The following is a 72,089-nucleotide window of genomic DNA, read 5'->3' as shown; positions in this document are numbered from 1 at the left end:
TCCCATTTAGCACGATGGTAGTGCCACACAACACAGTGGAGGGCATCCTCAATGTGAAGACAGGACTTTGTCTCCACAACAACAGTGTGGTGGTCACTCCTACCAATACTGTCATGGACAGATGAATCTATGACAGGCAGGTTGGTGAGAATGTGGTCAAGTGTGTTTTTTCCCTCTTGTTGGTTCCCTCACTGCCTGCCACAGACCCAGTCTAGCAGCTATGTAATTTAGGACTTAACCAGCTCAGTCAAAAGGGGTGCTACTGAGCCACTCTTGGTGATGGACATTGAAGTCCCCCACCCAGAGTGCATCCTCCAGGTGGTGTTCAACATGGAGGAGCACTGATTCATCCCCTGAGGGAGGGCAGTACGTGGCAATCAGCAGGAGATTGCCTTACCCATGCTTGACCAGATGCCATGAGACTTCATAGAGTCCGGAGTTGGGACTCCTGATGTCATCGGTAGCCAGGAATGTATCGATTTCTGTCTTGAGTATGTTCAATTATTAAGTTTGCACAGCCCTCCAGGCTAGAGAATTCCAGAAATTGACCAGCCTCTGAATGAAGAAATTCCTCCTCATCTCAGTCTTAAATAGCCTGCCTCTTATTCTGAGCCTGTGTCCTCTGGTTCTAGGCTCACCAGACAGGGGAAACATCCTATCCACATCTTCCCTGTAAGGATTTTGTAAGTTTCAATGAGATCACTTCTCATCCTTTGAAACAGCCCCAGTTTCCTCAATCTCTCTTCATAAGAAAATCCCGATATCCCAGGGATCAGTCTGGTGAATCTCCATTGCGCTCCCTCGATGGCAAGTATATCCTTCCTTAGGAGACCAAAACTGTGCACAATACTCCAGGTGTAGTCTCACCAAGGCTCTCAAGGAGCCCTAGCAAAACTGGAGTCAATGGGAATCAGGGGGAAAATTCTCCGCTGATTGGAGTCATACCTGGTACATAGGGAGATGGTTATGGTTGTTGGAGGCCAATCATCTCAGTTCACAGGACATAACTGCAGGAGATCCTCAGGCCAACCATCTTAAGCTGCTTCATCAATGACCTTCCTTCCATCATAAGGTCAGAAGTGGGGATGTTCGCTGATGATTGCACAATATTCAGCACCATTCACAACTCCTCAGATACCGAAGCAGTCCATGTCCAAATGCAGCAAGACCCGGACAATACCCAGGTTTGGGCTGACAAGTGGCAAGTAAGATTTGCACCAGACAAGTGCCAGGCAATGACCATTTGTAACAAGATAGAAGCTAACCATCATTATCTTGACATTCAAAGGCATTACCACCACTGACTCCCCCACTGTCAACATCCTGGGGGCTACCGTTGACTGGAAACTGAACTGGACTAGCCATATAAATACTGTGGCTACAAGAGCAGATCAGAGGCTAGGAATCCTGCGAGTAACTCATCTCCTGATTCCCCAAAGCGTGTCCATCATCTACAAGGCACAAGTCAGGAGTGTGATGGAATACTCTCCACTTGCCTGAATGAGTGCAGCTCCAACAACATTCAAGAAGCTTCACAGCATCCAAGACAAAGCAGCCTGCTTAATTGGCAACCCATCCAGAAATGTTCACTCCTTCCACTGCGGACCCACAGTAGCAGCAGTGTGTACCATCTACAAGATGCACTGCAGGAGCTCACCAAGGCTCTTTAAGCAGCACCTTGCAAACCCACGACTGCTACCATCTAGAAGGACAAGGGCAGCAGACACATGAGATCACCACCGCCTGAAGTTCCCCTCCAAGCCATACAGCAGCCTGACTTGGAGTATATTGCTGTTCCTTTACTGTCACTGGGTCAAAATCCTGGAATTCCCTTCCTAACAGCACTGTGGGTGTACCTACAGCACATGGACTTCAGCGGTTCAAGAAGGCAGTTCACCACCACCTTTTCAAGGGCAAATAGGGATGGGCAATAAATGCTGACCTAGCCAGCAACACCCATATCCAGTGACTGACTAATTAAAGCAAAAATACCCTTGCGATGAAGGCCAACATACCATTGGCCTTCTTAATTGTTTGCTCTACCTGCATGCTAGCTTTTAGTGACCCATGAACAAGGGTACCCAGGTTCCATTTGACATCAACACTTTTCAACATCTCATCATTTAAGAAATACTCTGCCTTTCTGCTTTTTCCACCATAGTGGATAACTTCCCATTTATACACATTATATTCTATCTGCAATGTTTTTACTCATTCACTTAGCCTGGTCAATTCCTCTTAAAACCTCCTTGCATCCTCCTCATAACTTTCATTCCCACCTAGTTTGTGTCATCAGAAAATTTGGAAATATTACATTTGGTCCTCACATCCTAATCATTTATATAGACTGTGAATACAATCACAAGCTGTGGCCCAAGCACTGATCCTTGTGGTACCCCATTAGTAATAGCCTGCCATCCTGAGAATAGCCCATTTATCCCTACTCTGTTTTCTGTCTATTAACCAATTCTCAATTCATAACAGTATATTACTCTCAATGCCACGTGCTCTAATTTAATACTGATTTCTTTCATTTCCTCATTTTTACCAGTCCCTTGGTTCCCTAGTATTTCTGGGAGATTTTCGATATCTTCCTCAGTGAAGACAGATGCAAAGTAATTGTTTAGTTTTTCCACCATTTCCCTGTTCTCCGTTATAAATTCTCCAGTCTCCGCCTGTAATGGACCCACATTTGTCCTCGCTAACATTTTCCTTTTCACATACCAAAAGAAGTTTTTACAGTCTGTCTTTGAGTTACTCACCAGCTTGCATTCAATTCTCCTTTCCCTTTCCTTATCAGTTTCTTAGTCATCCTTTGCTGGAATCTAAATTGCTCCCAATCCTCAGGCTTACCAAATCTTCTGGCAACCTTATTAATCACTTCCTTTAACTTCTTTTGTTAGCCATTGTTGATTCACCTTTCCTGTTGGTTAGGGGAATGCTTATTTGTTGTGGACCATGTAATACTTCTTACAAATGCTAGAAGGCTTATCCCTGATGGTTTGTATTTGGGTAATGTATGTAATAGCAAGAGAGTATTATATAGCCAGACCCATCTGTTGTTCATTGATACTTGAAAATACCTGAAGGACTGTTTGAATAAAGGACATGTATCTTTCTCTTATTCCGAGAGAAGAAGCAAAAGGGGCATGGAGGAGGAGAGAATACCCAGACCAGCTGAGACACCAGGGTACACTCGAGAGCTGAGAACTGGGACGGTAGGGGTTGGGGGAGCAGAGGTTGGTGGGGGGAAGTGGGACAAAGTGGAGAAATCCAGGTAAAGAGAGGGTGGAGAAGGAGGAGGTAATGAATGAGTGAGTGGGGATGGGAGGGAAAATAGCTGTATGTATGTGTATGGTCGGGGGAGGAGCTGATTTTTTACGATTGTGGGGTTGAGAGGGACTTCACCGAATCCCCTTTCACCATGGGGGCACTATATTGAAGCTTAGAAGGGTGATTTAGGTAGTCACAATCTCCTTGTTCAACAGAGGGAAAGCTAATGTTCCTACCCACTTGAAGCCTAATGATGTCACCCTTTGGAAATGGCCTAGAAGCATTACATTTCACTGCAGATCTCAAAGAGTGCTATAACTACATGATCCCTTGTCACAATGAACTTTCAGATGTTTTTGTCTCTCCCCTCAGCAGGTTATTACCAGAATCTCTCATCATCCACTATGTCATCGCATCTGGATGTTAGTCATTGCTTCTGCCAAACATTCAATGGCCCCACTGGAGCCAGCCAAAAAGAGGCTTGGTGCAGGGCTTTGAGGTCGTCAGGCGGGCATGATGGACAGGCCGGAGAGCACCTGGGAAATGGCCTACTGCCCACGATCAGCCCCTGACTGCAATTTCACGTGGGCTGGCCAATTAACGTCTGGCCTGTGTGAAACGTACGCTGAAAGGCCCACCGCTGCTGGGGTGGAGGCAGGAGGAGAACGAGCACTGAAGTCTATGCTAGTGCAGGGCAGTGCTCAATGAAAGCCCCCTGAAGGCAGAGAGCTGCCTCAGGGAGCTGAAGGATTTTAAGCCCTTAAATAAGAATCGCTCGCCTAAGTACATTGATGATAAAAAAAATCCACCCAAACATTTTTATTTTTTTTTTTATTATTATCGGCAACCTCATCCCGCCCTTAGATGAGATTTCCTCAAAAATCTAAAGGCCACCTGGCTGATTTGCCTGCCCGCCAACCATAAGGTTGGACGGGCAGTGAAAAATAGCAGTTCATTAATTGATTAATGCCCTTAATAGGCCTCTTAACGGTTGGTGGGCGCGCTGCTGACTCTCGCACGCACCCGCCAGCCAAAATATCGCGCAAGTGCGCGATGATGTCGGGGCACTCACCCAACGTCATCATGCGCCATTTCACGCCCGATCATTTGGGCGCACGCCCGCGGGATGTAAAATTGTGTCTTTGATGTTCTGGAATGGCGAAAACCTAACCAGCATTGAGGCATTGTTTACCATACCCATCGAAAATGATTGGAGGGAAGGCATAACACGCCAGGTGAAGTGGAGGGGGCAAGGGAAGTTCTTGACCAAGGTTTAGAAAATAAGCGGTATGTTTTTTTTTCCCACCATAATGCACAAGCCAGAACTTTTCACTCAGCATGCGGGCATGTGCCCAACACGCTTGAGTGTAAAATGACGCACGATGAGGTCGGGCAAGGGTCCCGACATCATCGCACACTTGCGCGATATTTCAGTTGGCGAGAGCGCATGGGAGTAGGCAGCACGCCCACCGACAATTAAGCAGCCTATTAAGGCCCTAATCAATTAATTGAGTGCAATTTCTTGCTGACTGTCCAACTGTTTGGTTGGCATGCGGGTGAAAAGTCCAAGTGTTATGAGACAACCTTTCGGTAAAGCCGAGTTATTTATAAATCCCAGAGGGAAGCTTTCAACAACTGTCATAACCTATATTTTTAAGTGGTATGTTTGAGATGCAACTCTAAATTCAGGAGTGAGACCACCAGTTCTCAAGAGATTTTACATTAATCTAAATGAAACATTTTATTAATTTACACAAGTTAAATATATACTCATGACTATAAATGACTACTATCATAACTTTTAACAAATTCCCAAACTAATCTCCATTAAGGCAACAGCAACCCATAGACTTGACCAGACATCAGGCAAAGTATTTTCACCTTACGAGTTTAAAATGAGGCTCCTTTCACTTTGGTTCCTGTGGAGACAGTTGGAGGCTTATAGCTGCCATCTTACATTGCCTCTGCCCTGCACAGACAAAACTGCCATCCTTATACCTAGTACATCTCATTGATTGTAAACTCTCATTGTATCACCAGCCTCTTATAACAATAAAACCCCTTTCATGGTACCAATTTTATTAGTAATATAAACATATTGCTTGGTCTCTGCTAGCTAGGTGCTAGATCTCACTCGCCTTCTTGAATGCTCTATTCAAAAAATGCAAATACACTCTACCTCTCTTGCAGCTCAAAACTAGCACAAATCAAAGCACCCAGTCTAGCTGGCTTGAATCCAATTAAGACACACCCACAGACTAAACCTCTATTTTAAAAGAAAAATATTTTCCAATAATATTATATACATTAATAATTTTCTGAGGCCAAGCGGCCTTTGCATTTTTGGTGAAACCTCATCCATGGGTGGGATGAGGTTTCAACCAGTGATTAAAGAAAACTTTTACACTCCTATTTAATATGTCCTTGCTCATGTGACAGAGTTACATGAGGGGACATGTTTTCATTATTTTTCATTTCTTTATTTTGAGTGCTGAAAATATTCAGCCCCCTGGGGCAGCTGTACGCCTGAGGGAGTGTTTACTGTACATACTCGCACGCATGCGTGAACTTCAGCGCTCGCCCTCCTCCCCCCCACCCCCCCCACCCCCGCCCCCCAATACCCAGGCAGCGCTGCAACGCATGATTCACACTGGTTGGCCATTAATTGACCAGCCAGCATGAAATCGTGGTCAGGGCCCGATCGCGGGCAGCGTTCGGTTTCCTGACCACTCCCGGGCCCGCCCGCCCGATGAGGGCAAAGTTCTGCCCATAGGAAATTGCACTGAAGTTAGGCATATATGTTGACCGGGTGAATCGAGGCTATTGAATAGGCCCGGTGGCCTGTGCAAGAAAACACATCTCATTTTGTCTACTCGAGCAGGTTGTAGGTCACAGCTGTTTGCCAATGCTTAAAATGTATGACCTTGACTGCATGGGTGTACCACTAACAATGACTATTCAAATGTTGGGCTACTAGAAAAAAAGCAAATTGAAGTTGTGATAGGAATGGTTCGAAATAGCCTTTTAGTCAAGAAAACCTTACCTACTCAAGGTAGGCTGAATTATCCCTGAGGCATTCCCTTTCTTTTTCAGAGTCAAGGAAGGAGCTGATTGCAGTACTACAAAGTGTTTCTTCTCAGCTGAACCCTGATGCTGCTGAACGTGATGAAGGTGCGGTCACACAGGCAGCGAAGAAAGGGAAGGTTAACAGCAGTGCAAATCCGGATGGCCCCACAAAACAACGGGGTGAAAGGTGAGGATTAGCTCAGCCTACGTTGGAGGTGAGCCGGCTTATGTGTACAGCAATAATAGAAGAGCTTGGTAACAGCCAGGAGGAAATGGAAAGTACCTTGACTGCTTCAACCTCCAGGCCCAGTAACCCTGTATAGCGGATGACATATAGAGCCAGCACATCACAGCCAGCCAGTGGAAAGGAGGCAAGTGACAGTGAGTCTAAGGCTCAAAACGTAGCCTCGTCCAATCAAAGTGAAATGATTGAGCCAACAAATTTCAGAGGCCCTCTAGCACCATCATCATTCTCAAGGTCTCATTCTGACCTTCTGCTTCTGATGGAACCCACATGGGTGGGTTATGCTCAAGCAGGGCCTGGTAGCATCCTCACTCCCACACCACTCTACCCAGCTGCAAACATGCCGGAGCTGAATTATCCAGTTGTGCCGGGAGGTTGGGGGGTGGGGTGGGTATTTTATCCAGCTACTGACAAACAATAAAACACCCTTGGCCCTGTCAGAATCACAGAACGACATAGATAAGCTAAGACAGGAGAATGAAGTTCTGCAGGCAGAACTTCAGAGACTTCAAGGCCTAATGAACAGCTGGGCCAAGGCAGGAACAGGTCCGTTGAACAGCAAACTTGGTAAGGAATTCCATGCTGCACTTCACAAATCATTGGATCCCCCACAGCTCCTGAATTTCTAACCCTGGGCTTCCTCCAGACAGTCATCGATGATTTTCTCTTTCCTGGAAAGGTACAATTTATGCGTGACATTGTTGTTTACTTGGAGGACAATGTTTGCGATGAGAGCAAACCTGAAAGTGAAAATTTGGGAAGTACTTGGAGCACCCCCTCTTCCTCTCTCCATGATGTAAATTCAAGTCTCACTGAGAGCTCACAACATCGTACATTTTGTTTTGGGTACAACTTAAACCCTAATTCTGCAAGTCTGTACTCCCAGATTACTGACTTTAACCACCAGGCAACAGGAGACAGTCTGGTGAAGTAACTCAGGGAACTTTACTGAAGTTATAAAGTAATACTTAACAAAGCAGGGCAGTGACTTTCCAGGCACACTACCTTCCTTGGTTCCTGGTTTGGCTTAGGGTACGAGTTGGCACTCAAACTTCCTCTCTGTCACTTCTGTGGTTTTCTGGCTCTGTAAGCATTTTTTTTTTGAAAAATATATTTTATTCGTTAAATATCTGAATGAACATTACAAAACATTTCTAAATCACCATTACAAAAAGTACAATCATATTCAACTTTTACCCATGGGTCATGAAGTGTTTCAATACAATAAATGAATATTACAGTCTTTTCAATATGGTCATTACTGACAGTCAGACAGTGCAGTGGTATTGGAGTTATCAACATACGTCATGTTGCCCTCTGAGGTGCTTCAATACAATTAGTGTTCACTACATGCGATCTTTGTGAGCCGTACAGCCCAAGAGGTCAATGCAATTCCCAGCCCCTTGATGTGCTATTACAGAGAGGTATTAGACAACAACCCTTGCTCTGTAAACATCAACTTCAAACTTGAGGCATGTGCCATGATCACTGAAAGCTGCTGCTTACTAACCCTTTCCAAATCACAACCCACAGCCTGACCAGTGGTATACCTGAACCATGATTGGTCCAGGCGGTGCACGATTAGATTCTAATTGGCTAGGTGGTGCACGTACATGGTCACTTACTGAATACTCTGAGCTCATTGTCTTGTTGCTTAATTGTTGTGACTTCCTAATTAAAACAGATCATAAACAAAAATACCTGGAAAAACTCAATAGGTCTGACAGCATCTGTGGAGAGGGACACAGTTGATGTTTCGAGTCTGGATGACCCTTCATCAGAACATCCAGATTCGAAACGTCAACGGTGTCCCTCTGCACAGATGCTGTCAGACCTGCTGAGTTTTTCCAGGTATTTTTATTTTTGTTCTAGATTTCCAGCATCTGCAGTACTTTGCTTTTAAATCAGATAACACATCTTACTGTGCCTGCTGATCACTTATCAATAACTGTTTTTCAAGGCCACCTGCTGAGTGATGTGGATATTGTGTTTGGAATGAGCTACTTTTAAAACAAATCGCAAAGTTACTTATAACTTTAAGCCAAGCAATATCGAACTATTGCAGGGAATTACACAGTCAATAACACTTAAAGATCTATACAGTGTATAAACTATGTTCATAGCAATAATCAGTGTTTAAAGAGTGAGGTAGTGAAATATCCTTGTACATTCAATTAATACAGTTAGGAGTGGCAAGTGACAGGATATTGCTCATTCAAACTTGAACAATTGCAATTCTCACACTGATCTTGCAGCGATCTGCAATTAACACTATCTGCCAATTAATTCTGTCTGCTTTTAGAATAACAGAGTCACATGATACAAAGGTGTTAAAGTTTAATCAAATTATATACTTTGATTGTGTGATTATAACTAAACCAAACTAGTCATTAAACATCACTTTCCCTACATATTCCCCACATTGAAAATGCCTGCAACTGGATCCCATTTGCAACGTTCGCAGTGAACAGTCATATCACAATAATCCATTATGTGGTCCCATTTGCAGTGGCTATCCGAAAGCGACCTGATCCCCAGGCTTTCTGTTGGGGCTGCATTGATGAGAATCAGCAATTGTATTAGTCCAAGCTTCCTTCTGATCGATGTGAAACTGAAAGAAAAAAAGTGGAGCGTTTATTTTTGCACAGCTTTTAACTGAATGATATGGTACCATTTCATCTCTACCATTTGTTTGCCTGGAATGGTACCAAATATGTGGCTGGATTCAATTTGTCTATTATGGAAAATGGTCCTTTCCATTTTGGTTCGAATTTACAACATGACGCTGCAGAACAGGTTTAACATTTATAAGACGATGCTGTCACTCTCAACTTTTCTACCCGACACTCCCCATTATTAAAACATTCCTTATATTTTTACACAGGTCACCAGTGCCCTATGTCAGGACAGTCATCATGAGTTGATGTCAGTGTAACTCACTGAGCAAATAAAAAGACGTGGCCTGGTTTCTCTTGTAACACAACCACTGAGTAACCTTACGTGGCAGCCCTCAAGACTGTGGAAAAGGCAAAATTGTCAGTGATGGCAGCCGCTGCACATACTGTTCCCAAGGGATTTCCTGGCCAGACAGCAGGGCCGCTGCAGGAACAGACAGAGAGAAACCTTTACTGCGAAAGGATGTTCAAGCTGTTAAGGGTAAATACATACATTTACCAGTAATCAGGCATATAAAGGCAAGTACATGCATTGCATGTATAGTATTCTCAGGCGGTTAAGTGAACACACTGAGTTCTGGGATTTAGTACTGAGTTATCAGTGATTACTCTAATCATTGCTCAGACTATGATGCTTTAATTGGCACCAAGAAGGGCAAAGTATCCAACACACTTGATAGAGCCTGTGGAGATCATCATTTATTGGAAATCATGTGAAAGTGTCCTTGTAATGAAACCTTGCATTTTAAGGGCAGGAGTCCTAGCATTCTACATATTTTCCCATAATTGCCTTCACCATAAAATGTAGCCAGTCACGGGAGCTTGCTTTAAAATCTTTCAAACTTGTTTGATTTGCTCATTCAAGATAAACTCTAACCTCCTTTAGAGTCATAGAGTCATAAAAGTCTACAGCACAGAAAAAGGCCCTTTGGCCCATTGAATCTGCACCAGTCAAACAAGTATCTAACTATTCTAATCCCATTTTCCAGCACTAGGCCTATAGCCTTGTATGCCATGGCATCGCAAGTGCACATACTTCTTAAATGTTATGAGGGTTTCTGCCTCTACCACCCTTTCAGACAGTGAGTTCCAGATTCCCACCACCCTCTGGGTGAAAAAATTCTTCCTCACATCCCCTCTAAACCTCCTGCCCCTTACCTTAAATTTATGCCCCCTGGTTATTGATCCCTCCACTAAAGGGAAAAGTTCCTTCCTGTCTACCCTAACTATGCCACTCATAATTTTATACACCTCAATTATGTCCCCACTCAATCTCCTCTTCTCCAAGGAAAATCAGGCCAGTCTATCCAATCTCTCCTCATAATGAAAACTCTCCAGCCCAGGCAACGTCCTGGTAAATCTCCTCTGCACTCTCTCTAGTGGAATCACATCCTTCCTATAATGCAGATTCCAGAACTATATGCAATACTCTAGCTGTGGCCTAACCAGCGTTTTATACTGCTCCAGCATAACCTCCCTGCTCTTATATTCTATGCCTCAGCTAATAAAGGCAAGTATCCCATATGCCTTCTTAACCACCTTATCTACCTGTCCCGCTACTTTAAGGGACCGGTGGACATGCACACCAAGGTCCCTCTGATCCTCGGTACTTCTCAGGGTCCTACCATTCATCGTGTATTCCCGTGCCTTGTTTGTCCTGCCCAATTGCATCACCTCACGCTTATCCAGATTAAATTCCATTTGCCACTGATCAGCCCATCTGACCAGCCTGTCTATATCGTCCTGTAATCTAAGGCTATCCTTCTCACTATTTACCTCCACCAATTTTCATGTCATCCGCAAACCTACTGATCAACCCTCCCACATTCAAGTCTAAATCATTTATATATACCACAAACAGCAAGGGACTTAACACTGATCCCTGTGGAACCCCACTGGACACATGCATCCAGTCACAAAAACACCCCTCGACCATCACCATCTGCTTCCTGCCACTCAGTCAATTCTGGATCCAATTTGCCAAATTGCCTTGGGATCCCTTGGACTCTTATCTTCCTTATCAGTCTCTCAAGTGGGACCTTATCAAAAGCCTTGCTGAAGTCCAAGTAGACTATGTCAAATGCATTGCCCTCATCTACACACCTGGTCACCTCTTCAAAAAATTCAATCAAATTAGTCAAACATGACCTCCCCTTAACAAAACCATGCTGACTGTCCTTGATTAATCCCTGCCTCTCCAAGTGTAGCTTAATTTTGTCCCTCAGAATTGCTTCCAATAGCTTCCCCACCACTGAGGCTAGACTGACTGGCCTGTTGTTCCCTGGTTTATCCCTTCCTCCCTTCTTGAATAATAGTACCACATTGGCTGTTCTCCAGTCCTCTTGGCACCTCTCCTGTGTCCAGAGAGTTATTGAAAATTATTGCCAGTTCCCCTGCTCTCTCCTCCCTTGCCTCACTCAACAGCCTGGGATACATTTCATCTGGGCCTGGAGATTTATTTACTTTTAAGCCTGCCAGACCACTTAGAACCTCCTCCCTTTCTATGCTAATTTCTTTAATTATATCACAGTCCTTCTGCCTGATTTCCATACTCAAACCATCCCTCTCACTTGTGAACACCACCACAAAGTATTCATTCAGAACCCTACCTACGTCTTCCAGCTCCACACACAAATTACCACTATGGTCCTCAATGGGCCCTACTCTTTCCCTAGTTATCCTCTTACTCTTAATGTACTTGTAAAATAACTTTGGACTTTCCTTTATTTTACCTGCCAATGCTTTTTCATGCCCCCTTTTTGCTCTCCTAATTTCTTTTTTAAGTTCCTCCCTACACATTCTATACCCCTCTAGGATTTCCGCTGTTGTGAGCCCTTGGTATCTGCCACAGGTCTCCCTTTTTCTCTTTATCCAATCCTGTATATCCCTCAACATTCAGAGTTCTCTGGATTTGTTGTTCTCACCCTTAGTCTTTACTAGAATATGTTGGCCCTGTACCCTCCCTATTTCCTTCTTAAATGAGTCCCACTGCTCTGACACAGGCTTAACTAAAAGTAGCTGCTCCAAATCCACTCTGGCCAAATCATATCGGATCTTATTAAAATCGGCCTTCCCCCAATTTAGAACTCTGATTTCTGGCCCATCCTTGTCCTTTTCCATAACAACCTTGAATCTAACAGAGTTATGATTATTATCTGCAAAATGCTCCCCCACTGATACCTCTACCGCTAGCCCGGCTTCATTTCCTAAAGTTAAGTCCAGGACCGCCCCCTCTTGTAGAACCTTCGATGTACTGGCTTAAAAAGCTCTCCTGGATGCATTTTAAGAATTCTGCTCCCTCTAAACCTATCACACTATGACTAACCCAGTTAATGTTGGGGAACTTGAAATCCCCAGCTATTATTGCCCTATTATTTTTACACTTCTCTGAAACTTGCCTACATATCTGCTCTTCTATTTCTCTCTGACTGTTTGGGGGCCTATAGTACACTCCCAGCAATGTGATTGTTCTTATTTTGTTTTTAAATTCTACCCATATGACTTCATTTGTGGAGCCTTCTAAGATGTCATCCCTACTTACTGCTGTAATTGATCCCTTTACCAATATTGCGATTCACCCTCCTCTTTTAGCTCCTTCCCTGTCTCGCCTGAAGACCCCATATCCTGCCCCTCTCTCAACCATGTCTCAGTGACAGCAATGACATCATACTTCCATGTGTTAATTTGTGCCCTTAATTCATCTGCCTTATTCGTCAGATTCCTTGCATTAACATAAATACCATCCAACCATGCCAAGCTCCCTTGTGTCTTAACTGGCCTATAATTTCTATGCCTTGCTCTATCTTCTAATTTTGGCTGTGCATCTCCCCCTGCTGAACCTCCTCTCAGGATCCCATCCCCCTGCCAAGTCATCTTAAACCCTCCCCAACAGCACTAGCAAACCTCCCCGCAAGGATGTTGGTCCCATTCTGGTTCAGGTGCAACCCATTCGCCTATACAGGTCCCATCACCCCCAGAAATGGTCCCAAATGTCCCAGAAATCTAAAGCCCTTCCTCCTGCACCATCTCTCCAGCCCCCCATTCACCTGGACCAACCTTCTATTTCTATACTCACTAGCGCATGGCACTCGAAGTAATCCAGAGATTACTATCTTTGAGGTCCTGTTTTTTAATGTTTCTCAGCTCCCTAAATTCTGCTTGCAGGATGTCATCCTGCTTTTTACCTATATTGTTGGTACCAATATATACCATGATCTCTGTCTGTTTGCCCTCCCCCTTTAGAATGCTCTGCAGCTGTTCAATGACATCCTTGACCCTGGCACAAGGGAGGCAACACATCATCCTGGAGTCATGTCTACGGCTGCAGAAACGCGTGTCTGTTCCCCTTACTATCGAGTCTCCTACCACTATTGCTCTTCCCCTCTTTTTCCTCCCCCCTGTGCAGTTGAGCCATTCACAGTACCAGCTGTGGCTGCACTCCCCAGAGGAACCGTCACTCTCACCGTTTTCCAATACAGAGAAATGGTTCTCGAGCGAGATGCACCCTGGGGATTTATGGTTTTATGGCTAGAATCTTCTGGTCGGCGTGTGGGGGTGAGCCCCGCTCGCCGATGTGTAAAATGACGCACGGTGACATCGGGTGAGCGTCCTGACATCACCTCGCATCATTCAGATCTTCAAGTCAGCGGGCGCGCACCAGAGTCGGCTGCAACCCACCAAGCTGTCGAAGGCCTATTAAGACCATTTAAATACCAATTAAATTAATTAACTGAGCTGCCCGTTCAACCTTAAGGTTGGCGGTCAGGTGAAGAGCCCAGGCGGCCTTCGCATTTACCATGAAACCTCATCTACGGACAGGATGACGTTTCATGAAGTGTTTATAAACTGAATAAAACTTTTCATTAAAGTTCATCGACGTGCCCCAGCTCATGTGACACTGTCACATGAGGGGACATGCCTTAAAAATTTTTTCTTTCTTTATTAAAATTTCTGTTAATGAAACTAATCTCCCTGAGGCAGGCCCCAAGTCAGCCTATTCCCCCCCCCACGCGCACCAGGAGCGCACAGCGCTTCCGGGTACGAGTCACGCTGGGCAGGCCTTAATTGGCCCGCCCACGTAAAATGGTGGCACGCGGCTGATCGCGGACAGCGATTGGCTGCTTGCCTACCCATGCCCGCTCCCACTCAGACCCCCCACCCAACAGGGAGAAAATTCTTCCCTATGTATTTTATGGTTTTCTCAAGCATGTACAGTGGAAAGGTTTTCTGGGCTGTATGAAAATAATGAATAAAATTCAGAAATTACTTAAGTAATTATTTTCCTTATGCTTTTCAGTGTATTGCGTTGCTGATCATTTTTGATGTCAATGGTCGCTTTAGATTCCTTCGAGCACTTTCGATTGAATTTGATGTCAAAAATGGCGACAATGCTGCTGACTGCATGAAAACCTCATCCCAAATTACGTTTGATGTCCAATGGCTGCTGCTCATTTTTGAGTTAATTGAGTGCATTTGAACGTAAAAATGATGTCAAAATGTTCTGGTTGGGCTGGTCCTATCTCATATTTCTTCACTGGCCCATTTCAAAACTCTGAATTGTTCAAAATTTCCACCTAATTGGACAGCAGTTGAATCTGAGAACAAAGCCCAGAAGCAAGATAAACAAAATAATGAATGAATCAGTGGCAGAAGAGGTTTAATATGGCCAAATGTAAAGGAGTGCAGGCAGGAAAAGTACTGCAGGAATGATGTCAAAAAAATACAGCGTGAAGATGAAAGTTGAGCAATATGGACAAAAGAATAAAACATGAGTCAGAGGTAGTTGTGCTCATCGGGTACAAAACTCTGGTCATGCAGCTTAAGTAATGTAACCAGTTCTGATCACTGAAACAGAGGAACCAATGTCTGGAATTGAGACAGAGAAGGGTTACGTAACTGATCTTTGGTGTCAGTGACTGAGTCATTTGGAATAAATGGAGATTGCAGCTTTCAGAGGAAACAGCTAAACGTTGACCTTGTAAAGGAATGCAAAGCGACACAGGCACAGGAGTGAGTCAATCAACTCCTCATTCCTGTTCCTAATTTGTTTGATCAAGACTGATCTGTGCTTCTGCTCTACTTACCTACCTCTTCAGGACGTCTTGATCTCACAAAATCTATCGATCGCAGTGTTAAAAAATTCAATTGACCCAGCATCCTCAGCCTTCTAGGAGAAAGAGTTGCAAATTTCCACTGCCCAGTTTGTGAAAAAGTGCTTCCAAAATTCGCTCCTAAAATGCCTAGCTGTAATATGCCCCCCAGCAGAGGAAAACATTCCATTGTGTCTATTCTATTAAATTCCTTTATCACTAAATACCTTGATTAGATCGCCCCTTAGCCTTCTCAATGCAATATCAATAAATGCAATCCCTCCACATCCAATAAATCCTTGCTGAGCTCTGGTATAGTAGTCCAGGTGGAGCTTGACCAAGTATCTGTACAACAGAAGCCTAACTTCTTCCCCTTTGTATTCTAGCATTTTCTCAACATTTTTCTATTAGCTTTTTTTTATTCATTTCTGGGCTGTAGCCATAAGAATATTAAGAGTAACAGAACAAAGGTGGGTAGATGGAGTTAAAATGCAGATCAACTGTTGGCATGAAAACATGCTTTGTATCAAATAATGATTTATTGCTGAAGAAGGAGACATGTCTAAGCATTTTGTCTTGCACTTATCAGGACACTCGCAAGGATACCAATATAAGGAAGAAAACAACAATTTTATAACCAACCCGCTGAAGGAGGAAGACCTTGGTGGGGTTCATTCTCTCTTTCTAATCCAACTTGCAAGTTTTTGAACCCCATTTGCTGATTGTAACTACCCAGGCGCTGCAGACAGAGACTTCTTAAAGGAACTATAACCCGCATATATACTGACTATATACTGTCTCCAGAAGAACAGACAAGTCATCTGTCTACATGTCTACATACTGTCTACCTCCTTAAATCACTTTGCCAAGGGAAAGCAGCAGGACCTCAGAATTCAGTCTGAAGCCAGCCAAGTCACCAACCCTCCACAAACTGTACACCCTTCAGTTTTTATCAGACTCTAATTTGTTTAATCCATGTGAACTTTGAGAGTGTGTTTCTGTGTGTGTGAACTTTGAGAGTGTGAGGGTGTGTGTACATTTATGCACGTGTGTGCGTGTGTGTGTGAACTTTGAGAGAGCGTGTGTGTGTGTGTGTGAACTTTGAGAGAGCGTGTGTGTGTGCGTGTGCGTGTAAACTTTGAGTGTATGTGTGTATGTTTATGCACACGTGCACGTGTGTGTGTGTGAATTTTGAGTGTGTGTGTGTGTGCATGTAAACTTTGAGAGAGTGTGTGTGTGTACAAAAGTCAAATCATATTTTATTATTTTTGCTTAAACCAAATTGAGTATGATAAAAGCTATCCTCTTATGTTTGTTAAAACTCAAGAAAACCTGTCTGATTGTGTCTTTTATGATCAAAGCGCGTAGATGGTTAAATACCTACTGAATTGGCAAGTATATCCTTTTACAAAAAACCTGTTGAGGTCAAACGAGGAGTGGGAAAAGAGAGGGGAGCCACCCTACCACTCCTCACCTGATTGTAACACTGTAATCAAATTGTATCATGTACAGGCTCAAGGGGCTGAATGGCCTACTCCTGCTCCTAAGAAGATCAATGTCTCAGCCCTAAAAGAGCCCAATTAGAAAGGAATCCCAAGTGCAGCTCACAGCCAATCTCGAAAACCTTCAATTCCAGAAGATTTGGGATCAAATAAAGTCAGCTGTACCAGACTCCTATGCCAAGACCATTAGGCTCAAGCACAATCATCACCAGGACTGGTTTGCCAAAAATTATACTCAAATATGTCACGTCCTGGAACAAATGAACAGCCTTCGTTGCCTGGGAAAATAACCCAAGGTTGCAACTCAAGAAGGTAGCATTCCATGGCTGACACCCAGAGACAAATCCCAAAGATAAAAGACATGTGGTGGGAAGAGAAAGCCCAAGAGATCCAACAATATGCTGGCCATGATGACCTACAAAGCTTTTTTGAACCCACCAGTGTTAGAAGTCAAATGGACAAAATCTCTTTCATTCACATTTCTCTTCTTAAGGGTGTCAATGTCATCTGTCAATGCTGGAAAGAATATTTTGAACAACTCCTTAACGGTGAATCCACAGTGGCAGCTGATATTCTCCAGGTTGTGTCTCAGCACCCCGTGGTAGAATCATTGGGTGAATCGCCATCAATGGGAGAGCTGCAACAAGCAATCAAGCAGATGAATAAAACAACATTGCCTGCAGCCCCAGTGGTATTCCAGCTGGTGGACTTTAACTTTCATCAAGACTCCATGGGCTCATCCTATGGATTTTGGAGGAGTAAGAAATCCACCCCTGACTTCAGGAATGTGACAATTGTAATTATTTACAAGAATGGAGATAAATCATGTTGTGGAAACTGACCAGCATTTTCCTCTAGTCCGTAGCAGGGAAAATCCTGACACACGTTCTCCGGAATTGTTTAATTCCTGTGGCTGAGGAAATCCTCCCAGAAACACAGTCTGGCTTTAAATCTTCCCAAGGAACCTCTGACATAGTCTTTGTTGCCAGGCAAATCCAAGAAAATTGTCGAGAAAACCAATGAATCCTTCATTGCATTCACCGGCCTGACCAAAGCAAATTGCAAGGCTCTGTGGATGATGTTCCAGAGATTTAAATGTCCAAGAAATTTCATCACAATCCTCAAATTGATTGATGATAATATGACTACAAATGTCTTGAGAGCGAGGTCTGAAACAGCCACCTTCAAAATCCGGACCAGTGCCAAGGGAGGCTTTGTGATAGCCCCCTTAATACTTACAATCTACCTGACAGTGGCTATTCATCTGATCAAAGATCAACTGCTCTCTGGTGCCATTATTCAATGTCACCTAAATGGAAACCTCTTTAACCTCAGTTGCCACCTTGCCTAAACCAGACATACCTGACCTACATTCTGCAGATGACTGCAGTGCCATTGCTCACTTTGCACCAAATTTGCAAGCCACTCTAGATTTCGTCAGTTCTGGATACAAGAAACTTAGCCTGCCCATGAATGTTGCCAAAACAAAGCTCACATAGCTACCCAAACCTGGGCAGTCAAATATTCCACCTGTCATATATGTTAAAGGCGAGACTGTGGGACACATTGAGCACTTCCCCTACCTTGGCAGCCATCTCTATCAAAAGGCTAACTTGACAAGGAGATCCAACATCAGATCAGCTAAACCATTTAAGCCTTCTACAGACTATGGCAGCAAGTCAACAAAAGTCCTAGTGGACAGACCAGTTGTCACCACCATGCCCCTGTACAGCAGTGAGACCTGGACTGTGTATCACCGACACACAGGAGCACTCAAGAAATTCCATTAGCAATGTCTCCGCCTCATTCTCCAGATTCACTGGGAGGACCGCCGAACAAACGCTTGAATGCAGCTCCACAAGAATTCAGGCAAAACTCCTGAAAAATCAACTTTAAGGGTCTGGGAGGGGACACTGTGCCTGGATAAATAGCCAAAAACTGTCTCCTCTGCCAGGTCCTGTTTTCTCAGCTCTCACAAGGCAAAAGTTCCAGGGGAGGGCAAAGAGAACCCATTTTAAACACACTCTGAAACTCTCCTTGAAGCGCAGCAGCATTGACATTAAAGACTGGGAGGAACTTGCTACCAGTCGTTCAGAATAGGCGACAACTTGCCCATCGGATTGCATCACGCCGTGACTCCCAACGTCTTAATGATGAGGCCGAGCAGCAGCAGAGAAGGAGATAAAAGGAAACAACTCCTGCCATCCAGATCCCAATACATCGTGGGACGTTCTGCCCTATGTGGCCAAAGGTATGCCAGTCGAGAAGCAGCCTGCTCAGTCACGTGAAGGCACATGGCGGAAACTCCGGCGCCTGAGTAGATGTCATCCTTGAGTCGAGAAAGAGTTGATGATCATGTTCTTATGCCCCTATCTTCCTGGTTGTCAGCTGCGGCTCAGTGATGCCACTCTTGCCTCTGAGTTAGGAAAAAAGAGAGACTTGCATTTTTCTAGTGCCTTTCATGACCTCAGGACATGTCAATGTGTTTTACAGCTAGCAAAATGCTTTTTGAAGTGCAGTGGAAGTTTGTAATGTTAGAAGGTGAGAAGGTTATGCAGAAACTTCAGTAGAAACTCTGGGCTGACACTTGCAGCATTGAAGTGGGTGGTGGGGCGGGGCGGGGGGGGGTGGTTGCTAGTGGTTACAATTTATCAGATGAGATGTTAAACCGTGGCCCCTTTAACTCCTCTCAAATGAATGTGAAAGACCCCATGACACTATTTCAAAGAGGAGCAGCAGAGTTTTCTTGCTGTCTTTGCCAACACTTATCTCTCAAGATCACTCAAAGTCAAAAAGCAGATTACCTGCACTCGATCACATTGCTGTTTGTAAGAGCATGCTCTGTCAACTTTAGTTGGTTACATTACAACAGTGACTACAATTAAAAAATATTTCATTGACTTCAAAGTGCTTTGGGATGTCCTTAGGTGGTGAAAGGTGTAAAACTGCAAGACCTCCCTACCTGTGCATGAGCCTTTAGTGATGTGTGCACTTGGACATATAAATTCCTTATTCTTTCTCACAGCTCCTAGTCTCTCATTTGCTGATTTGTCTTTCTCAGATCCAAAATGGATGACTTTTCCCCTCATGGAAGTCTATCTGAGATAGCTTTGTTCATCATTCATCCACCCTGAAATGTACCCATGCTGAAACTTAACACCACAATAAAGCTGGATCACACCTGCTCTCACTTCTAGGGCATGATGACACTGTGAGCAAATTCCTGCCTCTGATTCAGCAAATCTCACCAGGTATTAAATAATAAGTCAGTTTATGAGAGAAATATCACAGCATTCATCCTGATCCTAACATCAGCTGAAAAACATCAATCGGAAATGCGAATCTAGAATGTTACATGGCAGTGAGATACTGGGTCAAACTATGAAAGACAAAGTTGAGGCTGATGTTCAGAATTGTCTTCACACAATAGCCTGAATGTCACAGGTAGGGCAGACATCCCGATGTCAGCAGGAAATGTGTGTCACCAGCACACACACCCAGGGGGACTTCCCCATGAGTTATATGGACATTGGGAAAGAAAGTAGCTGTTGCCAGGGCTGCTGTCCAACTAATAACAGCAGCTTGGTCCCCAGTAGCTGCCGGCCCAATCAGAACCACGGCAGCTCAACACCTCAGTAGCGCCATCTGGAGCAGTGGCCACTGCCAAGGCAGGCAGAAGAGCTGGGGGCCTATAGAAGGTAAGCAAAAATATATTGTAAAAAACACAGAGCTGAGTGCAAGCAGGGAAAGCCCAAAAGAGAAATCGCTGGGGCTGTGGGGGGCAGCCTTCCCCTACTGGAGTCCCCTCTTTGCTTTATAAACCTATACCCTCACTGGCTGCCACTGGAAGGTCACCTCCATTCAGCTGGCATGTGATGGGGTCAATCTGAAGTCGGAAAAATTCCAATGGCACCCCTAACTGGGCCTTTACCCAAGGAAATTGGCTGCTCTCCTCAAGAAGCAGCCCGCCTGATTCAGTCCATGGAATTAAACCAGGTGGAGCGCCCGGCATTGTCCTAGGCACCGGAAACAACAATGGCAAAATCAGACCTGTCAACCCTGCTAGGTCCTCCTAACTAATATCTGGGGGATAGTGCCTAACTTGGGAGAGCTGTCTCACAGGCTAGTCAAGCAACAACCTGACATAGTCATCCCCACAAAATCATAACTTACAGATAATGTCCCGGACACCACAATCACCATCCCTGGGTATGTCCTGTCCCACTGGCAGGACAACCCAGCAGAGGTGGCAGCATCGTAGTATACAGTCAGGAGGGAGTTGCCCTGGGAGTCCTCAACGTCGACTCCAGATCCCATGAAGTGTCATTATATCAGGCCAAAAATGGGCAAGGAAACCTCCTGCTGATTACAATGTACCACCCTCCCTCAGAGGATGAACCAGTGCTCCTCCATGTTGAACACCACTTGGAGGAAGCACTGAGGGTGGCAAGGGCACAGAATGTACTCTGGGTGGAGGACATCAATATCCATCTCTAAGAATGGCTCGGTAGCACCAGTACTGACCAAGCTGGCCGAGTCCAAAAGGACAGAGCTGCTAAACTGGATCTGCAGCAGGTGGTAAGGAAACCAACATGAGGGGAAAAAATACTTGACCTCATCCTCAACTTGCCTGCTGCAGATGCATCTGTCCATATCAGTATCGGTAGGGGTGACCATCGCACAGTCATTGTGGAGACGAAGTCCCACCTTCACAGTGAGGATACCCTCCATTGTGTTGTGTGGCACTACCACTGTGCTAAATGGGATAGATTTTGAACAAACCTATCAACTCAAGACTGGGCATCCATGAGGCACTGTGGGCCATCAGCAGCAGCAGAATTGCACTCAAACACAATCTATAACCTCATGGCCCAGCATATCTCCCACTCTACCATTACAATTAAGCCAAGGGATCAATCCTAGTTTAATGAAGAGTGCAGGAGGGCATGACAGGAGCAGCACCAGGCATACCTAAAAATGAGGTGTTAACCCAGGGAATTTATAACACAATACTACTTGCATGCCAAAGAGCATAAGCAGCAATTGATAGACAGAGCTAAGTGTTCCCACAATTAATCGTTCAGATCTAAGCTTTGCAGTCTTGCCACATCCAGTTGTGAATGGTGGTGGACAATTCAACAACTCACAGGATCAATGATGGGAGAGCCCAGTACATCAGTGCAAAAGATAAGGCTGAAGCATTTGCTACAATCTTCAACCAGAGAGTGCCAAGTGCATTCTTCAGAGGTCCCCAGCATCACAGATGACAGTCTTCAGCCAATGTGATTCACTCCACGTGATATCAAGAAATAGCTGAAGGCACTGGATACTGCAAAGGCTTTGGGCTTTGACAATATTCCGGCAATAGTACTGAAGACTTGTGCTCCAGAACTTGCCGCGCCCCTAGCCAAGCCGAACCAGTACAGCTCCAACACTGGCATCTACCTGGCTATGCGGAAAATTGCCCAGGTATGTCCTGTACACAAAAAAGACAAATCCAACCCGGCCAATAACCACCCCATCAGTCTACTCTCCATCATCAGAAAAGTAATGGAAGGGGTCATCAACAGTACTATTAAGCAGTACTTGCTTAGCAATAACCTGCTCAGTGATGCCAAGTTTATGTTCCGACAGGGCAACTCAGCTCCTCACCTCATTAAAGCCTTGGTTCAAACATGGACAAAAGAGCTAAACTTCCGAGGTGAGGTGAGAGTAACTGCCCTTGTCCTCAAGGCTGCATTTGACTAAGCATGGCATCAAGGAGCCCTGGCAACACTGGAGTCAATGGGAATCAGGGGGAAAGCTCTCCGCTGATTGGAGTTATACCTAGCACAAAGGAAGATGGTTGTCGTTGTTGAAGGTCAGTCATCTCAGCTCCAGGATATCACTGAAGGAATTCCTCAGTGTAGTGTCCTCAGCCCAACTATCTTCAGCTGCTTCATCAATGACCTTCCTTCCATCATAAGGTCAGAAGAGGGGAATTTCACTGACGATTGCACAATGTTCAGCACCATTCACGACTCCTCAGATACTGAAGCAGCTGATGTCCAAATGCAGCAAGACCTGCACAATATCCAGGCTTGGGCTGACAAATGACAAGTAACATTCCTGCCACACAAGTGCCAAGCAATGACCATCTCTAACAAGAGAGAATCTAAACATTGCCCCTTGATGTTCAATGGTATTACCATCTCTGACGCCGCACTATCAACATCCTGGGGGTTACCATTGACCAGAATCTGAACTGGACTAGCCATATAAATACTGTGGCTTCAAGAGCAGGTCAGATGATAGGAATCCTGTGACAAGTAACTCATCTCCTGATTCCACAAGGCCTGTCCACCATCTACAATGTACAAGTCAGGAGTGTGATGGAATACTCCCCAATTGCCTGGATGAGTGCAGTTCCAACAACACTCAAGAAGTTTGATGCCATCCAGGACAAGGCAGCCGCTTGATTGGCACCACATCCACAAACATTCACTCCCTCCACCACTGATGCACAGTAGCAGCAGTGTGTACCATCTACAAGGTGCACTGCGGGAATTCACCAAGGCTCCTTAGGCAGCAGCTTCCAAACCCACGACCGCTACCATCTAGAAGGACAAGGGCAGCAGATAGATGGGAACACCACCACCTGGAAGTTCCCCTCCAAGTCGCTCACCATTCTGACTTGGAAATATATCGCCATTCCTTCACTGTCACTGGGTCAAAATCCTGGAAATCCCTCCTTAACAGCACTGTGGGTGTACCTACACCACATGGACTGCAGCAGTTCAAGAAGGCAGCTCACCACCACCTTCTCAACAGCAACTCGGGATGGGCAATAAATGCTGGCCTAGCCAGTGAAGCCCGCACCCCATGAGTGATTTTTTTTAAAATTCCCACCTTCAGTAAAACTTTCTGATGGAAGGACATGGCCGGGAAGCCAATCCAACATGGCTCTCCTCAAATTTACCAGCTCCCTTTACTTCCCCACCTCCTGGGGGCTGGTTAACTTCAGCCCAATGGGTGTTTCATTCTTAAAATAGGTAAAATAGAAGCAAAAACCCTGGAATCACTGGAGGCATGGTTGGGAATTGTATTGGGAAGGGAAACGGCTTAGGATAGGCTGAATGGCCATCCTCATCTCTCATTGATTTTCATCTGAAAACTTGCATGCATAAAAAATGTTGCAGCCAACAGGCTGTGTGCTGGGCAAGTATTTTTCTAAAGGATGCTCATCCACAACAGACATTTTATTTTTTAATATTCTTGTCCTGCTATTTTACAAAAAACATGCATAAAACATGAAAGGTGCAGGAAGGTAGCAATTAGGGCTCTGTAACCCTCACTTACATAAAATGACAGTAATCACTTCATGCACCATTCAAATATGTACGTGCCAGACAGTAATTAGGAAATCAGCATGTATTTAGACTGCTACTTTTTTTAGCACTGAACATCAAGAACTCATGAACTGCAGTTAAGATGGTTCTTGGCACAAGCTGAAGCTTTGCTGCCGAAATTATAGTGAGCAATGTTTTTGTCAAAATACTTAATGCATTCGTGACAAACTCCTCTCCATGTTATATTAATTGTAATCTTCCAGCTTCTCTGTCTGGGATCCATCATCACCTGACGAGATTATTGCGGGAGTAAATTCAAATTAAAGTGTTGTGTGCAGCAGTGGGCAGTTGCTGCCTTAAACATTACTCATTGTTACATACTCCAATGGGTAAAAGTGATCATTCCACCAGGCCAACTGGCCCTTTACACCAACTAGACTTTGGAGAGGGGCAAACTGTTTGGTGGGTGGAGAGGGAGTTTGATTGAAATTAGCAGCAAGCAGTGTAAATTGTGGTGGGGGGGAGGGGTAAAAATATTGCATTTATTATTCTTAGAGCAGATTATAATCAGTGCCATGCCTCTGGATTTCATTAGAGTGACCAATAAGCATATAACACAAACAATACGAGCAGGCCAGCTTTTCCTAACTCCCGGCAACAGGATGTTGCTATTGCTCTGTTTTTTGGGTCTGTAATATTTTGTGGGGTATATGGGGTGCGCTTGGGACAGGTAGTAAAGGGGGGCCTTGTCACACTCTTCAGAGTGGCCCACCTTCCTTTGGTCCTCACCGGCACCCTGCTCTCACCTGTGGCTCCAAGTTGTTGTTTGCACGCGACAGTAGCCATACTACAACAAACTGTCTCTACAGGTTGGCTAAACCGGACAACGTGTCTCCCCATCGGTGACTTAGGACTTTCTTATACTTGCAGGCGAAGTATTGCTCGGTGAATGGGTGGAAGAGTTCAACGCAAACTCAAAAGCAACTATCGTGGAGCACTAAGAGTGTGGCCTGGCATTAAGGTAGCATAGAGGGAGTGCAGTGAAGGTTCGCCAGTCTGGGATGGCAGGATTGCTGAATGAGGAGAGATTGGGCCAACTCAGCCTGTATTCACTGGAGTTTAGAAGAATGAGAGGGGATCTCATTGAAATGTATAAAATTCTGACAGGGATGGACAGACTGGATGCAGGGATGATGTTTCCTCTGGATAGGGGCGTCTAAAATAAGGGGCCACAATCTCAGGATACGGGGTAGACCATTTAAGACTGAGATGAGGTGGGGAGCCTGTGGAATTCTCAACCAAGAGGGCTGTGGAGGCCAAGTCACTCAATATATTTAAGGAAATAGATAGATTTCCAGATCCTAATGGCATTATGGGGTATGGGGAGTGAGTGGGAGTACAGCATTGAGATAGAAGATCAGCCATGATCATATTGAATGGCAGAGCAGGCTTGAAGGACCAAATGGCCTACTCCTGCTTCTATTTTTCTATGCTTTTATTTTTTTTGTGCCATGGTCATCCACTGCATCCAGAAACATCTCCAGCCATCTCGACTTCTGCATTGGGTGCAGATGTGCCTGGATGACAGAGTGAGGTTGACGCAGCGCAAATCTCCGTCGCTATAATCTATTCCACACACACACCTCATGACATCACCCACCAATCCAGCTTCAAACAGATTTCAAGTCCTGTGGCGATGTGGGAGGGATAAAGCAGCAGGTGCAGATACACTGGAAGCTGTAACCACAGCTCTGCACTGACCCCAGAGGGTCTTCTGTCCCTTGATTGAGGGACTTTGTCACCCCCTGGGCCTGTCCTCTTCAGGATTGCAGGGCTCACTTCACTGGCATGAGAAAGCAGGTTAGAAAAGGTGCCCTTAATATTGTCTGCCTCATTTACCCTAGTCAGCTTATGAGGATTTTCAGGGGTCCTATCATAGTGGTTTTATAACAAGCATAAAGAAGACAAAGGTAATTCCATTGACATGCGGAACATGTGAACACTCATGGATTATGCCAGATTCGACAGACCTGAGAGACGAACAGTCATGGTTGGGGGATAACTTGCCAGATACAACATCCACATAGCAGCATTAAGTGATACTTGTTTAGCTGATGGAGGGTAAATTACAGGAGCTGGAGCCGGATACACTTTCTGGAGTGGTCACAGTAGTGAGGAGTGTCATGAAGCATCATCAGGGTTTTCTATTAAGTCCAACCTAGTTCCCAAGCTTGCCAGCCTCTCAAAAGGCATAAATTGCATTGTGACCTTCCCTTAAAGGGAAAAATCATGCCGGCATTGCCAGTGTTTATGTACCGACGATGACAAATCATGTGAAAGATACATTTTATGAAGAACTAAAATCTTTAATTGTTGCATGCCAAGATCAGACAAACTCATCATCCTACGGGATTTCAATGCCAGAACTTGCACAGTCCATCAAACTTGGAAGAGAGTTATAGGGAGAAACAGAGTTGGGAAAACAACAGAAGTCACTCTCTGCTGAAGATGTATGTGAAGGATAACCTCCTCATTACCAACACTGTATTCCAATTGCCAAGTCGAAGCAAGGTTTCCTGGGTGCACTCTCACTCTAAGCACTGGTTTCTAATTGATGACATTATTGTCTGAAGCAAGGGCATTCTAGGTGTCAGAGGACTAAAGCCATGCATGGAGCAGATTGTTGGACTGATCACAGATTCATTGTTTCAAAGCTCAACATCCATTTTCAGTCCAAGAGATGACCTGAGGGGAAAAAAGTCAATAAAAGACTTAACATCTCAAGACTCAATTTGGTCTCTGTGGGGCCAATCTTCTCAGATCTGGTCTGGATTCCAATCTAGATGGTGTCACAACTGGCCCCCAGACGAGGTCTCCCAATTTGTTAAATTCCCGAATTGGACCCCCAATTTTGATATGATCCCAGGTGAGGAGGAATGAGCTGGCTCTCCTTCTTTATTCAACTCCCTTGGTTGGTCGCAACAAGGTTAATTTAAAAAGCCTTTCCCCATGGATACCTTTTCCCAGTCGAAATGTATTTACTTTTTATAAGGAGCCAATGTAACCAGACTTTTGTGAGTCAACGAAAGTGTAAGTTTATTTTTTACGAAAACCCGAGGAAAAATATTAAAATGACGTGACACACACAGACCCACACGCATCAGAAATGAGACGTTGAGTCCAGATAGAAGTTAGAAAAATATACAGATCAGTCCTTGGCATGTCCATGAGGCATACATGGTAGTATGTAGACGGGGGAGGGGTTGGCAAAGTGGTATTGTAATTGGACTAATAATCCAGAGACCGAAGGTAATGCTCTGGGGACCCGGTCTAATTATGACCATGAAACCATTGTTGATTGTTGTAAAAACCCATCTAATTCATGGATGCCCAATAAGGAAGGAAATCTGCTGTCCTTACCTGGTCTGGCCTACATGTGACTCCAGATCCACAGCAATGTGTTTGACTTTTATATGCCCTCTGAAATGGCCGAGCAAGCCACTCAGTTGTATCAAACTGCTACAAAGGTTCAAAAAGGGATGGACCACCCTGCATAAACCTAGGCAATGGCAAACTCAGCCCTGTCGACACTGCAAAGCCCTCCTTACTAACATCTGGGGGCTAGTGCCAAAATTAGGATAGCTGTCTCACAGACTAGTCAAGCAACAGCCTGACGTAGTCATCTATATGGAATCATATATTACAGATAATGTCCCAGACACCACCATCACCATCCCTGGGTATGTCCTGTCTCACTAGCAGGACAGACCCAATAAAGGTGGTGACACAGTGGTATACAGTCAGGAGAGATTTGCCCTGGGAGTCCTCAAAATTGACTCTGGACCACATGAAGTCTCATGGCATCAGGTCAATCATGGGCAGGGGAACATCCTGCTGATTACCATGTACCGCCCTCCCTCAGCTGATGACTCAGTGCTCCTCCATGTTGAACACCATTTGGAGGGAGCATTGAGGGTGGCAAAGGTGCAGAATGTAATCTAGGTGGGGGTCTTCAATATCCATCACCAAGAGTGGTCTGGCAGCACCACGACAGACCGAGCTGGTCGGGTCCTAAATGACATAGCTGCTAGACTGGGCCTGCAGCAGGTGGTGAGGGAACCAACAAGAGGGAGAAACATATATGGCCTCATCCTCACCAACCTGCCTACCACAGATGCATCTGTCCATGACAGTATCGGCAGGAGTGACCACTGCACATTGTGGAGACAAAGTCCCATCTTCACATTGAGGATACCCTCCATCGTGTTGTGTGGCACTACCATGCTAAATGGGGTAGATTACAAACAGATCTAGCAACTCAGGACTGGGCATTCATGAGGCACTGCTGGTCATCAGCAGCAGCAGATTTGTACTCAAACACAATCTGTAACCTCATGGCCTGGCATATCCCTACTTTACCATTACCATCAAGCTAGGTCATCAACCTTGGTTCAATGAAGAGTGCAGGAGGGCATGCCAGGAGCAGCACCAGGCATACCTAAAAATGAGGTGTCAACCTGGTGAAGATATAACACAGGACTACTTGCATGCCAAACAGCATTAGCAGCAAATGATAGACAGAGTTAAGTGATGCCACAACCAACAGGTAAGATCTAAGCTTTGCAGTCCTGCCACATCCAGTTATGAAAGGTGGTGGACAATTACACAACTTACTGGAGGAAGAGTCTCCACAAATATCCCCAACCTCAATGATGGGGGAGCCCAGCACATCAGTACAAAAAATAAGGCTGAAGCATTTGCAAAAATCTTCAGCCAGAAGTGACGGGTGCATGATCAATCTTCAGCCAATTTAATTCATTCCACGTGATATCAAGAAACAGCTGAAGGCACTGGATACTGCAAAGGCTATGGACCCTGACAATATTCCGGCAATAGTACTGAAGAATTGTGCTCCAGAACTAGCCACACCCCTATCCAATCTGTTCCAGTACAGCCACAACACTGCCATCTACTCGGCTATGTGGAAAATTGCCAAGGTATGTCCTGTATACAAAAAGCAGGACAAATCTAACCCAGCCTATTACTGCCCCATCAGCCTACTCTCAATCATCAGTAAAGTAATGGAAGTGGTCATCAACATTGCTATCAAGCGGCACTTGCTTAGCAATAACCTGCTCACTGATGCCCAGTTTGGGTTCTGCCATGGCCACTTGGCTCCTGACCTCATTACAGCCTTGGTTCAAACATGGACAAAAGAGCTGAGCTCCTAAGGTGAGGTGAGAGTGACTGCCCTTGACATTAAGGCCACATTTGACTGAGTGTGGCATCAAGGGGCCCTAGCAAAACTGGAGTCAATGGAAATCAGGGGGAAAACTCTCCACTGGTTGGAGTGATACCTAGCACAAAGGAAGCTGTTGTGGTCATTGGAGATCAATCATCTCAGCTCCAGGACAACACCGAAGAAGTTGCTCAAGGTAATGCACTCGGCCCAACCATCTTCAGTGCCTCATCAATCACCTTCTTTCCATCATAAGGTCAGGAGTGGGGAATATCGCACGATCTTCAGCACCATTCGCGACTCCTCAGATACTGCTACAAATGCAGCAGAACCTGGACAATATCCAGGCTTGGGCTGACAAATGGCAAGTAATATTCACGCCACACTAGTGCCAGGTGGTGACCATCTCCAACAAGAGAGAATCCAACCATCGCCCCTTGACATTCAATGGCATTACAATCACTGAATCCCCAAATAACAACATCTTGGGGGTTACCATTGACCAGAAACTGAACTGGACTCACCATATAAATACTGTAGCTACAAGAGCAGGTCAGATGGTAGGAATCGTGCGATGAGTAACTCACCTTCTGACTCTCCAAATCCTGTCCACCATTTACAAGGCTCAAATCAGGAGTATGATGGAATACTCCCCACTTGCCTGGATGAGTGCAGCTACCACAACGCTCAAGAAGCTTGACACCATCCAGGACAAAGCAGCCCGCTTGATTGGCACCATATCCACAAACATTCACTTCCTCCACCACCGATGCACAGTAGCAGCAGTGTGTACCATCTACAAGATGCACTGCAGGAATTCACCGAGACTCCTTCAACAGCACCTTCCAAGCCCATGACCACTACCATCTAGAAGGACAAGGGCAGCAGATCGATGGGAACACCGCCACCTGGAGATTCCCCTCCAAGCCACTCACCACCCTGACTTGGAAATATATTGCCGATCTTTCACTGTCGCCGGGTCAAAATTCTGGAGCATCCTCCCTAACAGCACTGTGGGTGTACCTTCTACACCTCATGGGCTGCAGCAATTCAAGAAGGCAGCTCACCACCACTTCCTTTAGGGCAATTAGGGATGGGCAATAAATGCTGGCCTAGCCAGCAACGCTCACATCCTATAAATGAATAAAGAAAACACACTCCCCCACACCGGTCTGCAGTCAATTTTTAAACCCATTTTTCTTGTGTATTCCTGGGAGTGGAAATAGGCCTGTCTTGTGCCCAGAGTTCATTCTTCATTCATCTCAGGCCATTTTACACATTTTGAGATATAAGTCAATGGGAGGTGGATTTTGGGATGATTGCTGAGACGCGTAAATCAGTCTTTTGTCTCCACAGCCACTGGAGAGTCAAGTTCAGTCTTTTGCATCTTTCCTATCTCCCTTTCAAGTATCTCTGCTTAAAGAAGGCTATGACACCTTTCTGTTGCGGCATTCCATGATCTCTCAGGACAGGTCTGTCAGTATAATCCACATAGGAATTTTCTAGAAAGTAGTCACTTCATATTATCAGCCATCTTTTCATCAGTCTTTACTTGTATTTCTTCTAAAAACATGAGTCTTCCTTTAAAAAAGTTCAATATACCCGGAAATAATTTGTGACTGTAATTTGCTTTTCATGACAATAGTCTGAATTTTGTCTCTCACAGCATGACAGAGAACTGGATAGCCTTCAGAGTCCTGGTAGACTTTGCTGCCTCAGAACCTCTGGGGCCCACCACCTGTAAGCACCAGGACTGATCTGACAAAAGCAATGAGGAGATTTAAACCCTGCTGGGTGAGAAAGACTGTTTCCTTAGAGCTGACCAAAATGACCATTCATCTGCTTCGAAGGAAGTTCTTTTCAACATCTGTAAAATCATTCAATCAAAGCTCAGAGAGATGCAAGATGGCTGGCCATACAAAAGGGCAAAAGAAATACAATTGTATACAGACAGTAACAACACTAGATGCTTAAGTGATGTCCTGAAGGCAATCTGTGGTTCACAGCCTTCCAGAAAGTCTTCACCCCTTGATGCTGACAGAACCACACTGATTACAGGCAAGGCCAAAATTCAGGAGCAATGGGCAGAACATTTTAACAATGTCCTGAATAACCCTTCACAAATCAATGATGAGGTAATTGCCCCTTTGCCCCAAACTGAAGCCGGCATGTCACTTGTTGACACCCCCAACAAAACTGAGATCGTGAAAGCAATCGGTCTCCTGTCAAGCAGTAAAGACACCAGGGTCAGATGCAATCCCCGGTGAAATATACAAGTCTGGAGGTACAATATTCATGGACAAACTCACCAAATTATTTCAGGTAATGTGGAACTGGGAAGCTATTCCTCAGGAGTTCAAAGATGCATCAATTGTCCACCTTTAGAAGAGGAAGGGAAATTGTTGAGCTTGTGACAACCATTGGGGAATCCCTCTTCTGTGCTTTGCTAGGAAAATATTTGCAAAAGTCCTGTTAAACTGGTTGACACTACATCTCGAACAGGGGCTCTTACCAAGCAGTCAATGTGGCTTCGGAAAAGGTCATGACACAGTTGACATGGTGTTTGCTGCCGTCAGCTCCAGGAGAATTGCCAAGAGCAGGGATGTAATTATACTCAATGTGTGTTGATTTGCCAAAAGTCTTTGACACAGGTAACAGTTTTTGGCAGGCCCTCACACTGCACGTTGGCCAAGAGCACTTCAACAGTCAGAGCAGGGATCTGAGAAGCCTAAGCCTCTACCTTTACGCAAGCCATTGGGGTTGCACAACAAAGGAGTGGTAGGAAAAGGGAGATAAAAGCTTCATAGTTCAACAAAGATGTCACTGCAAAGGTTCGGCTATTTCATTTCTGTCATCTAGTAGAGAATTTATAAAATGCTTTTCTTTTCACCACCCTCCTGTGCTGATCATTATGAGTTGGTGCTCACTTACTTTTCATTGCTGTTTGATGAATGAGAAGATATGACCACTGCCATTGAGAAGGGCAAGGGCAACAGGCACATGGGAACACCACCACCAGGAACTTCCAGTCCAAGCCACTCACCATCCTGATTTGGAAATATATCAACATTCCTTCACTGTCGCTGGGTCAAAATCCTGGAACTCCCTCCCTAACAGCACTGCGGGTGTACCTACACCACATAGAAATATAGAAACTAAGAGCAGGAGTAGGCCATTCGGCCCTTCAAGCCTGCTCCGCCATTCATTTGGATCATGGCTGATCATCCAACTCAATAGCCTGCTCCCGCTTTCTCCCCATACCCTTTGATCCCTTTCGCACCAAGAACTATATCTAACTCCTTCTTGAAAACATACAATGTTTTGGTCTCAACTACTTTCTATGGTAACAAATTCCACAGGCTCACCACTCTCTGGGTGAAGAAATTTCTCCTCATCTCAGTCCTAAATGGTCTACCCCATATCCTCAGACTGTGATCCCTGGTTCTGGACTCCCCCACCATCAGGAACATCCTTCCTGCATCTACCCTGTCTAGTCCCTCATTCTTCTGAACTCCAGCGAAAATAATCCTAGTCGACTCAATCTCTCCTCAAATGGCAGTCCCGCCATCCCAGGAATCAGTCTGGTAAACCCTCTATAGCAAGAACATCCTTCCTCAGATAAGGAGACCAAAACTGCACACAATATTCCAGTTGTGGTCTCAGCAAGGCCCTGTACAACTGCAGCAAGACATCCCTGTTCCTGGACTCGAATCCTCTGGCTATGAAGGCCAACATACCATTTGCCTTCTTTACTGCCTGCTGCACCTCCATGCTTACCTTCAACAACTGGTGTACAAGGACACCCAGGTCTCATTGCACATTCCCCTCTCTCAATTTATAGCCATTCAGATAATAATCTGCCTTCCTGTTTTTGCTACCAAAATGGATAACATTACATTTATCCACATTATACTGCATCTGCCATGCATTTGCCCACTCAGTCAGCTTGTCCAAATCACACTGAAACATCTCTGCGTCCTCCTCACAGCTCACCCTCCCACCCAGCTTTGTGTCATCTGCAAATTTGGAGATATTACGTTTAGATCCCTCATCTAAATCGTTAATATATATTGTGAATAACTGGGGTCCCAGCACCAATCCCCGCGGTACCCCACTTCTCACTGCCTGCCATTCGGAAAAAGACCCGTTTATTCCCACTCTTTCTTTCCTGTCTGCCAAACAGTTTTCTATCCATCTCAATTCACTACCCCCAATCCCATGCACTTTAATTTTACATGCCAATCTCTTATTTGGGACTTTGTTGAAAGCCTTCTGAAAGTCCAAATAAACCACATTCACTGGCTCCCCCTCATCAACTCTACTAGTTACATCCTTGAAAAATTCCAGTAGATTTGTCAAGCATGATTTCCCTTTCATAAATCCAGTCTGACTCTGTCCGATTCTGCCATGGACTGCAGCGGTTCAAGAAGGCAACTCACCACCACCTTCTCAAGGGCAGTTAGGGATGGGCAATAAATGCTGGCCCAGCCAGTGATGCCTACATCCTGTAACATGAATTATTTAAAAAAATTAATTGTCAGGGACCAATGGAGGGATGTGCAATGTGTAATTAGTTGATTACAGGATTGCTTTGGAGCAATACGATTGGGCAGGGGTGTTGTGGGGGAAGCATGATGGTTGAATGTGATTGTTACATCAGTACCCAGTGGCAGAGCCTAATTCAGCTGTACAGCTTAAAGGAAATTCCTGCAAACCTGAGCAATAATGTGAGCAGCTGTTACGACATTAGAGGCACCATCTTCGTCATATGCCTCTTCTACGTTGGAATTGACCACAATGTATTTGTAAGATTGTTATGTTTTGACTGTGTCTTTAATTTAAGGTAAAATGAAGTGGGGGGGGGGGGGGGGGGGGGGGGTCATGTGACCTGTTCTGAAGTCGGCCTGACAGCAAGCCTGGTTTGATTGTTAGAGATTAAAGGAGGCCCAGATGGTGCAAGGTGTTTCTGCTTGCAGCAGCCTGTGAGTCTCCAAAGTCCCAGGAAAGTGTTGAACATAGGAACATGAGAAACAGGAGCAGGAAGAGTCCATTCCACCCCTTGAGCTTGCTCTACCATTCAAATAGATCATGGCTGATCTTCTACCTCAATGCAATTTTCCTGCACTATCCCCATGTCGCTTGATGTCTTCAATATCCAGAAATCTATTGATCTCTGTCTTGAACATTACACAATGACTAAGTCTCCACAGATCTCTGGGGTAGGCAACTCCAAAGATTCACCACCTTCTGATTGAAGAAATTCCTCCTCATTATGGTCCTAAATGATCTATCCATTATTCTGAGACCGTGTCCCCCTGGTTCTAGAACCCCAGCCAAATGAAACATCCTTTTTGTAGCTATCCTGTTGAGCCCTGTTAGAATTTTGTATGTTTCAATGGGGTCAATTCCACAAGAATGTCAGATCATAAACAGTTTTTCTTTAAACTGTTCATTTAATTTCAAGATGAAGGAGGACTGGGCTCTCAAGAATAGCTAATCTGCATTTCTACCTGGATACAAGGCCCATGTGATTCATGGTGCTATGGTGATGGGCTTTGAGATGGGAAGGGTACAGAAAAAAACATTATGATATTGGGTTACAGGCTTTCCTAAAATATCATTGAATATTACAGAGAGTTTAGTCTGCCAGGGTATGAGGGAAAGAGAGCAGCTAGAAGCTGAAAGTCTGTATGTTTCATCACACCAGAATGTGGGTAGAAGCTTGTGCTCAGATTGAAAAGAACAAATTCATGAGGAGTTAAAACAAAGCTGGAAGATTCACCTAGCTCATGCTAGAGGGAGGGTCTCCAGGAATACTCTCACCAGGAAGGATAGTTCTGAGCTTACAAGTTACCAGGCTGAGAAAGGAAAAGACCAGAAGTAAATCCTTGGGAGCTAAGAGTCATTTTGGATTCATTCTGAGAGAATCGAATGTCTGCTTAAAAGACGGTGTTACATATATCTGTGAAAAATGTTTTTTCAAATGTGTTAAAAGTAAGGCCAGGAGGCCAGGTGGGGTATTCCATTCTGTGGATTAAAATATAAGTTGCCTATAGAGGTAGTGTTCAGTCAATCATGGTCCTGGAGGGGAGTCCCAAATTTTATTATGATCCAGTTAGGGACCAGTAACTTTTGTTATAAAGCAAACAACATTTGAAATCCCAGTTACTTACTAAGAGAAGAAAGCCACAAGATCCCACAATTTAAAAAAAAGAATTTATACTGTACAAAAATCAATAAAACAGTCAACACTATCTACTTTATACTCTAACATCCAGAATTAAATGAGGTAAACATGAATTAACAGGCAAACTCTGGTTGTACATACCACAAACTGCACATTAAATGGCAGGCACAGCCAAGATAGGTCTCCCGAATTTTCTCCCCAACCTACCCAGACGTCAATGATCACTGTGAGCCACAAAATCCTTCAAAGTATTTGTTTTCAGCCTGAGGGATTTCAGTTCATTTCTTTCAAAGGTCTAGCCTCTGATTTCCCTCAAAAGCTGTTCCAATTCAAATTTCCGGCTGCTCACCTCCTCAACCTCTACTCCCGAGGCTATATCCCACTGGATTAATAAGGTCGCATCTAGTTACCACCAATATTCCAGCTCTCTAGATATTCTGAGCAGAACGCCACTGCTCATGGGCTTTCCTTAGCTCTGACTCAGCTTGACAAGAGCTATCACAGTTGTTCACTTCAGTTTCACATTGGCTGATGACTGCCTCGGCCTTGTCTTAAACCCAATCTCCCCAGCACATGAAGCTAGCCACCTTCTGCTGCCTCCTCCAGCTCCAGACTCATCTCCACAACCGCTGCTCTCTACCAGCTACTGTTCCCTCTGCCCAAACTGCTGGTGACCTGTTGATATCTCCCAGCGGGGCTTCACCCATGCTCTGAGGAAGGATCTGATCTACCCGAGCTGGGTACATTCTGTGCCTTAAATATTACAATCTTCAGTCAAAGGTCTCCCCCCACAGGTGCTAACTTATAAAAACACTAGAAAAAAAAAATCCAAAAATATCGACCCCCTCAAACATCCTTTCAGATATTAACTGAGAGTTTGAATTTGTTTTTAAAAGTTGTCAGAGGCCGTAACATGCTGCATAATGTTATGCAGAGTGTAGCACACCACAATCATTCTCGAGGCCTTGGCTGGTGAGTATGGAAGGGCACTGCCAAATCTGTCAAGGCACCTGGGTGAATCTTATGTATTTGCATGAGGGGATCACATGGCTGTCAGTAGCACTGCTGGGCTTCATTGATGGATTCCCTCAATACCATCAACCGAGCTCATGGTGGACATCCTTTGCTTACTTGGGCCCATCCCTTGAGGGTGTTGACAGCTCTGTCAGGGGGTTTGGGACGTCGTAGGATGAAATCATCCCGACAGCTCCCTGGGAATCTGCTGCACATCTGTATAAAACCTTTTCTTAGTTTCCTGGTTGCACACCAGCTGCACATTAATCCAATTAAGTCGATTGCGCAGTGATAAAATCAAATCTGCCGTGGTTAACCAACACTCCAGGATCTGTGCTCAAATTGTCGCATGTGAGAAATCGATGACACCCTGTACTTGTGGGAAGCCAGCCAGGGATGCAAACCTGAGTGGCTGCTAGTGGTTGATCATTCTGACTAGCGTCATCACAGGCATGGGTATTCATTTATCATCACTGGATCAAAATCCTGGCTTTCCTGACCCTAGAGCACAGTGGGACAAGCTTCACCACATCGGCTGCAACAGTTTAAGATGGCAGCTCATCAGCACCTTTGCAAGGGCAATTAGTGATGGGCAATAAATGCTGGTCTTGTCAGCAATACCTAAATCTCATGAAAGAATAACAAAAAGGTGGAGTTGACATAAGTGGCAAGCAATCCATCAGTCACCTGGATTATGTGTAGCTGCTGGAGATCCTTTTCTGTTTTGTAGTTCTATCCATAAAATACCAACCATCTGCTTACCTTTTTCATATCCTCTCTTATCAATGAAGTCATTTCATCCTTAATCACTTAGGTCTCTATCCAGTCTGGCCTATACCATCTTAACCATCTTCTCCACCTTCACTCTTATATTGGTCTAGCACGTCACTAAGTTGCATCAGACATAGGATCACAGCTCTGAAATGGGTCATACGGACTCGAAACGTTAGCTGTTTCTCTCTCCACAGATGCTGCTAGACCTGCTGAGTTTTTCCAGCATTTTCTGTTTTTGTTTTGGATGGGACTACTAGGAATGGACAACGAATGCCAGCCTTACCAGCAGTGCCCACACCTGGGAAAGGAATGGAAAAAGAATTGTGCAGGCTTTGGGGAAGTGTCTTCATAGGGTGTGGGTCACAGAATAGTGCCATATGCTATAAGCCTGCTAACAAACATGCCAGCGACAGAGCAAGCTATATATGGGTTTTCTTTCCATTCATTTTGGTTTTTTTCTTCTAAATCCTTTCCTCTTTCAGCCTTGAAAAAAGGCTATGAATTGGTCAGAATAATTTTTGAATCTTTCGAAAGACCTTCATTGCCCCAGTCTGTTCCCCACCACAAGCAAGTACCACGTGAGCCAGATTCTACCTGGTCATTCAGAGAATAAGGATGTGAATAAGTTGACCTCTGGGAAATTTGAACATTTTTCTGATCTGGATAAACACCAATAGACATGACCCACACAAATTGGGGATAATTACCCCCCAATATGTCTATTTGTGTTGCCTTGGTGCAATTCTTCATTGTATATATATATCTTACCACAGGAAGAAGGGGAGCCAGTTTTAGCAATGTAGACTCAAGAAGCTGGTGCATGGGTGTTGCTTTGTATCCTATACAACAAAAGCTTTAAATAAAAAAGCAAATCACATATTGGAATTCATTTTTTTATTGAGTAGTTGGACCCCACATTATTTGGACTTGTGTGCAATATTTCACATTTCTCAAAAGTTACAATTACATTTGCCATTTGCCTGCCCAATTCCATGATTATCTGCATCTTTAAGCACATTTTTTGCTGCATTCTCTCCATACAACAGAAAGAAAAAACATAATCGTAATGTAAAATGCATGGCAACGAAATCCCTGTAATTAGACAAAGTATAACATTATCAAACTAAAAGTCGCCCAGCAGGTCACAGTAACTCAGGCTTGTAGCCAGTCATTGAATTAATTTTAGATCTGTGCCATGTGCATGTGTCTGCTAAAGATAGTCAATGGTTTCTTAAGTTGGGGCAGAAGGGAAAGAAGAAGAATGCCAGCTTGTACAGTGAAGAAAAAGATTTCATTGAGCGTTACCCCTGTCACTCATTGGTAGAAAATAGGGCTTCCTACAGGCTTCACCCTCTTGCCAAAAAATGCAGGCCGATAGTGATTTGGCAGCCCACTTTATACCATGCACAATGGAAAAGAAAATCGGACATGGTGTAATATGCTATCAGCCCAGTTTATGCTATTGGTGTCAATCAATTTCCCCCTCCACCGAGTCTTAAGTCCTAACCTGAAGTGTTTCTAGTCAAGCAAAGTTTATGGGGCAGTGGTGGTTTGGGGAGAGAAAGGAAAAACTCGCATTTATGCAATGCCTTTCATGACGTTAGGAAGCGCCAACACATTTTACAGCTAATAAAGTTCTTTTTGAAGTGTCATCTGCTTATCTGTAACTTAACTCTATCTTGGCTTCATATCCTTTTACACTCTGACCTAATAAAAATCTTACCAATTTCAGTCTTGAAATTTTCAGTTGATTAGCCTCACCAGTTCTTTGTGGGGGGTGTGATCCAGATATCTAGTCCCCTCTATGTGAAGAAGACCTTCCTGACATCACCCCCGAATGGTCTAGCTCTATTTTAGGATTTTTCCCTGCTTGTTCTGGACTTCCCCATCAGAGGAAATAGATTTTCCTCTATCGATCCCGTTAATCATCTTAAAGAACTCAGTTAGATCACCCCTTACTCTACAGCAGGGAATACAAGCCTATGTCACCTCTCCTCATAATTTAACTTTTTTAGCAGAGTATCATTCTAGTGAATTTACACTACAACCCCGCCAAGGCTTCCTAAGTGTGGTGTCCAGAATTCATGCAGCACTCTTAATGGGATTTAACCAGAGCTTTATATAACTATAAACCCCCTTGAGATAAAGACAAATATTCTTTTATCTTTTAAAATTAATTTTGTACCTGTCACTTAGCTTTTAATGATTTCTGTATGTGAACCCTTAAATCTCTGCTCCACCACAGATCCTAGCTTCTCACTATTTATAAAAAACACTGATTGATCTTTCTTACGAACAAGGTGGATGGTCTCACACTTCATAAATTGAAATGTATCTGCCCCAGTTTTGGCCACTCATTTAAGCTATCAATGTCCCTATGCAATTTCCTGTTTTCATCTACATTATTTACCTCGCTGCCTTGGCGTTATCGACAAACTTATATATACAGCTGTCTATTCCTTCATCTAAGTAATTTACAAATATGGTAAAAAGCTGAGGCCCCAGACCCTGGGAGAGACCACATGTGGTATCTTGCCAATTTGAATACGCCCATTATTCCTACTCCCCTGTTCCTCAAAATAGTGCCATCGGATCTTTCACAGCTACTTGTGCCTCATCTTATCCAAAAGATGACACTTTCAACAATGCAGCATAGCTTGAGTATAGCACTAGAGCATCAGCCTAAATGTTAACTACAAGTCCCTGGAACGGGGCTCAAACCTACAACCATCTAAACCAGAAGCAAGTATGTTACCCCTGAACCACATCTGACACTTAGACAATGTTTTGTTTAATGGCTATAGCATCTAATGCAAGATGCAGTGAAACACAGGTCAGCATTTTGCAGCGAGCCTTTAGGCAGCTACAAAATGGAGGACTTTCTCTCTCAACTTCAGCTCTACAGGTAAGCAATTGAATGTTGAGTTTCCAAACAGCCGCCTCCTCTTCTATTACACCCATCATTTTATTAGATCTATAACTTAATACAAGAAGGCACTTACGATGCAGAAAATCAAAATGAGGTTAGAAATGCATTAGTTTAAAAATTAAAATAGTACAGAAGTGTCAACATTTGCATGGCCAAAGCTTTACCAGAATGCGTTAATCATACATAAATCCACTTGAAAAGGTTCAAACATACCCTTATCAAACAAGATTATAATATTCTACTTTCAGAAATAGCACATTGAACATATTTTTAGTCCAGTCCATACTAGGTCTCACGAGTAAGTGGTTTGTTAGTTATCGAACTCCATGCCCTTGCCTTGGTAGAGGTCTTGATACATTTCTATGAGGCGTGCAGCCTCTCGCTCGCCAGAAAGCAAAGCACCATGGGTAGTTGAGTAGTACTTTCTGTGAGTGGCTTCGCCAGCAAATAAAATCTGCATTGGCTAATAGGAGCAAAAATACTTATTACTAAACTTCCAATCTCTTCTTATTTGCTAAATTTAAAAAATAGTTTCACCATTTCACGAGACAAATGTAGAGAAGTGAACAATTAAGGCACACAGAACACTTACCTTTAATGGTTGAGGTGTAGAATACAAAGGCAGGAAGGTTGTGCAAAAACCCTAGAGAAGCCTCAGCTAGAGTACTGCACCCAGTCCACCACAACACAGGAAGAATATGGTGGCACCGGAAAGGGTACAGAGGAGATTTACGAGAATGTTGACTGGATTGGAGGATTTTAGCCATGAGGAAAGATTGGATTTGTTTTCTTTGGAACAGAAGAGACTGAAAGGAGGTTTAACTGAAGTGAATAAAATTACGAGAGGCCAAGACTGGATGGATGGGAAAGATATATTTCCATTAGCAGAGGGGTCAATGACCAGGTGCATAGATTTGAAGTAATTGGTAGAACGATTAGAGGGGAGATGAGGAGGAAATGTTTTCACTCTGAGGGTGGTGAGAGTCCAAAACTCTGGAGTCAGGCCAACTCCAGATACCTTTAAAAGTGATGGGTGGAGCCCGAATGCAGAAGTCCTGTCCCCATTTCTGACACATCCCATTGTTGCTGGTAAGGGGAAGGGGGCAGGATATGATTCACGCAGGTGGGACACCTGTGGCAGGGCCATTTGAAATTAGTGCTGAGTTCAAACAGACCACTTTTTTGCTGTTTCAAGGGCCTTAACCCACAGGGTGTGGAAGTCACAAATTGATGGAGTTGATACAAACACAAATTTTCCAAAACAGATTGAAAACAGCCCTTTACAGCTGTCACAGACATGGTGAGCAAAAATGGCCACCTGCTGTGCCATAGCTTTTCTATGTTTCTATTTACTGTATTCTTTTTTAATTAAAGGTCAATTACATCTTCTCACCTTCTGGTTGTCAAGTGGTTTAGGTAAACTGTCTCATGGGATTAACTAGGGGCTGGACGATAAGGGACCTCTCCTACTTACATGCCTTTTCACCAAGGAACTATGTTGTTATTGGTATGATTAAGTCTGTTCTCAGATAAGAGGATATAGGTAAGGCAAAGAGCCAGGGACGACTGCATGAAGAGAAAATAAAATAGTTTTCTTAGCATATTGAGAAACTCAGATGAAGTGCCACACCATCGATGCCAAAATGGTCAGTCGATAGCAGTCTAGGTAAGATAGTCAAGATAATGCTTAAGCAACAGCCATTATAAGGTTTCAAAATCTGTTAGACTGTAGGAGGAAGGCTGAGGATAGTAGGGATAATGTCCAGAGAAAGGAGGTGTTGGTATAGGAGGCAGTCTTTATTTTGGCACAGTGAGGATCATTAACTTTCGCAAGGCCACTGGGTATCTACTTGGAATTGACAAATTTGTAGGGCTATGGGGAAAGAGCGGAGCTAAGTGAGACTAATTGGATAGGTCTTATCAAAGAGCTGGCAGAGACTCAATGGACCAAATGGCCTCTTTCGGTGCTGTATGATTCTATGAACGCAAGTTCAATGGGGCCATCGACATAAATTGGTAGTGAATCACATAACAATAATTTTGATTTGGGAGTCCCCATGTCAAATGAAGACTTTCCAGACTGCATCAAAATAACTTCTTTATTCACCAGTGCTGATAAATCGCACCATCACATTTTAACTAATTCTTTCCCAAGGTTTCCAAACTGTGCTTCCCCTTGTGTCCCCCAGATTACTGTTCTGCTACTGTCCGCAAGCATTTAAACTCCAAGGTTGCCGCCACCTAATCAGCACTTCTTTATTGACTTAATTCTTTTTTCCTACTATTTTTAGCCTTGCCGCTATCAGGTAGTCTGAACTCGACCTTTCATTTAAATAATGAAAAGAATAGCAACTTTCAAGAAAGGTTCTATAATCTAAATTTTCCATGCTATATGCGTAGCAGTATTAGGTTGGGTGCAGTCCCTATTTATAATTTCTCATGTTCCCCCGTGTGGAAATCCCATTAACAGTAGCCCTGACATATCAGAATTAGGTTCAGATCACCAAAGAATGACAGATTTTCCCCTTTACCTCCACCCCCGCCATCCCTTGTAGAGAATACTGATGTTCTACTTACAGCCGCTTTTGTGCTTTTTGGATAAGGCAGGGGCTTTGCAAGTTTCTCGACGTCCGCTCCACTCGACCCAACCCGCGTGTAGGAGTAAGACCCGTGGATGTAAGGGTTACTGCCCCATCCAGACCTCAGGATCCTCCGGGGTTTCGGAATGTGTGGGTTACCTGCGGGCAGAATTTCGAAACAGTTCACTACATCTGTTCCAAAGCTTTGTCAGTCTCTTTGGTAAATGTAAAATAAAATCCCACTTTAGAACGACCTGTTAAGAGTTGAATTTGACAATTGACTCAGATCCTGGAGAAGTTATGCAAGTGTCAGGAATAAAGTTGATAATCCGCACAAGTGGAGAAGATTTCAATGTATGAGAGTAATTGACCAGCTGCCAGTCTGAGATACGTCATAAACAACAATTTGAACAGCACGTCTAAGTTGTACTTTTGTTACAATCTGTATTAGGTTTGGGTGTTTCTGAGGTGCTAAGGCACCAAATGCAGATGATGGCTAGCCAAACATGGTGAATTTAGTTACAAACTGGAGCTTGATGTCAAATAAGCAGTTAAATGCAAAAATCTTACAAAGTAGATTTGAACTGTGGGATTAGAACGTACTGTGCAAAATGTGAACCGCCTGCACACTTTTAAAAAGGCACCCAATGTATCTTTGCAAGCCATTCATGCAATTGAGTTAACATGAAGCATTTATCACTGGATTTGCAACTAGAAATAATCCACTGTTTAGAGAATGGCCAGTGTCACCACATAAATTTCCACTTTGTTGCAGATTAAACATACTTGTCCAGAGTTTCCACATGAATTCCATCCAGGCAGCAGCGGAATCTAGGTGGAAATAAGGCAAAAGACTGCAGAATTGACAGCGTAAGTCAGTTATTCCCATGGTCATTTTAGGATGGATTTACTCCTACCAACATGTTTCGAATGGAAATTTCTAGCTTGGCAAAAACCAGCATCCAGCGCGTTGTCGCCACATTTGACCGCTTTGTGGCCCCTAGTGGAATTGTCAGGTTGGGAGGATTACTTGGGCTCTTAGTTAATGCATTTAAGAAAAGAGACGGATGGCTACCTGGTCCAGAAGAGAGCTGTGGGTTGCAACTGCTGATATTGACAATCAACCAATTGGCGTAACATGTGGATGAGGAAGAACTCCACTGTTCACCTTTAAAAGTGAAACTGTTCAAACATGAGTTCACAATCTCACAATCAATAGCAAACTGCTGAAATCTTACCCTATGATATGATTCCAGAGATGCGAGGGTCATGGAAACGTCATGCTAAGGCAACCAACCTGTCAAGGATGTAGGGAGTAACGTTGCATCATTACACTCTTGGTCTGTGGTTGAGCAAGCCCTGCCCAGCAATGATATGGCTCACACGCCTGTTCCAATATCATCTGTCATTTGGGCCAGCTCATCTGCTATTCAGCCCACTGAGGTGATTACATTGCAGCCCAAGAATGAGAAGGCAGTGATCTTAATTGGCGTAACGTGCTTTCGGGTGAGGGGCTGCACTGCCCTGTAATGGTCATGCCACTGAGGGGCTCCTCTTCCTGCATGTGCTCCTGTTCCTCTTAACCCATTGCTCTTTGCCTCACCCTCAAGCTGACTAAATTTCCCCAGAGGCGGATGTCTCTGTGCTGATAAGTGAACAGGTAAGATGCAATGACAAGGTGCTGCTTGTTGACCAGTGCTGGGATGAGTCAGGTCCTGATGCTTGAGACATACTGCAAAGATAGAAAGAAGAAGGTATTATAAGGAACCAAAATAATGGCATCACTGGACTGTCCTAGAGAAACACATGACATGCTCTGTCAGCTCCAGAGTATCAGGGCCATGAAAGACTCAGGGATTGCTTCTCCAATGATAGCAGAAGTCAGCTCCATTCTATTATGAGTGTTATCTCCTGTACGCTGTGAAGCAGTGAAAAAAGGACATCTGCGACTAGAGGGTATGAATGCCTGCAAGGGTGTCATGCCAGCTTGGCAGCATGTACAAGTGGGCTTGTTTGTGCTTGGGGAAGGATTGATGTGCAAGAGAGGTAATGAAGTGTGAAGCCTTGAGGATATGAAGCCTCACCCTGGTAAGGATGAGGAATTGTGAGGCATGCATGGTATTTCGAAGGCCAAGCATTTAGTCACTGGTAAAGAGCATAGAAGTATACCAAGCCAGTTGCCTACCTTGCCCCGACATGGCAGGGGGGGTGTGTTTCATGGTTCTGGTGGCATTCACAAAGTCCATCACCTCCTATCAAGTTTTTCAGCCAGTTGACTTGGGAATCTACCTCACTATGGCAGAAAAGCACCTCTTTCCGCTCCCTTACTGGTCGCAACATCAGCTCACTTCTGGCATCCTCAGAATACAACACTCTGCTTCCTCCGGTGGGGGGGGTGGGGGTGTGTGTGTGTGTGTGTGTGTGTGTGTCCCCTAGCCACTGTAAGCCAGGATGAGCAGCGGAAGCAGAGACTGCAAGTGAAGGCACATAAAAAAGGGAGCAAAGGACAGCAAAACTAAAGGTGCAGCTAACAGTCAAATACAATGCAGCTCTCACCTGGCGAGAAAGGCAAAGCAAACAAGCAACTGTCAATCAGAGTCCAACGTTTGATTCAAAATGCCAAGAAACATCCAGAATTGCGTCTCAACACAGCTGCTCACAGGAGGCTTATAGACATGCGCCCATTTTAAGCCTACGGCAGCATTTAAAAGGTCCCCCTTTAGTGTCAGCCTTGGTTCAGTGGGCAGAACTTTTGCCTCAAGCCGGCTGTGGAATCCAGTTCCACTCAGATACTTGACACTTAATCCAGGCTGACAGACCAGTGCAGTACTGAGGCGGTTCTCAGATGAAATATTAAACCAAAGTCTTGTGCGCCCGGTCTGGTGGATGTAAAAGATTCCATGACACTATTTTGGAGAAGAGCAGCGGCATTCTCCCCAGTGTCCTGACCAAAATTTATCCCTTAATTAACTTAACTAATGAACAGATTACCTGCCCATTATCTTGATGCTGGTTGTGAGAGTTTGCTGTGCACAAACGAGGCTGTTGCATTTCTCATATTACAATACCTGTGGTGACTGCCGTTCAAAATTACTTCAATGGCTGTAAGGTCTTTTGGGATATCCTCAGATCGTGAAAGGCCATACAAATGCAAATTGCAACCTCTATCATATGTTTTTCCGTCTGTGTGCATGTGTTAGATGGTGTCCTCCCGCACAAAACCAATACATGCCCATCACAGGTAAATGAGCCCTCAGAGGAAATTGGGGGCCCAAAACGCAATCTTCTAGAACAGTGCATGCCCAGGGCATTCCATTCAAATTGCAGTCATGTAGAATCCCATGCCTCTGGTGATGGGACATGGGCTGGGCCTATAGTGGTGGGGCATGGGCGGCTCCTATGGCAGTATAGTGTGGGCTGGTCCTATGACAATTGGGTATGGGTTGGTCCCATGGTCTGCTTTTCCTCGGAGTCGTTTGAGGTGTCAAAGGCAGGGCAGATTTGGTCCAGGAGTGTGGGTGGAATTATTACCTGAACCGAGTGCATAGACTGCTTGCTATCAGCTCAAAAGCTGCTTTTACCAAGGCCCTGGAGCACCAGCCCGCCTAGCAGAAGCTGCCATGTGACTTTGCAAGGTTTCAGCAGAGTATGCAGAGTGTGAGAATTTATAAAGGAAGTGGGATATGTGCCTTATTGTAAAGGTAACTAAATCAGAACACAACAGTTGACATTAGGAAAAACAGAAACAAGAACAAAAATATATCAGTGGAAATAGTCTTGGAGTACATCCCAAAAGCAGGATAAAGAGGATAGAGAACAGAACATCCAACGTGTACAACTCCTACACAGAAACCACAATATCCCTACTGGACTTTATCAAGTCATGGCACTCACATCACCACACAATGCTTGGACTTCTAATCCAATGAGGAGCTAAATGCACAATTTCACATGCCGAGGATAAATCATGCCAATTTTATTTCCTCCCAGGGAACTCCAAAGCACGCCAAAGGGCACTCAAAAAAAAAAGTTTCCTTCTTATTAATACCAAATTCTAACTATTGAAGTAACTTTCTCCAGAATAAACTTGACCAATGTTTTGTTTCAGTGGGAAGAATAGAAAATGTTACAATGCTGGAATAGACATAGAAAATGCTGACGAGTCTCTCTCGACAATATTAACCTGCCCTCTCTCTCTTAAAGCCTGTTGTGTATTGCCAGCATTTTCCTTTTTATTTGGGGGGGGGGTGGGGGGGTGCTTTTCTTTCCTGTTACAGTGCAGATTCTTTTTATTATAACCACCACTTGTCCAAGTGCCTTGGGAGCTTTATTCCCGCTATTCCAAGGCACAATTACAAGTTGCTACCGATAAAGGATGAACACGAGCGCAGCTATTTCGAAAAGGAGGGAGCCAAAGCCAGCTCAAAGTCTCATCAACATTTCTGAACGTTTCAGAAGGTATTTGAGATGACAGGCCATGTTTATAGTTCAGAGACTGACATGATTAATACGTGCATTTGACATCTAATGGGGTAAAATAAGTTACCCCAATAACAAATAGATGGAAGAAGCTCAAAACCTATCATTTCAACCACACCTCCTATTCCTTGGCATCTTCCTGCCTCTGCAAAGCACCCTTAACTACATTGACGGTGTTTTTTTTTTAAATGCAAGTACATCATCATCGGCGAACCAATTCAGAGAACCCTTTTTCTGGGGAGAAATCAAACACATTTCCAAATACTGAAGTTCCTGTCCACTGGGGCAATCCTCGATGCCACGCAGAATGCCTGTTTTCATAGACGTCCTGCTCCGATGAGGAAACCATTTGCCAAGCCTGTTGGGTCACATTGATAAACCATGTTCCAAAAGCGGCTAACATACTTAGGAAGACGGAAGCAGGAGTAGGTCATTAGGTCCCTCGAGCCTGTTCTGCCTGAACTTGAGTCACCTTTATTACAGAGGGAGGTGTCTTTGCCTAATTTCGCCTCAGAACCGGCCAAGTTTCAGTAGGGTGCACACGGATTGAGAAAGAATGATTACTCCTCCACCAACAATCCCCTGTATAGAATGAAGTGAAGTAGGAAGCAGCTCGTACAGTGCGACTCTGCACAAGGACCCTAAGCGACGAGTCGCATCGCAGAGACAGCATGAATAGGTTGGAAAAGAACATTAATAACCTGTAAATTTTCGCAGCAGTTCCGTGCACGTTTCCGCCACCGTCTCATCGTCATATCTCTCCATGATGATGGCTTCTTCTCCGCAGATCCAACCACTCAGCACATGCCCATACCGCTCGGGCGGGTATAGCACATCAAAGCTGCAGATCTTTTTGTACCACAGGTCCTCTGGGTAGGCGAGGCTCTCATTTTCTGCGTCGTCCTCCCAAACAAACTGCATGCTGTTGCACTCGGGGCTCCAGAAGGGCTCCTCAAACTCCAGGAAGATCTTGTCTGTGGTGCTAATGCCCAGCATCTGGATGGCCGAGACCTTCTCTTCAGGGAGACGGGGGTGAAACATGGTTTCGTGGTACTTCTTCAGCACCCCGAGGGACATGGTCACAATTACGTGATCCGCTGGGATAAGCTCACAATCCTCGCACTCCACGTAGACCGGGTAGCCCTCCTCCTCTTGGCTGTCAAGGTTGTGGTTCGGGAATGAGCTGCTGATCAAGTGGATTTGCTTGCTGACCGAGTGGTTCCAATGAATGTACTTGACTGGCTTGTTCAGCTGGATCACCGATTTAGGGATATCCCGCGCCAGGATCTCCACTATGTTAATGAAGCCGCTCGGAATGACGTGATGGGCACCAGGGATTTCTGTCCACTCGCCAAACTCACTAAGGGATACTTCATCCATGCTGTGGCAACTGCTCTCACAGCTTTCAACCTGCCAACAGGAATGAGAAACAATTAAATAAAAAAGGGCAACGTTCTGCCCACCCCAACCCAGGCGCACAGTCAGCATCGAGTCAGATCACTGCGATTCAAACCAACGTGAGAAAGTGCAGAGCGGAAGATGGCCATCCAGCTAACTCACGCCACTGACCATATATAGATTTTCTCTGTCGTGCACTAGGTCTCTGCCCCAGCTATTCAGTCTCCAGACTGTTCTGAGTCAATATTCCTTGATCCCCAAACATAACCGCAGAATATTCAACTGGCTGTATTTCTCCATGTACAGCTGTCCTTCACCACTCCCCCCCGACTTGATAAAGTAACCAATGGATTTTTTCATCATTCCTGTCTACACCTCTCCTTGCAACACATCGACCCCATTTCCGCCCACATATTTACCCACATCTGGATTAATGCAATGAACTATTTGAGCCTTTGGCTGGCAGTCCATTCCACATTATCATTATCAGGAGCTGTTTTTATTAGACGGATTTATAATGATCACCCCTGTGCTCACTGACCTACATTTGGCTCCCCAGTCAAGCAACACCTTGATTTTAAAATTCTCGTCCTGTATTTTGAAATCCCTCCGCGGCCTCGTCCCTCCCTATCTCTGTAATCTCTTCCGGCCCCACAACTCTCCGAGATATCAGCATTCCTCCAATTCTGGCCTCCTGAGTTTCTCTGATTTTAATTGCTCCACCATTTGGTGGCTGTGCCTTCAGCTGCTAAGGCCCAAGGCTCTGGAATTCCCTTGTTCAAACTCTCAGCCTCTCTTTTTCTTCTCCCCCACCCCCCACCCTCCCCCTTAAAACCCATTTCTTTGACTGAGCTTTTGGCCGTCTGCCTAATATGTGGCTCGGTGTCTTATTTCGCTTTATAACGTGTCTGTGAAGCACATTGGGATGCTGCCGATGAAGGGATGGGTCAGAGTAAATAGAAGCAGATAGTAGTCCTCTGGTTGAGGGGGGCCAGTAAAAGGGGATGTAGATATAAGACTATACGCACAAGATTTAGAACAGAGAGCAGGAGATTTCTTGCTGTAGCACAGAGGACACGGACTGCATTAGCAACGTTAGTGATTGAAGCGCAGACTAGATGTTAAAGTTAAAATTAGGAGCGGGATTTGCTGCAGGGAGATGTCCATTGACATTTAGCAGGGCTGGACAACCCCAGCGGTGGGGCAGAGCCAGAAAATCCTGCCCTAGGTTAGAGAAGGGTTTGAAGAGAAGTGAAATGAAGGGATAAAGCAGGCACATGGGATTAGGCCTATTGCCTGCATGGGGGATAGACTGGTTGGGCCGGATGGTTTGTTTACTAAGGGAGGAGGAGGAGATCTGTCGTTCACTGCTTTTCTGTGATGTAAAAGCCTCTCTTAAACAGCTGCTGGACAGGAGTCAGCTGGAGACTTTCACAAAGCACTGTGAAGAATTTGTTTCCAGGTTTATCTTAAAGCAGATGGTAGAATATAAGATGATTAAGTGTTTTGTGAAATACGTTCCCTGGGGAGTAGGCAGGGAGATTGTATATGCGTAATATGTTACACAAAACTTGAGCTTATAAGACTAACACAGAATATTGTGAAATGTTTCCATTCCTGTTGTCTCTCAAAATGTTGTAACTGCCTTAAAAATATTTTCCCATCTTCGGCCTGTCTTGAGCTTTCAATAATTCAATATATAGCATTGTTATGATTTGGAGAAAAGTCAATTTGTTTTCACCGTTGGAATTCAAATGCAGCCAAGGTAATTTTCCTATAAAGAATCTTTGCCATCCCATTTCAAAGATTAGCCTCCCTTGATGCAAAGTGGATTAGTTGACTTTTCTAGCCTCGATCTTCCTTCACCCCCAAGCATATTAGATCGGACCAGAGGAGCTGACACTGTTTTCCTCCGGGCAGAGGTTGTTAAGGGGAGATTTAATACAAGTGTTCAGGATCATGGGGGTTTTGATGGAGTAGATAAGGAAAAATATATTTTTTACCAACAAGAGGGTCAGCAACCAGCAAACGCAGATTTAAAGTAACTGAGAAAAAAGCCATGAGACAGGTGAAGAGATTTGTTTTAATGCTTTCAGTTGTTATGCTCTGCAAGGCCGCAAAGGGTGACGGAGGCGGATTCAGCTGTAAACTTTCAAAAGGAGATCGGATCTCTACCCAAAAGGGAAAATTTCCAAGGCTACAGGGATTAAAAAGCAGTGGGAGTGGGGCTCTTTCAAAGTGCCAGCACAGGCACGCTGGGCCGAATGGCCTCCTTCCCTGTTGTACGGTTCTATGATTCTATTTCGAGACAGCCCGCACCTTCAAGAACTGCTGAAGCATTGCCAGCTTCAGCTCCTTGGTGATGCCCGAGTCTTCAGGATCAGCTTTGAGGCGTTTACGCACCACGTTCCTTGTGAAAACGCCAACGCTGTTTTGGCTTTCTGCACCAACTGGCCTTCCCCGTTGGAAGAACTCCTGAGTCAGGTTGTAGACCTATCAAAAGAAGTTCGAGAAACATTAAAAACCTATGCACGTTATCATCAAGAACCTGGTGAGCAAAAGCATCACCCTAAAGGACAAAAGGCCATACACACGCTAATAAAAACGAGAAGTGCTACGGATACTCAGCAGGTCAGTGGGGAGAAACACAGTTAACGTTCCAGGTCAAAGACCTTTCATCAGAGCTGAAGGAAGATAGAAATGTAAGTGCTTTTAAGGCAGTGGAAGGGGGTAGGAAATACAAAAGGGAAGATCTGTGATAGGGCAGAGGACAGGAGAGATTAACTAACTAAAGATTTCAGATGCACCTAGAGGATGGTTATGGGTAAAGAAACAAAGGTTGCATCCAGGTGAGGCATGAATGGCTTCATAGCAGCCATGTGAATGCAACATGAAGGGATAAAGAAAGAAATAAGCCAGCAAAAAATAAAACAACAACAAAAAAAACATATAGAATAAGATGGAGGCAGAGGTTATGGTCTAAAATTGTTGAACTCAGTATTGAGTTCAGAAGGCTGCAGAGTGCTGAAATAAAAGATGAGGTGTTGTTCCTCGAGTTTGCGTGAGCTTCACTGGAACACTGTAGCAGGCCAAGGACAGAAAGGTCAGAGTGGGAGCAAGGTGGAGAATTAAAATGACAGGGGCTGAAAGCTCAGGGCCATGCCTGAGGACTGAGTGGAGGTGTTCCATGAAGCAATCACCCAGTCTACGTTTGGTCTCCCCTGTGTAGAGAAGACACATCATGAACAGCGAATACAGTATTCTAAATTGAAAGGAGTAGAAGTAAATTGTTCTTTTACTCAGAAGAAGTGTTTGGGGCCTTGGATGTCAAGAAGAGATGAGGTAAAAGAACAGGTGGTGCATCTCCTGCACTTGCACGGAAAGGTGCCATAGGGAAGGGAGGGTCATCTGACAATCTGTACAGAATTAGCTGACCTCGGCCAGAGCAGTGTTTACGCTGACTTAATTAGTGCTCTGAAAAAGGGTCATACAGGCTCAGAATGTTAACTCTGATTCTCTCTCCACAGATGCCGTCAGATCTGCTATGTTTTTCCAGCATTTTTATTTCAGGTTTCCAGCATCCGCAGTATTTTGCTTTTATTTTAATTAGTGTTGTCTTTTTCTTGGCAGAATGGAAAAGCATGCTGCAAAGCAGTATTTGTAGCCCATTCCTAGATGTCCATGAGCTTAATTGCATAGTGAGAGACTGAAGTCTTATGTCACGAAGGACATTAGTGGGCCAGGCAACAATCTTGGCTATGATGTGATCCACATTTATCTATGATCGCTGGTTAAAAATCAAGTCCGCAAGGTGATTCTGCTATCCAAAATGCAAACAGGAGAAGGTAATTTCAAGGGAGCACTTCTCAGAAAATCACAGGTTCACAGCCTACAATTATCTATACAGTAAAAGACACTGAGTGTTCACAATCTGCCAGGTTGCATCCCCCATGAGTAGTGCTTCCTGCTGAGAGTGCTGGACTGCAGAATTACCCTTGTCAAGTATGGAAGCTAAACTGTTTTGAAATTTTGACCTTATAAATAGTAACCCCCACTGTTCGAATTCCAGAAGAAATAATGTGCACTGCATATTTAAGAAAGGTAGCCCACCTCGTTGTATACATCGCTGAATTCCTCAACGACATCCTTAGGTATTCTCTGACCACTGCTGGTGCAGTAGTGTGCCACCCCATTCTTGGAGTAGAGACTGATGCGGCCAATGCTCCGTTCGCCATCTGTAGTTTCTTCAAGGAGACCATGGTCTTCTGCTAGCTGATAAATCGGGTTCCCATGAGCACCGTGAATCCAAGTTGCCCCAAGGTCAAATGTAGCACAGCCTGAGCAAAGAATATGCATATATATATTATTTCAAATCATACAGAATGAAGCCTGTAAGGTAACTGGCAAAAAGAAGCATTGGGGACATGAGGAAAAGCTTTTTCAAGCAGCAAGTGGTTAGGGTCTGGAATTCATTGCCTGAAGGCGTGATGGAAGCAGGTTTAATCAAGGCATTAAAAAGGGAATTGGATTATTATCTAGAAGGGAAAATTGTGCAGAGCTACAGGAAAGAGGCTTAGGAGTGGCAGAAAGTGAATTTCTCTTGCAGAGGGCCAGCATGGGCTTGATGGGCTGAATGGCCACTTCCTTTGCTGCAATGATTTTAGGAATCTATGGTTTATACACTGACCATATTTAAAATAAATATCTTTGTTCGAGGACAAAAGAGAATTCCTTGTGTCTTTGCGAGCAGTTTGAAAAGGCTCATAAGGCTTTTTTTTTATTTGTTCTTGGGATGTGAGTGTCGCTGGCAAGGCCAGCATTTGTTGCCCATCCCTAATTGCCTTTGAGAAGGTGGTGGTGAGCTGCTTTCTTAATGGTTCAAGAAAGCAGCTTAGATGCTGTACAGTAGGTTCACACACACAGCACTGTTCCGGAGGGAGCTCTAAGATTTGCCACAGGAGCTCTGACTTAAAACACGGTGATAACCATGTGATCAGTCTATGAGTGAGACTCAGCAGAAATGTCCTACACATTTACCAGTCTGTGAGGTTTTACAAAAGGAATTTCTTACGTGGTTCAAGAAAGCTTTTTTAAATTATCTTTAAAAAGGGATTTTTTTTTTCAAGAAATGTTATTTTAATGGAAAGATGGAACAGTTGAGGGACAAAAGGGCTGTTCATCCAAATTTATCTTGTGATTTTGTGAGGAAAAATTGCTAACCAGCACTTTTAGAGTGATCAGTCCGTTCAAACAAGCGCTGGTTGTGGCTCAGTGGGTAGATCGCTCACCTCTGAATCAGCAGGCTTGGGTTCAAGCCCCCCTCCAGACACTGGGGTACATAATCCAGGCTGACATTCCCAGTGCAGGGCTGCAGGAGTACTGCCCTGTGGGAGATGCAGTCTTTCAGATGAGATGTTAAGTCAAGATGCTGTCTGCCATTGCTGCTGGATGCAAAAGAGCCCATGGTACTATTTCAAAGAGGAACAGGGCAGTTCCCAGTGACCTGGCTAAAGTCACTTAAAAAAAAATCAGATTGTCTAATCATTATTTCATTGCTGTCTGTGGGAGCTCACTGTGCACAAATTGGCTGCTGTGTTTTCTGCAGGACCACAGTGACAACACTTCAGAAGTTGGCTGTGAAAGTGGTTTGAGTTGCCCTGACATTGTGAAAGGTTCTAGAGGTGGAAGACAGTCATTCAAACTCTGGTTCGATGTGAAGTAAGACCAAGGTGTGATCCCAGGATAGCCATTGCACCGTTGGACACACAGCGACTACACCAAGCTACAGCTGAGGAAAGAGCTACACATGTGATGAAAGCAGGGCAGTAACTTACAATATTGGTTGTGGACAGTGCCTAGATAGTTTTCTTTCCAGTTTCTCCTTTTCTTCCACTTGGTTTTAAAATTAAGGGAGAACCTTAATAGCATAAGAAGATAAGAAATAGCAGGAGAAGACCATACAACCTATCGAGCCTGCTCCACCATTGAGTATGATCATGGCTAATCCTGGGCTTCGATTCCACTTTCCCCCCTGCTCCCCATATCTCTCGATTCCCTGAGACACCAAAAATCTATCTATCCCAGCCTTAAATATATTCAACGATAGAGCATCCATGACCCCATGTGAAAGAGAATTCCAAAGATTCACAATCCTTTGAGTGAAGTAATTTCTCCTCATCTCAGTCCTAAATGATTGGCCCCTTATCCTGAAACTGTGCCCCCATGTTCTAGATTCACCAGCCAGGGGAAACAACCCCTCAGTGTCTGCCCTGTCAAGCCCCTTCAAAAAACTATATGTTTCAATGAGATCAGCCATCGTTCTTCTAAAATCCAGAGAATATAGAGTCAGTTTACTCAGCTTCTCATCATTGGACAACCCTCTCATCTCAGGAACCAATCTAGTGAACCTTCGCTGTATCACCTTTAAGGTATGGAGACCAAAACTGTGCATGGTACTCCATTTAATTGTAGCAACACTTCTTTTTTCTTATGCTCCAAACCCCGTTACAATGAAGAGCAATGTGTCATTAGCTTTCCTAATTGCTTCCTGTACCTGATAACTTTCTGTGCTCCTTGTACAAGCGCACAAAAGTCCTTCTGAACATCAATATTCATAAGTTTCACGTCGTTTAAAAAACATCCTGCTTTTCTATTCTTACTACCTCACACTTTCCCACATTATACTCCATTAGAGTAATATACTTAATGCAACATTAAAGCAAATAACTTACTGTAAGTTATATATATCCAAGCCTCTCCAGTAAGGGAAAAAAATGCAAGTCAGATTTTCAGAGTGCCACAGCTACACAACTATGCCCCCAACTCCAAACGCCAAAATCAACAGTACACATATTGAAAGCCATGCTCACCAACACAAAGTTCCACATATATGCAAAGCAGCAAATCAGCAGAGCACCCAACAACAGGATCCCACTGACCTCAGTCTTGGCACCATCACTTTTTAATATTTGCATCAGTGATCTTCTGATGAGTCAGTGAAGGAATTTCAGATGTGCGGATAACCTTATGAAAGCCACTCAGGTGAGCACTCTTGGCAAAGCGGATCGCATGCATGCAGCAGATTTGAAAATACTTGAGGGCTATGGTTGCTATGGTACCTTTCTCAGTGTGCCAAGAGGGAGCTGAGTGATTCCTCCTGTGGTACTGAACGCATGTTCTGTGACATCCCAAATTACCTTGAAGTGTTTCTGGCTCATAATTTCACGTACCATCAACATCTGAAGAGAACTGCAGCCAAGATAAAGACTAGGATCAACTGAATCCACAAATAGTGGTTGACAATTAAACAAGTAACTGGAGGAGGAAGCTCCAGAAACAACCACAACTTCAATGATAGCGGAGCACAGTGCAGGAGTGCAAAAGACAAGACTGAAGCATTTGCAACCATCTTCAGCCAGGATTGCGAGTGGATGATCCATCTCAGCCTCCTCCGGAGATCCCAGATGCCAGTCTTCAGTCAATTCAATTCATTCCATGTGATATCAAGAAACGGCTGAAGGCACTGGATACTGAAAAAGCAACAGGCCCTGACATCATTCTGCCGATAATACTGAAGACTTATGCTCCAGAATAGCCATGCCATTAGCCAAGATGTTGCACTACAGCTACAACACCGGCATCTACGCAACAATGTGGCAAATTGTCCAGGTATGTCCTGTCCACAAAAAAGCAGGACAAATCCGTCCCGGCCAATTATCGCCCCATTAGTCTACTCTCGATCATCAGCAAAGTGATGGGAGGTACCCTCGACAGTGCTATCAAGCAGCACTTGCTCAGCAACAACCTGCTCACCAATGTTCATTTTGGGTAGCGCCCGGAGCACTCAGTTCCACAGTCCTGGTCCAAACATAGACAAAAAAGTTGAATTCCAAAGTGACGTGAGAGTAACTGTCCTTGACATCAAAGGCAGCATTTGACTGAGCGGCTACAAGGAGTCTAAGGCCTAAATTTTACCTTTGGCGGGGGCACGCGATCGGCGGGCCCAGGAGAGGCTGGGAAACGGAACTCCCGACTGCGATCGGCCCCTGTGGTTTCACACTGGCTGGTCAATTAACGGGCAGCCAACGTAAAACGCGCGCTGAGAAGCTCAGCGCCACCAGGGTGTGGACGGGGAGAGGGTGTGGGTGAGCGCTGCGCGAGAGCTCCCTGAAGGCAGACAGCTGCCTCTGGGGAGCTGCAGACATTCAAATGATGAAATTAAGGTTTAAAAAGCTGCAAAAAAAGTTCATGCATCACAATCAAGCACCTGAAAATATACCTCACTAAAAATGCTGCCCACAGATATTTGTTTTAATTTTATTTCTTAACGGAGATTTCATCCCGCCCTTGGATGAGGCTTGATGAAAAATGTAAAGGCCGCTCTGGCCAATTTGCCCGTCCACCAACTGAGACAGTTGAGCTGTTAATGGGCTTAATTGCCCTCAATTCTCGGCGGGAGCGCTTCCGACTTTTGCGTGCGCCTGCCGAAGGAAATATCGCGCGAGTGTGCAATAACATCAGGACGCTCGCCTGATTTTACGCCCAATTCAGTCGGGAGAGCACCTGCCGCGGCATATAAAATTCTGCTCTAAGTAAACTGAAGTCAACGGGAATCGGGGGGAAAACTCTCCGCTGTTTGGAGTCATACCTAGCACAAAGGAAGATGGTTATGTTGAATCACCTCAGTCAGGGTAGTGTCGTCAGCTCAAACCACTTTCAGCTGCTTCATCAATGACCTTCCTTCCATCATTAGGTCAGACGTGGGGATGTTCGTTGATGATTGCACAATGTTCAGCACCATTTGTGATTCCTCAGGTACTGAAGCAGTCCATGTCCATGATTTCAGCAACATTCAGGCTTGGGCTAATAAGTGACAAGTGAAATTCGCACCACACAAATGCCAGGCAATGACCATCTCCAACAAGAGAGAATCCAACCATCGCCCCTACAAATTCAATAGCATTAACATCACTGAATTCTCCCCACCACCAACATCCTGGGGGTTGCCATTGACCATAAACTGAACTGGGCCAGCCATGCAGTGAGTAATTAACTTCCTGACTTCCCAAAGCCTGTCCACCATCTACAAGGCACATGTCAGGAGTGCGATGGAATACTCTCCATTTATTTCATGACTGCAGATCCAAAGCTCTCAAGATGCTCATAGCAGCCCTCTTGATTGGTACCTCATTCATTAACCACCTTAAACATTCACTCCCTCCACCGTCAGCAGTATGTAATATCTACAAGATTCACTGCAGCAATTGGCCAGCCTCCTTCGACTGTACCTTCGAAACATATGACCTCTACCACTTAGAAGGATAAGTATTTATTGATGATTGCACAGTGTTCAGTTCCATTTCTCAACGCCACAAATAATGAAACAGTCTGTGCACACATGCAGCAAAACCTGGACAATATTCAGGTTTGGGCTGAAATGCTAATTCCTATCGGCACTGTGGGTGTACCTACACCACATGGACTGCAGTGGCTCAAGAAGGCAGCTCACCAAGTGCAATTAGGGATGGGCAGTAAATGCTGGCCCAGCCAGCAACACCCACATCCCGTGAAATAATAAGTGTGGAAACTAAACTCTCTGGTAAGAGTGCCATATTCAAACCATTCTCTGGATAAAGAAGTGTGTCCTGAATTCCCTATTGGATTTATTAGTGACTAGGTTATATTTATGGCCGCTGGTTTGGGATATAAGTAGCTGAGCATTGTGCATCAGCATGGGCAGAAATGCACTTATTAATCTTGAGGGCGTACAGCAGAATATCACAATGAGAATCATCACAGAGTACAAAAGCACCATTGACAATCTGGCTACCCATCCTCAAATATATCTTCCCACCACCTCTCGCAAAGGAAGCAGCAATAATTGGGGAATTAAGCAGGGCACTAGCAAAATCAGGTCAACCAGTCATTAAATAATCTCCAAAACCTCCCAAGACTCCAGCTGAGGACTCTGGGTCTATACTCAATGGAGTTTAGAAGGATGAGGGGGGATCTGATTGAAGCTTACAGAATACTGAAAGGCCTGAATAGAGTGGACATGGGGAAGATGTTTCCATTAGTAGGAGAGACCTTTTAGAACAGAGGTGAGGAGAAACTTCTTTGGCCAGAGAGTGGTGAATCTATGGAATTCATTGCCACAGAAGGCTGTGGAGGCCAGGTCATTGAGTGTATTTAAGACCGAGATAGATAGGTTCTTGATTGGTAAGGGGATTAAAGGTTACGGGGAGAAGGCAGGAGAATGGGGTTGAGAAACTTATCAGCCATGATTGAATGGCGGAGCAGACTCAATGGGCTGAATGGCCTAATTTCTGCTCCTATGTCTTATGGTCTTATGATCTTAAATCCAGGAACCCTTTCTTCTCAGCAGCAGAGGTTCTCAAAAATGCGGAATGTTCACATAATGAAAAGTGGGAGAGGATATGGGAACCAGCAGGGGTTTAGAAACATGACCTGATTATTGACCCCATGGATCAACCGCCCAGTTTCAGCGCATCACCTATAACGTGGGTCATTGTGAAATTCATCAGGAATTCATGTGGAGGTTTCAACTACCTGGCTATTCACACCATGCGCCTGTATCCCAGCTCAAACAAAGTCCCATTCACCTGTTACCCCTGTGCTCATTGACCTTCACTGGCTCTCAGTCAAAGATTCTCATCCTTGTTTCCAAATCCCTCCATAGCCTTGTCCCTTCCTATCTCTGTAATCTCCTCCGGCTCTACAACCATCCAAGATCTCTCTGGTTTTCCAGTTCTGGCATCTTGTGCATCCCCAACTTTCATCCCTCCACCATTGGCATCCCTGTCTTCAACTGCCTAGGCCCTAAAATCTGGAACTTCCTCCCTAAACCTCTCCTCCTCTTTCCCTTGTTTTCCTCCTTTAAGATGCTCCTTAAAACCAGCTTCTTTGACCATTCTACTCTCTCTCTATGTGATCCGGTGTCAGATTTTGATTGATAATGCTGCTGTCAGGTGCCTTGGGACATTTTTCTCTGAAGTTGTTGCTGTGAAACATTGCTTACTGAGATCTTTCCATTCACTCAATATCACCAGATGTTGCTTTTCAAACGATACAAGAGAAGACTTACCAAGTTTAACGCTTTGCACTCTGCCTCCGATTCGCTCAGATGCTTCTAGAATGACAATATCTGTGAATCCATTCGCTAGGAGTTTTTTTGTAGCAGATAGGCCAGCGAGTCCAGCACCGATAACTACTATTCGAGGTTGTCGCTTTCTCTGTGAGCCACTACTGAGAGGATCATCTGCACTGTCTGAAGATATTTCACAACTTTGCATACCGCCCAAGCTCGTCTTCTATTGAAACTAGAAGGAAAATGAAACAAATAGTGGTCAGGAACAAACGCAATCAATCAACAACGTAAGGAATAAGAGCAGGAGCAGGTCATTCACCTGCTTGAACCTGCTCCACCATTCAATAAAATCTTCCACCTGAACTCCACTTTCCCACCCTATCTTCAGATCCTTTGACAACCTGATCTATCAATCTCCATCTCAGTCTCGATGGTTGAGCATTCACAGTCCTCCAGGGTACAGAATTCCAATGGTTTACAACCACCAGAGTGAAGAGGCTTCTCCTCATTTCAGTCGTAAATGGCCGACCTGTTATCGGGAGACTATGGCTCCTAGTTTTAGAATCTGAAGCCAGGGGAAACAGCCCTTCAGCATCAATGGCAAATATTCACAGATCATGCTCAGCTACACCAGGTGCGACAGGAGCTTACACAGGCAAACTAGTGGTATCATTGGTTAGACAATGAGATGATAACCTGGCCGTGAATCTGGAGAAAAGTAGTAGTTGCCTGTTTTTCCGATTTCTCCAGAGTTCCCTCCTGAGGTTCCAGTAGGAGATCAGGAGAATCCCCATCAAAATTCCAGCTCAACCTTTCCATTTCTGGGACTGAAATTGAATTGAGCTTGGAATGACAGGAGGCAGGTTGACTCCTGTCTGGAGGCTGTGAATATTCAAAGGAAAATGATTTATGTTTTACCTACACCATTTTAGTGACTACATTGTAGGACATAAGAGCTGCTTCAATCATTAATCTTGGGGCATTGTTTTAAATGTTTAGGTGTAATTGTTTGTTGTTACTAACAAGGATGTATATTCTAACTAAATTTTTACAAGGCCCTATCCTGTGCCAGCAGAAAGAACATGTCTAGGTAGTGCTCCTTTTTCAATTAAACAAAAGCATGGGGGGATAACTATGGCCTGGTGCATTCTCCATGGCTGCACCTCAACCAATCAACATCCCTTTTCTTATGCAGTATAAATTATTGTTCCCTTTGAAATTTGGCATTCTTGTCTCTGTCCTGATGAGTGCAAGATGAAAAGCTTTGATAGCATGTCACTTTTTTCAGCAATATTAACAAGAATGCTAAGCCACAGAGTGTTCATCAGGTGCTCAGGTATCTTCAGGCCGCAAAATAGTGCAGTTGGGACATTAGAAACTCTCCTTCTGGGAGACCAATTTTAGCCTGCCAGGTGCCTGTATTTACACTGCTAAGACCTTATCTCACTGGTAGGTTCATATAATCACATTATTTATATTGGTTTTCCCTCAATCCAATTGCAAAAGTTGCCCAAGAGAAGTCACACATATCTGTGGTGTGGGTCCTGGATATATCACACTGGCAAAACAGGAGATACTGTAGGGCTGGAGTTTAGGTGCCTTACTGAGGCATTGCAAAAGAAACTTTATTCTGAAACCATTCGTCCCAGGCGTTCACTCATGGAGGTATCCCAGAATTTTTGTCTGCTGCCAAGCCCTGGCCAGCCTCTCAGAGAGGGACAGATTTCGGGGGTTGAAGATCCTGAGATCCTTTTATTTTCAAAAAGTTCTTTGGGCAGCACAGAGACCATGTGCACTGCCACACTACTGCCCCCAATATGGTGTGACTCCCAGTGGATGCCAGAGTGCACTCAATGGATTAGCACCTACAGGATGCACTGCAACAAGGTACCAAGGCTTCCTCAGCAGCATTGCCAGCACCTTGGGCACCAAGAGCATAGGAACATCATCACCTCCAAATTCTCCTTAAAGTCACACACCATTCCCACTTGGACTTGTATCACTGTTCCTTTGTCATCACTGCCTACCCAACAGCATTGCTGGAGTACCCTCACAAAATCATAGAACAATTCAGCACAAGAAGAAAGCCATTCGGCCCATTGTGCCGATGCCAGCTGCTTGGGAGAGTTATCCAATTAGTCCCACTCCCCCACTCCTTTCTCAGAGCTATGCAAGGTTTTCCAATTCAAGTATTTATCCACTCTCCTTTCTGAAGGCTGCTATTGTACCTGCTTTCACCAACTTGTTAGGCAATGCATTCCACATCATAACAACTTACAAAAAAATGTTTTCTCATGGCACCTCTAGTTCTTTTCATCTTAAATCTGTGTCGTTTGGTTACGGACGTTGCTGTCATTGGAAACCAGTTTTCTACATTTACTTTGTCAAAACCTTCATGATTTTCTTAAAGCAATCTCCTCTTAACCTTCTCTACTCTGGGGGAGAAAAACACCAACTTCTCCAGTCTCCCCACATAAGTGAAGTCGATCACCAACCCCCACAGCCTTTCCCGCCCCTGCCACCCCACCCCCACACCATCCTGTCCCAGTGTTCAAAAGCGGACACGACACACCAGCTGGGCACAATGCAATCTTGCACATAGGTTTAGCTTAACTTTTTTTTTGTACTTTATGCCTCTATTTATAAAGCCTAAGGTCCCATGTACTTTTTTAACAGCCTCTGAACTTGTCCTGCTACCTTCAAAGCTTTCTGGAAATACACCCGCAGGGGTCTCTGTTCCTGTACCCTTTTTAAAATTGTACCAGCTAGCTTCCATTGTCTCTCCTGATTCCTCCTACCAAAATGAATCACTTCACACTTCTCTGCATTAAATTTCTTTTACCATGGGTCTGCTCATTTCACCAGTCTGCCCATGTCCTGGAGGCTGCAGCTATACTGCTCATTGTTTATGACATTTCTGAATTTTGCATCTGAAACTTCTGAAATTTTACTCCCAACTCCAGCTCATTAATATATTTCAGAAAGAGCAGTGGTGCCAATACTGACCGCTGAGGGAGCAGCGCTGTGTACACCCCTCCAGCCTGGAAAACAGTCACCATAACTCTCTGCTTTCAGTCCCTTAGTGAATTTTGTACTTATGCTGCCATATCTCTTTAATCCCACAAGCTTCAAATTGGCTTCAGATCTATTATTATGTGGGACTTAAACAAACAGCTTTTAAAAGCCCATATTCACATCAAACTCACAACCCTCATCAGTTACTTAAATCAAGTCAGTCAAACATGATTTACCATTATCAACTGTGCTGAATTTTATTTGTTAACCCATATTTTTCCTACTGTCAATTAATTTTGTCCCAGATCACTGTTTCCAAAAGTTTCCCCATTACCCTTATCACACAACTGGTTCTCAAGGGTAATAAAGGTCAGCCTTACCAATATCACCCATAACCTGAGAATCCAGTCTAGTATGTAGACACAGAGAAGTAATAACACTTAATGGTCAGGATAAGCAAACAGATGCCTGAGCTATAACTCAAAATAGTACAGTGGCCTGGAGGAACCTGTTCTTTTAAAATTCATTCACTGGATATGGGTGTCGTTGGCTAGACCAGCATTTATTGCCCATCCGAAATTGCCCTTGAGAAAATGGTGGTGAGCTGCCTTCTGGAATCACTGCAGTCCATGTGGTGTAGGTACACCCACAGTGCTGTTAGGGAGGGAGTTCCAGGATTTTGACCCAGCGACAGTGAAGGAACGGCAATATATTTCCAAGTTAGGGTGGTGTGTGGTTTGGCGGGGAACTTTTAGGTGGTGGTGTTCCCATGTGTCTGCTGCCCTTGTCCTTCCAGATGGCAGTGGTCATGGGTTTGGAAGGTGCTGTCTAAGGAGTCTTGGTGAGTTGCTGCAGTGTATCTTGTAGATGGTGCACACTGCTGCCACTGCGTCGGTGGTGGAGGGAGTGAATGTTTGTGGATGGGGTGCTAATCGAGCAGGCTTCTTTGTCCTGGATGGTGTCAAGCTTCTTGAGTGTTGTTGGAACTGCACTCATCCAGGCAAGTGGAGAGTATTCCATCGCAGTCCTGACTTGTGCCTTGTAGATGGTGGACAGGCTTTGGGGAGTAAGGAAGTGAATTTGCTGTAGAATTACCAGCCTCTGACCTGCTCTTGTGGTCACAGTATTTATATGGTTAGTCCAGTTCAGCTTCTGATCAATGGTTGATAGTGTAGGATTCAGCAATACTAATGCCACTGAACATCAAGGGGCGATGGTTAGATTCTCTCTTGTTGAAGATGGTCATTGCCTGGCACTTGTCAGCCCAAGCCTGGGTATTGTCCAGGTCTTGCTGCATTTGGATATGGGCTGCTTCAGTATCTGAGGAGTCGCGAATGGTTCTGAACATCGTGAAATCATCAGCAAACATCCCAACTTTTGACCTTATGATAGAAGGAAAGTCATTGATGAAGCAGCTGAAGATGGTTGGGCCAAGGACACTACCCTGAGGAACTCCTACAGAGATGTCCTGCAGCTGAGATGACTGACCTCCAACAACCACAACCACCTTCCTTTGTGCTAGTTATGCCTCCAACCAGTGGAGAGTTTTCCCCCGATTCCCATTTACTCCAGTTTTGCTAGGGCTTTGATGCCACACTCGGTCAAATGCTGCCTTGATGTCAAGAGCAGTCACTCTCACCTCACCTCTTAATGGCCAGAATAAGGAAATGGATGCCTAAGCTACAACTCAAAATAGTATGGCGGCCTGGAAAAGACTGTATGCAATAAAAGAGTACAAAAGCTTTCATATCACTGTTACATTAGTGCCTATATTAAAATAGCAAAGTAAACTTTATTTTAAATGGATTAATGCCTCCATTAAAATAATAAATCTCATACATGCATTTAAAACATTTGGGCACTAATGTCCGGTCTAGTGAGTCTTAAAATCAACGTTCCCACTGCAAACTATTGGAAGGCTGCGACATTGCCAAGTGCTCATTAAGTACAACTGCAAAACAGTACCACATAGCGGATGATAAGACTTCAGGTGCTCAGTTTTCCTGAGGCTAAGATGATCTACTGACATGTGGGTCAAAGGAGCACTGTCAGGTGAGACATGCTGTGACATGCCCCAGAGAGCTGACGTTTCTTAGAGGTCGCATCGCCTCATTGGGGAGAAAGAGGAGCCCTTAACCAAGATGACACTTATATAGTGACATGTACCTGGAAAGTGGATGGGCGAGGAGGAGTCGGAGCAGGTACGTGGCGAACAGGCGCCCAAGCTCCCAGCTCTGGAGCTATCGATGTTGTGTTTGGTAGTGTGGAGGGACGTGTTTTAAAGCAAAGCATAAACCACCAGCCCCCACCCCCATGTTTAAAGATGCTGCAAACGTGCAATCACATGACCCGAGGCAGCTCAAAGGGGCCCCTGTCACTTCCCGAGTTCTCACCTTGTTCTCTACATTCACTCACTTTGCTCGCTCCCCTTAAACAAAAAAAAAACCCAATGTCGAGCCCTGACATTGCATTGTGGGATGCAAAAGCTCCACACACACACAATCCTTTGAAAATTCTTCCATTTTAAGGGAAACCAATGCAAAGTACATATCAGCACGACTCGGGCAGTCAGGTCCCCGCGACACCAGCCCCGGGAGGCATTCTCTGCTCGGTCCCGGAGCTGGTGCACGGTTAACGCCGCCTCCCTGACATTTCCCTCCCAGTGACACTACTGGGGATCTGGGATAATGGGCCAGGGCAATGCTGAAATGAACCCGTTTTATCCCCGGCTGGAGAAGGGGGAGAGAGAGAGAGAGAGAAAGAGAGGGGGGGGGGGGGGGCGCGGGGGAAATGTCCTTTGTGTTTGGAGAATGATGACTGAGTGACAAAGTCACAAAACTGTCATCTCCGGGCTTTCTTACAAAAAAGCCACATTCAAACAGCGCAATGAAACGTGACCGAGAGTAGCTGCTCTGCTATTTGCCGCTAACATTAACCTAACATTGGCCACACTCGTGGTTTACAACAAATAACGTCACTTTAAATCTAGCAATGCCATGGATCCTCTGAAGTTGGATGAAGGTGGGTGCGAGAAGGCTGATGCGGTGCATAGTAACGCCAGAATAGAGCAGTTGGGCCGAATGGCCTCTTTCTGTGCTGTGCGTTCATTCTGAGAGACCGCGAAGACATTGCGAACTTTAGCCCAAATGGTGAAATGTGAGTCTCTCTCTCTCTTCAAAACAACCCGCCCCACCACCCCTCAACCCCGTGCAAACAGGTGGACAAACCGCAACTCCGAAAATGAAAGCCTGCCCACAATAGTTTGGTTTACTTTGAAGAGGAAATAAACCCCTTTACGACTGAACGCCCGGGATAAAAGAAACTTTTAATAAATAATGTAACCGGTCTGAGAAGCTCGGACTGTGTGTGTGTGTGTGTGTGCGCCTAAAAGGGGAATTTTGTTTACAAGTACCAGTTCTGTTCCCAAACAGGATATCAAACAGACCCGGTGGGGCATTGTGATTTTTCAAAAGTGTTGATAAATAACAGCACTTAAAACTGACCCAAAAGATACGGAGAGCAAGGGCCATAAGTGAGCCTAATTGTCGCTTTTTGGTGATTACAATTTTTTTAAAAAAATCTGATTTCCCTTCTAAAATCCGTGTAATGTTAACCAGCGAGAGCAGCCGAGGCAGTATCTGGCAATCTAGCAGTCTCTTGCCACGTACTGAAGGTGGACAAAGCAATACTCTGTATCTGTCTGTGTGGAACAAAAGCACTTGGTTCCTCTGGAGACAACACAGACCCTTGCCAAAGACAGGAGAAGCACTTCATAACATTAAAACAATACCGCAGGAAGAGATCACGGTGACACGCTGACATAATACACAGCATCAAAAGACACAGTGCTCATATATCTACCCCGAGACGTTCATTTAATGAATCATCAGCCTTGTATTGACATTTTTCCCCGACAAAGAAATATATACATATATACACCACTGCCGATCCTCCATTGCAAGGAGACAGATTCTTAACAAAGGCTTTTCTCTTTAAAAATGGGGGGTTTCTACCTCGCCCCGATCGTCCTTCCGCAACACTGAATCTCCAGCTGAGCCCCGGCTGTGCGTCTCCGCTTGCCCAGCGTACCGCTCCTCTCTCCCTCTCTCTCTCTCTCTCTCCTTCTGTTTTGCTGCTGATCCGGAGAAACCCAGAAGTAACCAGCCAGCGGCAAGTCCCTGCCGAACCTCGGCGCAGGCGCAGCTCAGCACCACTGTGTCAATTTCATGTGTCAGTTTCAGCCAGGGTGCGCGCGCACCACGTGCTAACCCGGCAACCCTGAGCTGAGGCTGCCCAGCCACATCCCCCATTCAATAACTGGGTTCACTCACCGCCAGGGACAGAACAAACCCGCAGGTGCGGAGAGTCCTATCTCTATCCTCCTAATCGTGAGGACTGCCTGATTATACATTATACATATGTAATGTATTGTCCTGCTTGTCTTCTTGTACTCGATGTTGATGGCCTCTTTAATCGTTAATGATGCAGCTTGTCATATCTAAATATTTTACAGAAACCTCTTGAGGCCCCACGCCAGCAGAGGAAGGTGCTTTCTCCCCAGTCAAAAAAGCTGAAGTTGGCACAGAGAAGCAACTGCATTCATTTGAACATTCAAAGGTGTCAATGTCAACAACAAATTGTATTTATATATGGATTATCCTGGAATGCAAAAGTAACTCCCGACTTCTTTTCCTGACTGCCGGCTGTCTTCTTCAACCCTGTCTCATCCACCGTCACCCCCAGCAACGAGTGCGCAGAGCTCGGGATTGAGACCATCTGATCAACTGCCTGTGTCCCTCCTCTAGCCCACCAGGTCGAACTTCCTCTAAAGCTCCCCCCTGCCCTAGCCCTGAATGTATTCCCTTCTCCAGTTTCTCTCCTATCTCCCGTCACACCCTCTCCAAGCCCATCTTGTCCATGAGACCCACCTCCTGCTCTACTGACCCTATTCTGACTTGCCTGCCAACTTCCCTTCTTGCCTCTCATGAAACTAATATTGCTGATGGTTCTCTCTCCTCAGGTGTGGCCCTGCTCTTCTTCAGCTCTGCCATCATCATCACTCTCCTCAAAAAAACCCCTTCACCCGTCCACCCTTACAAACTACCAATCCATCTCCAACCTCTCTTTCCTCTTCAAAGTCCTTAAACATGTTGTTACCTCCCAAATCTGTGCCCATCTTTCCCAGAATTCCATATTTGAATCCCTCCACTCAGGATTCCACCCCACCACTGTACCAAAATGGTGACCTTTATAAGGGAAGTGTCACTGAACAGTGGTGAAGTTAAGGTGCAACTCAAGATTTGGATATCTTGGTAAAAAGGGAAATTGGGAACTGGGGAATTCTAACTTATCGAATCCAGGGACCTACAGCAACAAATACTGCTCATATAAAGTGATGACATCTCCCCTCTAACAGAAGCTTCCCCACCTGGCTATATACATTTCCCAGCCAGGTGTACTGGTGGTGCAGCTCTTATAACTAAATCTCACCCTGGTCTGTCCCCTTAGTCCTCTGGCACTGTTTCCTCCTTTGAGCACCTCACTTTGTTCCACCCCTCTCACACTCATTCGAATCCCTGGTTCTCTAATGTCCACCCAAGTACCGTGCCAATTTACTCAACAAACTATCTCATTGTTTTCATCCCTCAGCCTCTGAACTGAGCGGCTCCTCGTTTGGCTGGACCACATAAATCTCTTTCAGATCATGGCCTCATCTGCAAACACCATTCCTGTTTCAGGATCACCCTGGAATGCGAAGGTATCACCGGAATTCTTTTCTCTGCTTCAAAATTTCTTTGAACTCCTCTCCCCTGTGTCCCCCACCCTCACCTCCAACAACAAGTGTGAGGAGCTTGTGGATTTCTTTGTCACCAAGACTGAGATCAGTTACCTCTGTTGTGTCCCCCCCTTTGCAAAGCCACCGGGACAAACTTCCTCTAAGGACCCTTCCCACCACCTCGCCCCATCCTTCCACTGCCCTGGCCCTGAACTTGTTTCCTTCCCCACTTTCTCTTCTATCTCCCCACAGGCCCTCTCTGAGCTCTTGTCCACATAACCCACCTCCTGTTCTCCTGACCCCATTCCCACTAAGCTGCTGACCATCAATGAAGTTCTTAAGTGATAGAATTTATATGTACTTGAGTGTCTGTAATGTAGGAATGCTGTACTGGTTTGTAATTTTATTATAATTTTAATCCAATAAAATATCTTAAAATACTAATACCCATCTTCCTTTCCTTGTTCCCGTGTTAGCCAATATTGTTAATGGCTCTGTCGCTCTTAGGTTCTGTCCCTCGCTCCTTCAAGTCTGCCAATATCATCCCTCTCCCCAAAAATTGAATCCTTAGCCCCACCATCCTTGCAAACTACTACCCTACTTCCGATGTCCCTTTTCTCCTGCCCATCTCCCTGCTTGAGTCCATCCAATTGGGTTTCTTCAATGTCCCTTCCAGAGCATTGAAGATCACTTGTCAAAGTCACAAATGACATAAAAATAGAAAATGCTGGTAATACTCAGCAGGTCAGAAAGCATTTGTGGAGGAAGAAACAGAGTCGGCGTTTCAGGCTGATGACTTCCAGGTTCATCAGGCTTGGGAAAAGTTAGAGATTTTTAAGGTTTTAACCAAGGAAATGGGGGAGGGTGGAAAAAGAGCATAAAGGCAGGTCTGTGATAGGGCAAAGACCGAAGACATTAAATGACAAAAGAGTTGGTTATGCAGAGCCAAAGGTAGTGGCAATGGGACAAAGATGGTTCAGAGAAGGTATGATTGGCAGAATAATGCACAGCTGTCACCAGGAAACAAAGCATAGCAACATAGGAACAGCAGTAAGCCACTTGGCCCCTCAAGGCTGGGTCACCATTTAACTGGATCACGGCTGATCTTCTACCTCAACTTCTTCCTGCACTATTCCCATATCCCTTTGATATTTTTCATATCTAGAAACAGGAGAAAAACAAGATAAAGATGACACATGCAAATAAAAGGAAACAAAATGAGAGCAGGGATTAGGATGTCATGAGAGTATAATAATTTTCATAATATTTTTCTGGTTTATTATAAAGTAGTTTTATGGGGGTAAATATAGTTAGGTATGTCTGTGTGTGATTTAATTACATGTGGAGTCAAGTAGACTGCAGGCTTTGACTCATCAAAAGAAACTTGACATGCTAATGGGTAAACATGGATGCCGGTTTAGCATGTAAGGCGTGAAAGGAAAAAATTGCATTTTTAGATCGATGAAGGGAGATTTAGATTTAAAAGGGATCTGTCTGTTTACAAATAGCCAGATAAGTAAGGCTAAGAAATGTGTTTATTTTTCCCAAAGGTTACTGACAATAAATAGTAGCAACATGAATTTTTTTTATATTGTGAGGAAGATAGTTTCAAAGACATATGAAACAATAGAGTTTACATATTAACAGGAGAAAAACATACATAAAGAAGAATGAGGCTACGTGTCAGGAGAAGGGATTGTGAGATCTAACAGAAGTGTGTGAATTAGCCTTAATGAAGCATCCAATATTTGTGCATAAGTCTTCTGTCTACTGAAACTGAAGCTGAAGAAAGCCATTTGGACTTCCACTGTCCAGGGTATCATGTTAATTTACTAGATCTGTTTAAAAATCTAAAGTTTATTTTTGGACTGTTGCCTTAAAGGGAGTCAGGTTAATTAGGAATTTTAGGAGTTATTATAGTAGTAATTTGTAGTCTTAGGTTTATGCTTGAAATCTTTTCTTTAGTTAATAAATATTTTAATTCAGTTTTTTAAAAAATCTCTGTAAGTCTTGATGGACTTATTACTTCTGAATTCAGTGCACACATCTCAAAATAAATACAAATTGGAAAACCATTGAGAGATCATGATCAAGTTTACCTCATGGCTTTGGTCTGCCTGCACACATCATCTGCTGCGTCATAACAAATAGTCTGAAATTGTTGAACTCATTATTGAGCCCAGAAGGCTGTAAAATGCCAAATCAAAAGTTGAGGTGTGGTTCCTCGAGCTTGCATTAAGCTTCATTGGAACACTGCAGTGGGCTGAGGACAGAGCGGTTAGTCTGAGAGCAAGGTGGAAAATTAAAACAGCAGACCACCGGGAGCTCAGGGTTATGCTTGCAGACTGAAGGGACGTGTTCTGAAAAGCTATTATCCAATCTGTGTTTCATCTCCCCATTGTAGAGTAGACTACATTGTGAGCAGTGAATAAAGTATACTAAATGGAAAAAAGGACACGTAAAGCGCTGTTTCACTTGGAAGCAGGGTTGAGGCATTGGACAGAGAGGTCAGTGGAAATAAAAGTGGAGATGTTGCAACTCCTGTGTTTGCCAGGAAAGCTGCCTTGGGAAGGCAACAGGATTTTGGGGTGACTGAGGAATAGATTGGGGTATTTTGGAGGAATGATCCCTTCAGAATGCTGAAAAGAGAGAGGGCGATGTGTTTAGTGGCAGCATCACACTGAAAGTGGTAGAAATGGGGGAGATGATCCACCAAACATGGAGTCTATTGGAAGTCAAGGATCCAGACCCTACAGTTGCTTAAGTGCAGGAAATGTGTTGGACCTGATAGAGGGCCATGTCAATCACAGTTTGGCGGGGGGGGGGGTGCGCGGAGAGGAATCCTCTGTTGAGGAAAGAGGAAGACATATCAGACACACCAGTGTGGATGGTTGCATCATCAGAACAAACATGACAAAGGAAGAGAAGTTGGGGAGAATGGAATGGAGTCCTTACAGGGCGGAGGATGTGAGGAGGTGTAGTCAAGCTAGGTTTTTCTTCATTCTTTCATGGGATGTGGGCATCTCTGGCTAGGCCACCATTTGTTGTCCATCGCTAATTGTCCTTGAGAAGATGGTGGTGAGCGCCATCTTCTTGAACCAATGCAGTCCATGTGGTGTAGGCACAACCACGGTGCTGGTAGGTAGGGAATCCCATGATTTTGATCCAGCTATGGTAGCCATATATTGAATATTTGAAATGGGAACAGGGAGGTTGATGAAGAGAAGAGCGGGGCATGAACCATGTGAAGGCGAGATAAGGGCAGAAATTGGTCACAGAGCTGATGAAGTTTTCCAGATCAGTTCAAGGGCAGGAAACAACAGCGATACTGTTATCAATGTGTCTGAGAAAGAGCTGGGGGGTGGGGGGGGGGGTACAGAGTAGAACTGGAACAAAGAATAGTCCACATATCCCA

General features: G+C 44.6%; 1 protein-coding gene across 2 annotated transcripts; it reads right to left on the bottom strand.

The window, feature by feature from the left end:
- Positions 1-38,270: 38,270 nt before the first annotated feature.
- Positions 38,271-67,079, bottom strand: smox (spermine oxidase). Of its 2 annotated transcripts, none has more exons than XM_041190349.1 (7): positions 66,912-67,079; positions 59,881-60,115; positions 52,887-53,113; positions 51,096-51,269; positions 48,080-48,788; positions 42,898-43,058; positions 38,271-40,783 (listed from the first exon to the last, which is right to left on the bottom strand). In XM_041190349.1, the coding sequence occupies exons 2-7, from the start codon at positions 60,086-60,088 to the stop codon at positions 40,631-40,633; spliced, it is 1,632 nt and encodes a 543-aa protein (XP_041046283.1). In that variant the 5' UTR covers positions 60,089-60,115; positions 66,912-67,079; the 3' UTR covers positions 38,271-40,630. The 2 variants fall into 2 exon arrangements, 1 of the variants encoding a protein (XP_041046283.1); XR_005943347.1 differs by lacking the exon at positions 38,271-40,783 and adding an exon at positions 44,197-44,631 and having other exon boundaries at positions 42,949-43,058.
- Between the last annotated feature and the right edge of the window lie 5,010 nt (positions 67,080-72,089).

Source organism: Carcharodon carcharias, chromosome 1 (genome assembly GCF_017639515.1).
Source record: "Carcharodon carcharias isolate sCarCar2 chromosome 1, sCarCar2.pri, whole genome shotgun sequence".
Classification (NCBI taxonomy): Eukaryota; Metazoa; Chordata; class Chondrichthyes; order Lamniformes; family Lamnidae; genus Carcharodon; species Carcharodon carcharias.
This window is presented reverse-complemented; position numbering and strand designations above follow the sequence as displayed.

Bases quoted from the DNA above. Each gene is read 5' to 3' on its own strand.
- smox (XM_041190349.1), bottom strand. From the start codon at position 60,088: ATGCAAAGTTGTGAAATATCTTCAGACAGTGCAGATGATCCTCTCAGT. The intron at 51,270-52,886 runs GTGGGCTACCTT...TTCTTTTGATAG, and splicing joins TCAGCGATGTATACAACGAG to GTCTACAACCTGACTCAGGA. The intron at 40,784-42,897 runs GTAAGTAGAACA...TGCTCCTATTAG, and splicing joins CAAAAAGCACAAAAGCGGCT to CCAATGCAGATTTTATTTGC.